This window comes from Nannospalax galili, unplaced genomic scaffold (assembly GCF_000622305.1).
Source record: "Nannospalax galili isolate Female #2095 unplaced genomic scaffold, S.galili_v1.0 scaffold265, whole genome shotgun sequence".
Classification (NCBI taxonomy): domain Eukaryota; kingdom Metazoa; phylum Chordata; class Mammalia; order Rodentia; family Spalacidae; genus Nannospalax; species Nannospalax galili.
In genome coordinates this window covers 1,441,622-1,510,446 of record NW_008353747.1, presented here as the reverse complement: position 1 = coordinate 1,510,446, position 68,825 = coordinate 1,441,622, and the positions used below count along the sequence as shown (strand labels likewise).

Below are 68,825 nucleotides of genomic sequence, written 5' to 3'. Positions count from 1 at the left end.
ACATATAAGCATTAAATATCAATCAGAAAAGAGTTTTACAAATTTAAAAAAAAATAAAAAAAAAAAAAAAAAAAAAAATCAAAAAAAAAAAATAACTTTCCAGGTCTGTAAACATACCACTTAAATGTTGACAGAGAGAAGAGGAAGTGTACACCAATGGTTTTCTTTCTTTCTCTTTTTATTTTCCTTTCTTTCTTTCTTTCTCTCTCTCTTTCTTTCTTTCTTTCTTTCTGAGGCAGGGTCTCACTGACTTAGAAATCATTATGTAGATCAGGTTGGTCTCAGACTCACAGAGATCCACCTTCCTCTGCCTCCTAAATGCTGGGATTAAATAGGCGTGCACCACTATGCCTGACACATTCCAACCCTTTTAATAATCTTTATTTTGAGGCAGGGTCTGTCCAAGTTAAGTTGGCCAGGCTGACTTGAAATCCTCCTGAGTAGTAGGGGTATGCTGTCACATTCTGTTGAGTAATTCTAATTCAATGAGCTGAGTTAAGGTACCAGCAAAACAGAAGCCTTGTGCAATGCACACCTCTTTCCACCTTTGAGAGTCTGTAAACAACTTATTTACCTCAAGCTTTGATGGCTCCATCACGCTTGCTGAAATGATCAGGAAAAAGTTAGAAATTTCATGAAATGAAAGTTCTAGAAGGCTCGGGTGTACCCTTAGATGCTGGTCCTTTTCCCAGCAAACTCCTTTCTCATTCCCTCTGCCTCCCAAGTGTTGGGACTAAAGGCATGTGCCACCACATCCAGCCAATTAATTTTTTAAAAATTATGTATATGTATGAATGTTTGTGTTTGTGCACATGAGTGTAGCACCCACAGAGGCCAGAAGAGGGCATCAGGTTCATGGGAACTGGAGTTACAGGCAATTGTGAGCCACCCAAACTGGGCACTGTGAACCAAACTTCAGACCTTTGCAAGAGCAGTAAGAGCTTTTAACTGCTGAGCTGTCTCTCCAGCCCTGGTTCATTTGTTTTAATAGACTATTTACTTGGTTTGAGCAGTTTTAGGCTTACAGAAAAACTGTATGTGAAGTACAAAGTTCTTGTATATTCCTGACCTCCATAAATCCATTATTCAGAGCCTACTAATATTAATTTGGGGTCTCCCTGTAGCCCCAGCTATCCTGGAACTCACTATGTTGACCAGACTGACCTAAATTTCACAGATCCTACTGCCTCTGCCTCCTGAATGCTGGGATTAAAGACATATGCCACCATGTCTGGCTCTGTGTGTGAGTGTTTTGCCTGCATGTACGTAAGTGCACCACATGCAATGCCTATATGCCTACAGGGGCCAGAAGATGGTATTGGACCCCCTGTTACTGGAATTGCAGATGGTTGTTAGCCACCACGTAGGTGTTGGGAAATGAACTTGGATCCTCTGCAAAAGCAGCCAGTGCTCTTAACTGCCAAAACATTTTTCCAGCCCCTAAGACCAATATTTTATGATTAGGATTATTGTTATATTTTTTCACAAGGTCTCACTATTTTCCCCAGGCTGGCCTGCCTTCAGTTCCCAGACTCAGCAATGTGACTGTCTCAGCCTCCAAAGTAGCTGAGACCACAGGGATGTCATTGAAGTTAGCCTCATTTATTATTATTATTATTGTTATTATTATTATTATTAAATTTGTTGTTGCAAAAAAAAAAAAATCACACACCTCTTCCTTAGGCAGGATGTAGGACCACAACACTGGGGCCCTGTGAAGAATGCCTTCCTTTCTCCTAGCACCATCCCAACATCTCCCCACCCACCCTCTTCCCCAAACCCTCCTCTTCAGTGAAGAAAAACACAATGCTTGAAACTTGTTCAGGAACTTACGGTGCATGGCACCAGTAGCAGGCGGTTCTCAAAGAGAGCCAGCGCCTGCCCCCATGCTTTTTGACAGGAAGGACAGGGCAGAACTTAACTTCCTCCTCTTCATGCTCCTCTTCCTCACTCCTCTCTTCTTCAGAAAGATCATTGTTAGTAGTAATAATGTGATGGTGATTGGTGATGTGCATAGGACCAGAACCTTCAGGTGGAAGGTTCCAGGTGAATGGAGTGGGAAACCATCTAGACTGAGCATGGACTGGCAAGGCAACCTGAGGTTGGCCACAGGAACTGCAGACCCCTACTGGTCGTGAATCTGGGCTACAACTCCTACCATGTTACATTCACCAGAGCATGTTCAATGCTCAATGTTCAATGTGTCATCCCCTTCCTAAACCTTGAAAGTGAAGGAGCACATGTGACCAGAGACCTCACAGCCAAAGAAGAAACTGCTGGAACCCACAGTTGTTCCTAACTCTCGATGCTTGCAGCTGGGGCTCAATTCTCTTGACTCAAGGCCTAGGTAACCATGCTAAAAGGACCCTGTATTTTGGTTCTTTGAGGCCAGGGCTCATGTAGCTCAAGCTGTCCCCAAACTCTGTGTAGCTGAGAATGTGCTGAACTCCTAATCCTCCTATCTCCACTTCCCAAATGTTGGAATCACAGGTTTGTGTCGCCACACCCAGCTTCATTTTATTTTTTTGGTCTTTTTGAGACAGGGTCTCCCTGTAGCTCCAGCTGTCCTGGAACTCACTGTGTAGACCAGGCTGGCCTTGAACTCACAGAGATCTGCCTGCCTCTGCCTCCCAAGTGCTGGGATTAAAGGCGTGTGCCACCACGCCTGGCCCCATATTTTTTATTAAGTAAAATCTATTCTTTATAGTTCATTCATTGATTTGTACACTTGAGAATTTATAATATTATGTTTCTGTTATTGCAGTGTGGTGGGAAAAACTGTTAACTGAACTGTTGCTTTCAAATCAGTCACCTGGGGATAAAGTGGGAAGTCACAGCTTTTATTTCTTTATCTTGTGGACAGCAGGCTCAGGGAAGTAGTCTCCAAAACCTGAACCCAGGTAGTATGTTCTTTACAATGTGTGTAGGTAATATAAGGTCATCCCAGACCTACTCCAGCATTGGTGGGCACCAAGACCATAGGGTCTCCCATCCTACATGGAACATGCATGCATGGGGGTCTAACTGACCTGGGACCATGCACAGGGGTCTCCACCCTACAGATCATAAAAGAGGTAGGGGGTCATAAGTTGGAATTCCAAGTGGGGAAGTTTTTGTTGTTGTATGTTTGTTTTTGAGACAGGGCCTCCCCTGTAGCCCTAACTGACCTGGAACTTGCTATGTAGACCAGGCTGACCTCAAACTCACAGAGATCTGCCTGCCTCTGCCTCCTGAGTGCTAGGATTATAGACATTTATTTAAAGAAGCAAAAGTAAAGATAATACCCCTGTTTACCAAAACTAGCAGGAGGGCTGACTTCTCAGGGGGCTGTTTTCTCAGGCTAATTGTTCTTGGGTTGTTTTGGGGGGGGTTCCCCCTTAATTTTAGTTTCCTTCCTTAATTAATTTTAGCTTTCCTCTTCAACAGCACCATATGAAATATTTGCACTGCCCTAAAAATTCCCTCTGTTCAGCAAGGTATAATAGCACATAACTGTAGCCTAGCATTGAGAAGTAGAGGCAGGAAGAGTGGGAAATGAAGGTTGTCTTTGGCTACATATTCAGTTCAAGGCCAGCCTGGGACACATGAGACCCTCAGGAAAAAACAACAACAACAACAACAAAAAAAAAACCCACTGTCCTCCAATCACTCATCTTGTTACAAGAGTCTCTTAGCTTTGGTCTTCTTTGTGTGCATGTGTATACATGTTCATGTATATTTGCATGTATGTACCTGTGGGAGGTAGAGGATACTGACAAGGTATCTTCCTAAAATCCTCTCCACCTTTTGCTGTTGTTGCTTGTTTTTGAGACAGGGTCTCCCTGTAGCCCCAGCTGGCCTGAAACTCACAGAGATCTGCCTACCTCTGCCTCCCTAGTACTGGGCTACTGGGGCTGGAGAGATAACTCAATGGTTAAGAGCACTGGCTGCTCTTGCAGAAGAAACAAGTTGGCATCCCAGCATCCACATGGCAGCTAACAACTGTCTATGACTCCAGTTCCAGGGGATCCAACACCCTCTTCTGTCCTCCACGGGTATTGCATGACATGGATGCACTTGCATACATGCACACAATACATGCATACACATAAAAATAGAGCAAAAAAAAATTTTCTTAAAAAGGTGCATGCTGCAACACCTGGCTCTTTATCTTATTTTTTGAGATAGGTTGTGCATTGAACCTAGAGTTCACCTATTTGTCTTGAATGGCTGGCTAGCAAGCCTCTGGGATCCTCCTGTTTTTACCCCCAGCAATAAAATACTTTTTAAAATTAAAAAAAAAAAAAAGCCAGGCGTGGTGATGCATGACTTTAATCCCAACACTCAGGAGGCAGAGGCAGGCAGATCTCTGTGAGTTCAAGGCCAGCCTGGTCTACATAGTGAGTTCCAGGACACCTGGGGCTACAGGGAAACCCTGTCTCAAAAAGACAAAAAGAAAAAATAAAAAGTATTTTATTTATTTTTATTTATGTGTATGTGTATATTGCCTGCATGTAGGTAAGTGCACCCGTGTCATGCAATGCCCGGAGGACAGAAGACACTGTCAGATCCCCTGGAACTGGAGCTATGGACAGTTGTTAGCTGCCATGTGGGTGCTGGGATTCAAACCCGGGTCTTCTTCTGCAAGAACAACCAGTGTTCGTAACCACTGAGCCATCTCTCCAGCCCCTCACTTAATATCCATTTAGGTTTCCTCCATATCTTTCTGTTTTTAATATAGTGCCATTCTCTTTAGCATTAAATATTCCATTGTATGGATGTACCAGTTTGTTTATTCATTCACGTACCAAAGGACATCATTCAGGGCAGAAGAGATGACTCAGTGGGTAAGAGCTCTTGCTCTGCGATATTTGACTTTAGTATCCCAATACCCATGTAAAAAACACCATGTAAAAAGGCAGGTATGACCATATGCATAATCCCAATGCTATTGGGGAGCAAGATAATAGGATTATTGGAGCTTGCTAGCCACCAGACTAGCCTCAGATTCAATAAATTCCCTGTTTCAAAGGAATAAAGCAGAAAGTGATAGAGTAATATGTCCTCCTCTGGCTTCCACACCTGGTCCACACACACACAAACACACACCACACTCACACATTCATACATACACGCAATAAATAAATTCATTAATTAAAAAAGAACATCCTACGGGGCACGGTGGCACACGCATTTAATACCAGCAGAGGCAGAGGCAGAGGCAGAGGCAGGCGGATCTCTGAGTTCAAGGCCAGCCTGGTCTACATAGTGAGTTCCAGGACAGCTGGGGCTACAGGGAGACCCTGTCTCAAAAAGACAAAAAAAAAAAAAAAATATCCTGCCTGGAGTTATGGTTCAGTGGTTAATAGCATACTGCTCTTGCAGAGGACCTGAGTTCAGTTCCCAGCACCCACATCAGGTTGCTCACAACCACTTGTAATTCCAGTTCCAAAGGACCTGACACCCTCTTCTGAGGACCTCAGCCACCTGCACTCATGTGTACACGCATATGTGCACACAAACACACATACACACATGCACACACAATAAACCTTAAAAAAAGAACATCTTGCTTACTTCCTAGTTTTGACAGTTATGAACAAAGCTGTCATAAACATTCATGTGCAGGTTTTTGTTTGCACATAAATTTTAAACTCATTTGTGTAATTGCAAAGGAGCATGACGACATATACAACGACTCTGTTTTGTTTCTTGCAAAGACTATATCAGCTTGCATTCCCACTAGTAAACAATGGGAGTCCCTGCTGATCCCCATCCTTACCAGTCTTACCAGTTTGGATTGTGGTCAAATAACTGTGTTGTGATGTTTGATTGTTGTTTTTCTATTTATTTTAGTTCTGAAGATTGAACCAAGGATTGAACTCATACTTGCTAGGCAGGTGCTCCACCTGTGAGATATCCCCAGCCCTTCTTTTTTTCTTACTTTTTGTTTTGTATCAGGGTCTCCAAAAGTTACCTAGGCTGGCATTAAACTCACTCTATAGCCCAGGCTCACCTTGAACTAACAAATATTCTTCCCCCTTCCCCTCCCTCCCTCTCATCCTCCCTCCTTCCCTTCTTCCCTCCCTCTCCCTTTCCTTTCTTCCTTTCTTCTTTCCCTCCCTTCCTCCCTTCCTTCCTCTTTCTCAGACTCTCATAGAACTCAGATTTACCTCAAACTTGACATGTAGTCAAGGATATCCTTGAACTTCTGATTAATCCTTTCAAACAGGTTTCCTAAGAAGCTGCTCCCAAGTTTAGTGTTAAAAATAAAACAATAGGGGCTGGAGAGCTGGCTCAGAAGTTAAGAGCACTGACTGTTCTTGCAGAGGACCCAGGTTTGATTCCCAACACCCACGTGGTGGCTACAACCCATCCTTAACTCCATTTCCAGGGGAATCTGACACCCTCTTCTGACCTCCGTGGCATTGCATGACATGGGTGCGCTCACATACATGTAGGTGATACACGCATACACATAAAATAAAAATAATAAATATAGAAAAATATTATTCTCATTTAGAAATGAGCAACTCTTGCTTAGAAAATCAGGGTATCAGCCTGTTCTTAATTTTATACTTTCTCGTCCTAGTAATTGTAAATTCTTAAGAACAAATTTTATTATAACATAAAAACGTTAGCAACAGCAAATTACAATTCTCAACTTTCGTAATACAAATGTTTTCTTCCTAAAATGTAAACATCCAGTAAATAAAACATACCTGCTATCCCAGGCACAGCAACACTAGTACCTCACTTATGGAAGAGATGAATCAGTAAATTTGGTGGTACAGTTTCTATTTGTTGTAATACAAAATACTTCAGCAAAAGAAGTAAGCCATTTACTATTGAAAACTTTACTCCTTCACTAGGTTCTTATTTGAATAAAAAAAATCACCTAATTTCTGTGGAATTTGGCTATTGGAGCTGGCCAAAGAGAGGTCTTAAATATGTGGAAGTCATTTAGCTGGAGTAAACTGCTTTCTTGGGACTAGGAGTCAGTCATTCATCAGTTTGTGCTTGAAGGTATTCCTCAGTGAACTTCTTCCTAGTCTTTAGAATAAAGCACAGGATCTGGGCTCTTGGAAGGGATTGCAGCAGGGCGTCCTTGCAGGTATTCTGCATGTAGTACTGCTGCAGCTCTGCAGCTGCCTGAGAGGCCTCGATCCTCCAGCTTGAGCTGCTCCACCACACACTGCAGGGCGCTCATGCTGGGCCCCGGAAAACATGGTGGCAGTCGGTTCAGCCTAAATTTGACTTTTTTTGTTTGCTTGAGACAGGGTCCCCTTGTAGCCCCAGCTGGCCTGAACACACTATGTAGAACAGGCTGGCCTCACAGAGATCAGCCTGCCTCTGCTTCCCAATCACTGGGATTAAAGGCATGAGCCACTACTCCTGGCTTCAGCCTAAATTTGAAAAGCAGCCCTTTACTTATCACCCACCAGCTGATCTCTCTATACCACAGGTTCTTTGCTATTCCTTATATAGCTGCACAGCAACACCCGACAGAACTGCTGACTTGTAAGAATTATGTATTTTAGAGCCAGAGGCAGGAAGATTCCTGCCAGTTCAAGGCCAGACTGGTCTAACAAGTTCTGGGCCAGCCATGGTTATATAGAACCCCATGTCATAAAACAACAAAATAAATAAAAGAATAATGTATTTGTTCTATAGGGAACAGAACATGGCACAAAACAAATACTCATTGTCACCTTTTATTGTTACAAGATACATTTTTTGTTTTGTTTTATGAGACAAGGTCTCCCTCTGTAGCTTAGGCTGGCCAAGAACTCACTAGGTAGCCCAGGCTGGCCTTGAGCTGGAAACAGTCCTGCTTTAGCCTCCCTAGTACTGGGATTACAGGTCTGAGGTAGCACATTTGGCTTCTCAGATTCTTAGCAGTGGCCTTGTTTGGTTGAAGGGAAGGTACATTAAAACAAGTTTTCTTTTTTTCTTTCTTTTTGAGGCAGGGTCTCCCTGTAGCCCCAGCTGTCCTGGAACTCACTACATAGACCAGGCTGGCCTTGAACACACAGAGATCCACCTGACTCTGCTTCCCAAGTGCTGGGATTAAAGGCATGCGCCACCATGCCTGGCTTTTTCTTTTTCTTTCTTTTTAACTTTACAAAGAATCTTGCTTATGTTATCCAGACTGTCCTTAAACTTCTGGGCTAAAGTGACCCTCCTGTCTTGGTCTTAGGACTACAGATATGTAGCCACCAGGTCTAACCTTGAATGAAATTACCCTCAAGATTGCTGGGCAATGGAAGCAAAGCACTTAACCAGTAAATCAAGCCCAGATGCTTAAATAGCCTGTGTAATTTGGCCTGTCATTGGGCTCATCCCTTCTTGAGCACAAATACATTCATTACAGATCCTAAGTGATTGCATAAGAACTCTATTTTATTGGAAAATTATATACTATGATGGAATTTTCTTTTTAAAGATTTCTTTAATGATGTGTATGCATGTATATCTGTGTGGGGTATGTATATTAGAATACAGTTGCAAGGATTGGGAGGAGGCCAGAAAGGGTGTCAGATCCCCTGGAGCTGGAGTTACACAAAGCCAGACATCTGTGCTGGGAACCAAACTCAGGTCCTCTGAATGAGCAGTAGATGCTCTTAATTGTTGAATCATTTCTCCAGTCCCAGGATTTTCAAATGTCTCTCTGGATTTGCTCCTTAGCACAACCAAAACAACAAAAGAAGGTCTTTAAATTATTTTTTAAAATTTATTATTTTTATTGTATGAGTGTATTGCCTGCATGTAGGTAGGTGCACCCATGTTCTGCAATGCCAGAGGTCAGAAGATGATGTCAGATTCCTGTGGAACTGGAGTTAGGAATGGTTGTTAGCTACCACGTGCGTGCTGGGTATCAAACCCATGTCTTCTGCAACAGTGGCCAATGCGCTTAACCACTGAGCCATCTCTCTAGTCCCAAAATGAGGAGTCTTATGGGACCAAAGAAAGTTTTCTCAGGGCTGGGAACAAAGCTCTATTGGTAGTATTTACCTAACATGCACAAAGCCCTGGGCTCACACTCCAGCCCAGTGAAAGACCAAGTTTTTCGGCTTATGCTAGTAATCCCAGCTCTCAGATGGAAGAGGCAGAAGGATTAGAAGTTCAAGGTCATCCATAGCTGCATAGTGAATTGGAGGCTAGCCTGGGCTTCATGAGACCCTGTCTCAAAGGAGGAAGGGAGGAAGGGAGGGAGGGAAGGAAGGAAAAATGGAAGGAAGGAAGGAAGGAAGGAAGGAAAGAGAAAAAAATTCACTCAGTGAAATACTGAACGTCAAAATGAGGAAAATTCAGGATCCTATGGGTTTATCATTGGAGACTAATTCAAGCTGTTTCTCTGAATAATTTTTTGGGGGGCTCCCTCTTTATACCATCATTTTTCTCAGATACAAAATTTTTTGAGTTAAACACTGAGCATTTGCTAGTGTCATATATGATTGGAACATCTGCAATGAGTTCCGAGGTAAATTAGAGATGTGAAAATCATTTTACATCAGGAAAAAATTATCTTGGACTTGAGATCATAAAAATGTAATACCGCGGGCGTGGTGGCGCACGCCTTTAATCCCAGCACTCGGGAGGCAGAGGCAGGCGGATCCTCTATGAGTTCGAGGGCAGCCTGGTCTACATAGTGAGTTCCAGGCGGCTGGAGCTACAGGGAGACCCTGTCTCAAAAAGATACCCCCCTCAAAAGTAATACCACGTGACAACACAGGTACTCTGAAAAATAATTTGATGTCTTGACAGTTTAGCCTCCTAGACTTCTATGGTTTCCTAAAAGGCTTTTTTTCAGTCCAATTGAACCCCTTGATCAGTTTCAGATTCCTGGAAGGCTCTGCCTATTCACCACCATAGGCTTAAATGAATCTTACCCAGTTCCTACCCATGGAGAGCCAGCCCCGGCGCTGCTCCATCAAACGTTTCCCTGCTTACGCTGACACACATCTCTTGCTCCTCTCCTTTCAGCTCTGACTTGTCTTGCATTTATCTGGCCCGTTATCTAATCGTCTCAATATTGACTTTGTCCTCCCCTGAAATGGATGGATCTTTAAGGAAAAGACCGGGGCTACTCATCCCCCTTAGGAGCGGTCACCCACAATTTGAAAATTCATCTTAGAAACAGAAATTTCGCTCGTAAATGTGAAGGACGGCTTCATTAACTCTAAAGCCCTATTTCTCTCCCACTGAGCAATCTGGTTAATTCCATGGGCGGAGAGGAAGCCAGATAGGTTAGATGAGAAGCGAATGGTGTCAGCGTGAGGTCACGTTACAATTGTACTGAATGCCATCCCCGGATGGCATCCATCACACTGCGGCGACAGGAAGGCAGGACTCGGGGACGCGTTTACGAGAAAGACAGAGGCTCCAACAGTGCAGACTGTGGGCGAAAACAGGGCGGGAGAGGCAACAAAGCGGAAAACCTGGCGCCTACAGCTCAGCTCACCTGCACGCAGGTGGAGCACACCCTGTTGAGAGTGAAAGCGTGGAGGGCGGAGCCTCGCCGCGGGCCCGCCTGCATGGGGGCGGGACATCCGGAAGCCATTTGCCTGAGTGGCAGGGAAACCGGAAGTGGAGCCGCTGCTGCTCGGTGCTGGAGCCCGTGTTTGGCAACGCGCTGCGGGAGCGGGGCCGCCGGGAACGAGCGAGTGACAGACGTGCCACCCGCCGACGCCGCAGCCGCTTGGGGCCCGCACGGACCCTCAGTCTGAGTACGTGGAGGGGGTTGGGAAGCCGAGGCAGCGGGGGCGGGGTGGGTAGCGGCGACGACCGGGTTTTGTGAGTCTGGCGCCCCTCCCCCACCCGTCCCCTCCCCCGCCGCGCCATCGCTCCGCCGGCCTTCGGGGGGTCTCGCGCGTGCCCTGTCAGCAGTCCTGCGACCCTGGCGTCTTCTGCGCGCACTCCTGCCTGGCCTGGGCCGGCGCCCCCATCCCGCCTTGGCCGGCGGGGTAGCGCCCCGCGTACCCCCGGCCGGGCCCCGGGCAGTCCCCCGTGCCCCTCCTACCTCAGCTGTTGCTTGGTTCCTCCATCCCCGGGTGGAACTTGTCTCCCTTCCGTAGTCACTCGCCGCTTAGCGGAGGCCCAAGCGGGGACTCCGTTGTGCTTTTTTTTTTTTTTTTTTTTTTTTTAACGGTTCACCCTCTCTGCTCTTTCGTCGAAAAATGTCTACTCTTTAGAAATTTCTCTGCCGCCTCCTCTAATGTAGCCCCAAACCCTTCTGACTCGAAGACTCGAGGGATTGTTGGGCGGCTATCCCACGGAGCCCAGCACCTCCTTGAGCTACGAGGCCGTGAGGTTGCTGACTGGGCCGGTGGTCCCCACCTAGGTGACTGTCAATCGATAGGTTTCTTGGGGTTCCCCCCCTCCACTTGGTCCTTGTGCACTTCCCAGGTCAGGGCCTTGTGGTCTACAGGTTTGATTGACTTGAGGCGCGGTGACTCATTATTATTCGGCTTTCCATAGCTCCCAGGCCTGCGTTGCGTTCATTTACATACAGATCTTTAGAAAACCCAAAGCTTGAAGCTTGGGCGTCTTTGTAGAGCCTAGCCATGAACAAAGGAAAGGCCACCAGGGCCTTAAGAGTCGGTCTCCTAGGGCCTCATTTTGAATGGAGAGTCTGAGCAAACGTGTGGAGAAAAAGGAAAGAGAAAATACAGGCTTAGCTTTGCCTTGGAAGGCCTCGCGTCTCTAGGTTCCTCCTCTGGGCACATTGTTCTAAAGTAAAGGTTGCCTTATGGGGGAGTAGGGGAGGAAATAATTGTGCATTAATTTGTTGGCTAGGGCACTTGATAATAAATTATGGATGTTCTGGATCCTGGGAACCTGCCCACCAGCCACTGAGGGCCTGTATGCCAGATGAAGGTTGCCTTCTTCAGAATAACCCTGCCAGCTCCTCCGAAGCCAAATGAAGAGTCTTAGGTTTTAATTGAAACATTCTACATTTTTTATTCTCAATTTCAAGGATCTCTCTCCATCTGTTCATGGTGCAAATTTAAAAAAGAAACAACTGGTTGAAATTGAGAATTTATGATTCTTTGTTGGGACTGGTTTCCACACTAGGCAGATATAAGAAATTCTGATGTTGTGTCCTCATGGTCCAAGTTAGTGAAGATAGAAAATGCGTGATTGTCATCCCAGAGAATGAATTCTGATGCAGAATTAAAGTTTCTCTGCAAAGTAGTCTCTCATGGCAATTTACAAAACCTCCCACTTTTTCTTTCCCTCTACTAGTTTATTTTGAGCCTGTTTGTGATCTCTGAAGTTTATGACTTGCTGCCTAGGGAGATTATTATGAATGAGTCTGGTGAGATGGGAGAGGGTTATGGGGAGGGGTGAGGTACTAAGGATTGAAAACTACCACTGAGCAATATCCTCAACCCTCCTCATGCCTTTTTTTCCTGGCTCAGAGCTGAGGCTCAAACCCTGGATCTTGCACTTGCTAGGCAAGCTCTCTACTACTGAGAGAAACTCCCCATCCTTCTGATTTAAAATTTTTATCACAAGTTTACTCTTCCGATGATGGCTATGCTATGAAGTTGTCTTCTACATGGGACAGGAAAGGCGTCCCTGTCATTCAGATTTTTGATACTTCTTTAGGCTTCTCTTTGGGTATTGGGTAGCTCCTGATTCAGTCTTCATTTTTTTAAATTTCTATTTTGATTTTTAATTATATTATTCGGTGTATGGGTGTATGGGTGTGTGTGTGTGTGTGTGTGTTGGGGGTGTGTGCAAATGTCATGGCAACTGTAGAAGCCAGAGGATAACTTTGAGGAGTTTGTTCTCTTTCCAGTTTCACATGGGTTCTGGGGAGCAAACCCAAGTCATTAGGCTTATGCAACAAGTGCTTTACTTACTGAACCATATCGCCAGCCTCATTCTTCATTTTTTGTTATAAAGAATACAACAACTTCCAAGTGTGAATTCTCTAGATGCATAGACAGCTTGGTTGTGCATTTATGGCCTGGCCTTTAAGGAGATCACATGAGTTTATGGTTCAGATTTTCTTTTCTGGGCTTTAAAAAATGTTACCAAACCACAGGCATCTGTGAAACTGTAAACGTTACTTTGTACTGTAAGATTTTTGATTTGGCAAAAGAATACAAAAATCAAAGCGTCTTGGAAGCACAAAGAAATTTCGGTCAGATGCTTTGCCCTTGTATTCATAGTCAAAGGGATAAAAAGAACATTTAGTTGGAATATTTTTCAGTCTTCTCCCAGTTACATCTGCCATTCAACTTTAGCCCGGTGATTTTGTTTCTCAGTTTCTCCTTCCTCATTTTGCTTATGGAAAAATTTGGGACTTAGGGCTGGGTCTGGCATTGCAGACACAGGAGCATTATTCCCAAGTTCAAGACCAGCATAAGATGATCCTTTTGGATAGATGAAAAAACTTTTCTTGCCTTTTTTTTTTTTTTTTTTTTTTGGTATTTTTGAGACAGGGTCTTCCTGTAGTCACACTCTCTGGATTCACTATGAAGACCAGGCTGGCCTTGAACTCACAGAGATGTGCCTCCCTCTGCCTCCCAAGTGCTGGGATCAAAGGAGTGTGCCACCATGCCCAGATCTTTTCTTTTTAAAAAAAACTTTATCATTTTTATTTTATGAGTTTATTGCCTGCATGTATGTAAGTATACCTGTGTCATACAGTGCCTGTGGAGGTCAGAAAAGAGTGTCAGAATAGAGTGTCAAATTTCCTAGGTTACTGGTGGTTGTTAGCCACTGTATGAGTGCTGGGAATCAAACCTAGGTCCTCTGCAAGAGCAGTCAGTGCTCTTAGCCTCTGAGCCATCTCTCTAGCCCTTAACATTTTTTTTTTAAATCTAAAAAGGGATAGCCTGGTGTGCATGCCTATAATCTTGGTACGTGGGAAGTTGAGGCAGGATAGCCAGTTTGAGGCTAAGGGCCTGGATAACATGGCAAGACCTTGTCTCAAAACAAAACCTAAAAAACCTTACTGATAATTTAACATATTTGTTATTCACATATTTAATTTATTACACAGATATTTCAGAAGTATTCTGAAGTATTCAAGTGTATTTGGACCTTGAGAGCCCGGATTAACTTTTTCTTTTTAATTTAAAAAAAAAATTATTTTTATTTTATGTATATGTGTGTGTTGCCTGCATGTAGGTAAGTGCACCCATGTCATGTAGTGTCCACGGAGGTTAGAAGAGGCTGTTGGATCCCCTGGGCCTGGAGTTACGGACAGTTGTTAGCTGCCATGTGGGTGCTGGGATTCGAACCCGGGTCTTCTCTAGTAACAACCAGTGTTCTTAACCGTTGAGCCATCTCTCCAGCCTCATCCTGCCTGGATTAACTTTTGTTTAGTATGCCTTCATTAACTTTTTTCTGTTGCATGTCCTCCTACTTTGTATCTTCATTAAGAAAAATCTACTTTGTGGGACAGATCATTTCAGTTTGACTTCATATTTACTAGAAATTGATCTCTCTGTTGGGGCAGGGGGTTGTAATCAAGTGGTAAAGTATATGTTGCAAGGCCCTGGGTTTGATTCCCCAGTAGCACCTCATTGTACTTTTGTGTGTGTTTAGGAGTGTGGGTGCGTGTTGTACATTCATGTGGGTGCGTGCGCGTGTGTGTAGAGGGCAAAGGACAACCTGGATGTCTTTCCTCAGATGGTGCCCACTTTTTAAAAAATATTACCATCCGTGTGTGGTGGCACATGCCTTTAGTTCCAGTACTCTGGAGGAAGAGGCAGGAGGATTCCTGTGAGTTCAAGGCCAGCCTGGTCTACAGAATGAGTTCCAGGCTATCTGGGGCTACAGGGAGACCCTGTCTCAAAAAAAAAAAATTACTATTTTTATTTTATGTATATGAGTGTATTGCCTGCATGTATCTAAGTGTACCCATATCATGCAATGCCCAGGGGTTGGAGGAGGGTGTGGGATCCCCTGGAATTGGAGTTATGGGCAGACATTAGCTGCCATGTGGGTGCTGGGAATCGAACCTGGGTCTTCTGCAAACAACCATCTCTCCAGCCCAGTGCCCACTTTACTTTTGTTTTTCGTTTTTTTTTGTTTTTTTTTTTTTTTTGAGACAGGTCTCTCATTACATGGCATTGGGACTTGCCATATAAACTGGCTGACTACCTGTGTCCTCTTCCCCACTGTTGGGATTACAAGTGCATGCCACCACACCTATCTTTGGTATGTGTATGTTTTGTTTTTGTTTTTTATCTTTTGTGTATATTTTGCCTTCATGTTTGTAAGTGCACCAGTGTCTCACAGTACCTGCGGAGGCGAGAAGAGGGCATTGGATCTCCTGAAACAGGAGTTACAGGTGATTGTTAACCACCATGTGGGTATTGGGAACCAAAACCTGGATCCTCAGCAAGAGCAGCCAGTGCTTTCAACTGCTGAGACATCTGTCTAGCCCCCTGCCTCTTTTTTTGAGACAGGATCTTTCTGTAACCCCAGCTGGCCTAGAACTCCTTAGGTAGACCAGGCTGGCCCCAATCTTACAGAGATCTACTTGCCTCTGCCCCGGGGAGTGATGGGATTAAAGGTGTGTGCCACCACACCTGGCTTTTTAAAAAGTATGTTTTCAAGGGATCAGGTCCTCATGCTTGCTCAGCAAGCACTTTACCAATTGAGTTATTTCCCCAGTCTTCACTGTACTTTTTTTTTGTTGTTTTGAGGCAATGTTTCACTAGTCTCACATGTGTAGCCTTGACTGGCCTCAAACTTGTTGTGATCCTCTTGCCCTAGCCAAGTGCTAGGATTACAGGCATACACTTCTATGTCTAGCTCATGTAGTTGAATACCTTTTACTTTTTATTTTTTTCTAGGATTTATCCTTCTGTGTCTATCTGGGTATGTGTATATGTATGCAGGTGTTCATGGAGGACAAAGGTGGCATCCCCTGACACTGAGATTACAGACATTTTTGAACTACCTGATATGGGTGTTGGAAATCAAATTGGGTCCTACAAGAGCAGCGCCCATTCTTCACTCCTAAGCCATCTTTCCAGGCCACCTGTATTTTATTTTGTCTTTTAAGTGGTAAAGTATGTACTTAAACAACATTGCTTTTATATAATCACATTGTTATGAAAACACTTCCTGTTCATAGTTTGTTACCCTTGTTCTTCAAATAGTCCCCAGGAAAAAGCTGGAGTCATATGATGAGAATAGAAAAGATTCTTCTCGGGGCTGGAGAGATGGCTCAGGGGTTAAGAACACTGGTTGTTCTTGCAGAGGACCCGTGTTCAAATCCCAGCACCCATATGGCAGCTAACAGTTGTCCATAACTCCAGTCCCAGGGGATCCGACAGCCTCTTCTGACTTGCGGCATTGCACGGCATGGGTGCACTTACCTACATGCAGGCAATATACACATACAAATAAAATAAAAATAAATTTTTTAAAAAGTAAAAAAAAGATTCTTTTCCTCTTTTTTAATGGTAAGTACTTAATTACACTCTCAGCTGTGTCAGTAAATGGTTGTTTCAGTAATCCTTAACATGTTTTCTTCAGGTAGGAAAATAGGAATAAATTAACAAAATGGATGGTTTTTAAGGTCTATTCAAAAAGCTAGGAAATAGGCATCTACAATTAGTGAACAGAAAGTAGTGCTGTGTGTTGTCACATACATTTGAAATGAGGTCTGTCTGTGTAGCCTGGACTGGCCTAGAATTCACTGTGTTGCCCCAGCTGCCTTTGAACTTGTACTAGTCCTCTTACCCTGCCTCCTGCCTGCTGAGATTATAGGTGTGAGCCACCATACCCATAGAATGGTGCTTTTTGTTTAGTGTGTGTGTGTGTGTGTGTGCATGCATGTACGTCTGGTGTGTGAGCATGTGTTTGTTTGCTTGTGGGTTCAGGCATGTACTTGCCTCATTGCATGTGTGGAGGTCTGGGGACAACCTTTGGGAGTTGTTCCTAGCCTTTCTACCTTGTTGGAGACGAGTGCTTCAGTACTACATAAGCTAGGCTAGCTGGCCCTGGAGCTTCTGGAGATTCTCCTGTCTCTGCCTCCCATCGCCCTATAGAGAGATGACCTGTTGATAATGGAGCCAAGCTCAGGTTATCAGATTTGTATGGCAAACACTTTCACCCACTTTCCAGTCCAGAATGGTACTTTGTTTTTTTCTAAAACAATCCTTTCTAAATTAATTTATTCTTTGACAATTTCAAGGCCAGCCAGGTCTACATAGTGAGCTCCAGGTTGGGTAGGACTACAGGGAGACCTTCCTCAAAAAAGACAAAAACACAACAGCAACAAACCCTAATTAAAAGCCTAAATATGACAACATTTTGGATCCTTAAATTATTTTTTGTTATACATATTTTAATTTTCCTTTTTTAGAAAAATAATTTTATGTGTATGAGTGTATTGCCTGCATGTGTGTAAGTGCACCTGTGTTATTCAGTGCCCGTGGAGGTCAGAAGAGGGCATTGGATTCCCCTGGAATGGAGTTAATGGATGGTTACCGCCATGTGGGTGCTGGGAATTGAACCTGGGTCCTCTGCAAGAGCAGCCAGTGCTCTTAACCACTGAGCCATCTCTCCAGCTCTTTTTTGTTTTTCTTGATACAGGGTTCTTACTGTGTACCCCAGACTGGCCTCACACTGGCACCCCTCTTAACTTCAGCCTCTTGTGTGCTGAGATTACAGGCATGTATCACCATGTTTGGCTATCTTAACACTTTAACAGATACCATGGCCTGAGTGAAGCTAAACAAATGCATCTTTGGGGCTGGTGAGATGGCTCAGGTGGGTAAAGGCTCTTGCTACCAGGCCTGACTACCTAAGTTCAGTACCTGGGATCCACATGAGTGGAAGTTGAGAACTAACTCACACAAGTTGTCTTTTGACCTCCACATGCACACTTTGGCACCCACGTGTACACATACACAATAAATAAACATAAATTTAAAGCAAACGTATCCTGCAGTTCTTCCTGATATCTTTTACATGGATGTTTCAGGCTTTGTGTTGTGTGTCTTCTGGGTGAAATGATTAAACGTAAGGCTCCCTTTAAAGAGTCGGCATGAACTGACTTCTGATCATTGGATTTAGTGTGTCATTATTGGTGTCAGGCAAACAATTTTAGATCCTCCTCAGTCACTGGACATATAACCTGAATTCTTTGATGCTTAGTATGGTCTTTTCGAGACAGGCTCTTCCTGTAGTCCCAACTGGCCTTGAACTCACTATGTAGACCAAGAGATCCATCTGACTCTGCCTGGGATTAAAGTCGTGCGCCACCACGCCAGGCTTGCAGGATGGTATGTTTAAAACATAGTCTTTCATAGCTACCTATTTTCTGATAGTTGTAAATTACAGCTGTCTGAGGAAATGCATACCCTAAATATAGATATTTTACATTTTCAGCCAGTGGGCGTAGTCCTCATCCTAATTTTTTTTGGGGGGGGGTCTTTTTGAGACAGGGTCCCCTTACAGCCCCACCTGGCCTGGAACTCACTATGTAGACCAGCCAGGCCTTGAACTCATAGAGATCCGCCTGCCTCTGCCTCCCAAGTGCTGGGACTACAGGTGTGCGCCACCACGCCCAGCCTTAATTTTTTTTAATCATTTAGAACTAAGCTAACTTGTTTGTGAAGTGGTATTAGTATTGTTTGCTTCTATAATTTATATTTATTTTTTCATGAGAAGGTATGCTTTTGTGTTTGAGCTTAGTAGTTGGAATTTTGAAAATCTACATTGGGACATTTGACTAGAGTTGAAGCTCAGTGGTTGGCTGAAAAATTAATACCTTGTCACTTTGTGTGTGTGTGTGTCTGTGTGTGTGTGTGTATGTGTGTGTGTGTGTGTGTGTGTGAGAGAGAGAGAGAGAGAGAGAGAGAGAGAGAGAGAGAGAGAGAGATGAGTATAACTCTTGTTACTTGTTTGAGATAAGATCTCATGTATCCCAGGCTGACTTTGAACTGGAGGTGTAGTCAAGGCTGACAACAATTTCTGATCTGTCACTATCTCTTAAGTGCTGGGATTACAGGTGTGTGCCACCAGTCCCAGCCTACAAAACTCAGTTTTGTTTTGTTTTTAAATATTTTTATTATTTCGTGTGTATGAGTGTATTGTGAGTGCATCTGTGTTGTGCAGTGCCTCAGAGGTCAGAAGAGGGCTTTGGATCCCCCTGGAACTGGAGTTAAAGACAGTTTGGAGCCGCCATGTGGGTGCTGGGAATCGAACCCGGGTCCTCTGCAAGAGCAGTCAGTGCTCTTAACTGCTGAGCCATCTCTCCAGCCCCCCCCTTTTTTTTTTTTTAAGATTTTGTTTTTATTTCTTGTGTAAGACTGTTTCGTCTGTGTATATACAAGTGCACCATGTGTATGCTTGGTGTCTCTGGTGACCAAAAGAGGGTGTCAGATCACCTGGAACTGGAGTTAAGGACACATCTTAGCCACCATGTGGATCCTGGGAGCTGAACTCAGGTCCTCCATAAGAGTAGCCAGTGCTCTTAACTGCTAAGCCATTTCTTCAACCCCCAAACTCAGTCTTCTTTCAGAGAAAGCCTAGCAGTACCAAAGGTGATAGAGTAATGAAAAAAGATTGCTCATAGAGAGAATGGTCTCCTTTTCTAGAAATTGCAAAATGAGATTTTTCTTTTTGTTGTCCTTTACATTTGAAGACTAATGTTTCTAGTATATGTCCTTCAGAATTGGTTGGAAATAGTGTGGCTTCCTATTTGTCTTTCTACAAGATTATTAGCATTTCTAGTTTTTCTGAGTTGTTGCTTACTTCTTTTCCCTAAAATCAAATGCTGTATCTGAGCTCATCATTACTAAAAGTTTTTAGTGGAGGTCTGTCAAAAATAAAAATATGTGGGCTGGCAAGATGGCCCAATGGGTAAAGGTGCTTGCTGTCAATCCTGATGACCCCAGTTCTGATCTGAGCTCTGGGATCCGCATAGTGGAAGGTGAGAACTGACTCTAGCAAGCTGTCTTCTGACTTCCACATATGCGTTGTGGTACACGTACACCCCCCCCCCATATAAATAAATTTAAAAAAAAAATGAGCCGAGTATGGTAGTGTACATTTGTAGTCTCACTTCTTAGGAGGCTGGGCCAGGAAGATCATGAATTTGAGTCAGCCAGGGTTACATAGTAAGTTCCAGGCCAGTCTGAGGTACCACTAGACTTGTCTTGGGGGGATGGGCTATGGGAAAGCTTGGCAAGCTGGGCATGGACACGGTGGTAAATGCTTATAACCCTAACACTGAGGAGGCTGAGAAGTGAGTTTGAGGCTAGCCTGGGTTACTTAATAAGACCTTGTTTTAAAGGGGTAACAACATGGCTCAGGTGCTTCTACCAAGTCTGATGACTTTGAATTCAATTCCCAGAACCCACAGGATAGAGAGAATGAACTCCTGCAAGTTGTCTTCTGACTTCCTTCCACACACACATAAACACAAATGCAAAGAAAAGACAAAGTGATAAACATTTGTCAAAAACTAATGTCAAAGTCTGTTTTCTCCTAATCTGTTTTTGAGAGGTCTCATGTATCCCAGGCTGGCCTTGAACTCACTATGTAGCTGTGGTTGACCTTGAATTTCTGATCCTCCTCCTGCATCCTGAATGCAGGAATTAGAGGCATGCACTATCACACATGGCTTTATGTGGTCCTAGGGATCCAACCCAGAGCTTCGTCTATGCTAGGCAAGCACTTTACCAACGGAATCACATCCCCACAGCCCCTAGTTTTGTCTGTGTGTGTGTGCATATGTGCATATGGTCACTTGTGTTTATGTGGGTGCACATGTGTGCAGGTGTACATGTGCAGAGGTGACTCCTAGGTGTCGTTCCCTCTCATTGTCCACCTTTTTTTTTTTTTGATATTTTTTGGTTTTCATACCTAATCTTTTGCGGGGGGTGGGGTTGTTGAGACATGGTCTTACTTTGTAGCTCTGCCTGGCCTGACACTTGCTACACAGACCAGGCTGTCCTCATAGAGATCTACCTGCCTCTGTCTCCTGAGTGCTGGGATTAAAAGCATGTACTACCATGCTTGGCTTTCACACTTAGTCTTAACCACAAGACAGAGGAATGAAGGTTTTTTTTTAAAATATTTTATTAATTTTTATTTTATGTATACAAGTGTATTGCCTGCATGTATGTGAGTGCACCCATGTTGTGCAATGCCGCGGAGGTCAGAAGAGGGCTTCGGATTCCCCTGGAATTAAGGACAGTTTGTAGCTGCCATGTGGGTGCTGGGAATTGAATCCAGGTCCTCTGCAAGAGCAGTCAGAGCTCTTAACCACTGAGCCATTTCTCCAGCCCCAGGGGTAAGTTTTTTATAGTTATACATTGTTGGTAAGTGATGCTGAAATGTCTGAACATTTACAGATAATGTATTGTGGAGACTTAAGCAATGGTGTCCTAGAGTTCAACTCTGCTGAAAATAAACCCTGGTTTAGTTTCTAGGCAAAACCCATAATAAAATGAATCATTTAAAGCCTGACGTGTAATATTTAATGAGTTGTAACATTCTTGTTAATAAATTAAACATGACATAGACATTTCTTCTCAGGTATAGAATGAGCCAAGGAGACTCAAACCCAGCAGCTATCCCACATGCAGCTGAAGATATTCAAGGAGATGACAGATGGATGTCTCAGGTAAAGGGGGGTGCGTGTGCATTATCTGCCTGAGAGAAATTGCTTCAGTTTTTTGTGTCTGCACATGTAATGTGTGTGTATGTGCAGGTGCATGTATGTTTGAGTACATAAGTGTGTGGAGGCCAGCGGTCTGGTATCTTCCTTATATTCTCTTGTACCTTATCTTTTGAAACAGAGTGTGACTGAGCTGAATACTCACTGACTAGACTAGCTGACCACGGAACTCCAGAGATCTGCCTGTCTCTGCTCACCATGCATTATGGTTGCAGAGGTGCTCGAGCACACCTGGCTTTTTGATGTTGGTGTTGGGGATCCAGACTCAGGTTGTCATGCTTTCAAGGCATGTGTAAAAATGACCAACTGAGCCAGTCCCCGCATCTCCCTACTTGTTTTAGAGTTTTTTGACCAAAACTTCAAGGGAACAATTTTAATGTTCAACAATTTATTGCTAAGACAAAAACATCTAATGCTGGGAGTGGTGTTTCATGTCTTTAATTCCAGCATTTGGGAAGCAGAGGCAGGCGGATCTCTGTGAGTTTGAGGCCAACCTGGTCTACATAGCAAGTTCCAGGCCAGCTGGGGCTACAGGGAAACCCTGTCTCAAAAAGACCACCCCCTTTCCCCGCCCAAAAAAGAATAAAACATCACCAGTATATCCTTAAAACAAAGGAATGTTTGTGGGGTTTTTGGTGGCTGTTGTTTTTGACAGGGTCTCCCTAGCCCCAGCCAGGCCAGAACTTACCATGTAGACCATGTAGCTTTGTCTGCCTCTGCCTCTGCCTCTGAAGTACGGGAACTAAAGACTTGTGCCACCATGCCCAGTGTTTGTGTTTGGTTTTTGAGAATTTTTTGATAGCTTGGTAATTGTTGTCTATTAATCTTAAAAAATAGCAATGTCTTCATAGTAAAGATTTTTGTTTTGTTTTTCTTGGTACTGTGTCTGTGATTCAGGCTGGCCTTGAACTTTCCTCAGCCTCCCAAATGATAGGATTCCAAATGTGTGCTATCATGCCTATAGTCTCTTTATTTAGATGGGGTCTCATTTTGCAGCCCTGGCTGGCTCGGAACTCAGCAGGCATCCATCTGCCTCTGCCTCTGCCTCTGCCTCCCTAGTGTTGGGATTAAAGGCATGCATCACCACACTGGACCATTGTAGTAATTTAAAAAAAGAATTTATTGCCTGCATGTGTGCAGGTGCATCTGTGTCATGCATTGCCCAAAGAGGACAGAAGAGGGCATTGGATCCCCTGGAACTGGAATTATGGATGGTTGTAACTGATATGTGGGTGCTGGGAATCAATTCCATTTCCTCTTCAAGAGCAGCTTTCTTAACTGCTGAGCCATCTCTCCAGCCCCCAGTAGTAGTTTTTAAAACTTTTTTTTTAAGAATTTTTTTATTTTGGGGACTGGAGAGATTGCTTAGTGGTTAAGAACCCTTGACTCCTAGAGGAAGGTTTGGTTCCTGGGATCTACATGGTGGCCAACAACCATTAGTGACCCCAGTTGCAGGGGATCCAACACCCTTTTCTGGCCTCTTTGGGTGCATGCATGTGGTGCACTTAAATACATCTAGGCAAAACACTGGTATACACAAAATAAAAAATTATATATTTTTAAAGATTTTTTTTATTTTGAAGAAAATTTAAAATTACACAAATCCTAGAGAGTACTGAGAATAAACTTGGTGTTCTAATGTATGCCTGTAATTAGGAGTTTAAAGTTATTCTTGGCTACATACTGGGTTCAAGACTACCTGAGACCCTGTATCCAAAAAAAAAGCTTTGAAGATTGGATGTGGTGGTGCATGCCTTTAATCCCAGCACCTAGCACAACAGAGGCAGAGGCAGGTAGATCTCTGAGATCAAGGTCAGGCTGATGATCTACATAGTGCCAGGCCAGCTGGCTACCTAACAAGTCCAAGACCAATGTGAGCTACATAGTAAGATGCTGTCTCAAACAAACTTAGACCTCCCATTATCCTTCACTTAGACTTGCAAATTGGTAGCATTTGGCTTCAGCTGTCTGAGTCTGTTTCTTTAGGTCCATACCAATATTATGATTTTTCTGAACCATTTGAAGGTAAGTTACATTTATCACTTTCTTTATCCCTATATATTTTCTAAGAAAAAACTTTTTTGGGGGTCTTTTTTGAGACAGGGTCTCCCTATAGCCCTAGCTGGTACTGGAACTCACAGAGATCTGCCTGCCTGTGCTTTCTGAGTGCTAGAATTAAAGACATGTACCACCACGCCTGGCTAAGAAAAGAGACCTTTAAAAAAAAAAAACATAAAAACATTATAGAATAGTTTTTTTGTTGTTCTTGTTTTGGGTCTTTTTGAGACAGGGTCTCCCTGTACCCCACCTACCTGTCCTGGAATTCACTATGTAGACCAGGCTGGCCTTGAACTCACAAAGATCCGCCTGCCTCTGCCTCCTGAGTGCTGGGATTAAAGGCATGCACCACCACACCCATCCTCTTGTGGAACTCAGTATGTTGCCTGTTAAACATATGAGCCTCCAAGGGCACTGAACACACATGGTGCACTTACATACATTCAGGTAAAGCACTCTTACACATAAAATAAGAATAAGTGAATCTTTAAAAAAAAATTCAGATTGTATGTCTTTGGCAGAATGTGAGGTGGTGTGTGTAGTGCATCCCACAGATGTGATACTGGTTTAATCTCGTTCATGGTAACTTGATCACTTGGTTAAAGTGGTATTATTCATAATCAGTAGTACTGTCTTATAGTGTAGGTCTGTGGGTTCTTATTTCACTTAATGGGTTACAATTTATTGTTGTTTTATTGAAACTCTGATTGTTCCAGATTTAAGAAGTAGGAATCCTTCCAAGCCAGCTTTTTTCTTTTTTGTCTTAATATATCCTAACATTTTCTAGCACTTTATTTTTTTTACTATTATTAATTTTTGTGTGCAAAGCTCTGAATTTGAGTGCTAGCACTGCAGAAAAAGAAAGATAATATTCTTAGCATCTTTTACATAGTCACTTAGCTCTAAATGTTTCACCGCTATTTGCTTCCATCCATATTACCTCTTTAAAATAATAGGTTTTAGCCAAGCATGGTGGCACATGCCTTTAGTCCCAGCACTAGGGAGGCAGAGATAGGTGGATCTCTGAGTTTAAGGCTAGCCAGGATTAAATAGTAAGACCTTGTCTCAAAAACAAAATGAAACAACAAAATGTTTTAAGTATTTGAGCATCTGTGTATTTATCTTTAAAAAATTGCTAATAAAGCTGGGCATGGCAGCGCATGCCTTTAATCCCAGCACTTGGGAGGCAGAAGCAGGCGGATCTCTGTGAGTTCAAGGCCAGCCTGGCCTACATAGTGAGTTCCAGGACAGCTGGGGCTACAGGGAGACCCTGTTTCAAAAAAACCCCAAAAAACAAAAAAAAAAATGTTAATAGAAGTTTCATTCTCTGTTTATCTCTTATCTTTTTCTTTCTCATCTCTCTGTCCCCAAACTAGTATCCTAAAGTTGATATTATTATTTTCATGTAGCCTGGCAAGTAATTGTCTAAGCAATCAGTGTTATCATTATCAGTAATGTCATGTTAATGTCATGTGCCCCTTGCAAAAAGAATGCCAGTCAAACATTGAGAATCATTCTATTGAACATCTGATCACTACTGTCAAAAGTGTCAAGGCCGTGAAAGATGGAAAGATAAGAACATTGTCCCAGATTAGAAGAGACAGAGGATATGGAGAAGTAAGTGTAACATAGCATCCTGATTGGTTCTAGGAAAAGGAGCATTAGTGTAAATATTGGTAGCATTTACTAATGTTAGAAGACTAGTTTTGGTAAATGCACCATGCTTAGTAGGATATGCCATGGGATGGAGCTATTGGAAATGGAACTCGAATCATCAAGCTGTGCAGTAAGTATTTTTACCCACTGAGCATTTTTTTTTTTTTTTTTTGAGATGGGGTCTCATGTATCCTAGGCTGGCTTTAAATTTAGCGTGTAGTTAAGATGACCTTGAAATCTGGATCTTCATGTCTTCACCCCACCAAATCATTTTCTAAGTTTGATTTTCATAATTTTATAAACCTAAAATTATTTTAAAGTTTTTTAAAATGTAAAAAGAAGAAAATATAGGGGTTGGGAAGGTGACTCCATCAATAAAATGGCTTGCCATACAAGCAGGAGGACTTGAGTTTAGATCCCCAGCACACCTTTAATCCCAGCACTCAGGAGGCAGAGGGAGGTGGATCTCTGTGAGATCAAGACCAGCCTAGTTTACATAGTGAGTTCCAGGCTGGTGGAGCTACAGAGATCCTGTCTCAAAAAGACGTAAAAAGAAAAAAAAAAGAAAAAAAAAAAACCCCCCAAAACCAAAAAACTGACCCCAGCATTGGGAAGCAGAAACAGGAAGATCCCTGGGCCATGTTGGCCACTGGTTGTGCTAAGTCAGTGTTCCAGGTTCAGTGAGAAACCCTGCCTCAGAAAATAAGGTGAATGATAGAGGAATATACCTGAAAATCTTAACTCTGGCCTATACCACCCCCCCCACACACTCTCTGTCTCTTACACTCATGCATGCACATGCATTAACACAAAAGGAAAATGTGAAACTGTCATAATTAAAGGTAGTATTGAGATGATACTCAGTGCTAGCTATGAAGTAGTCTCTCAGTACTCAGAAGATATGGTTCCAGTACTCTACCCCAGTACCAAAATCCACAGAAGTACAAGTTCTTGCTGAAAGACAGCATCAAATTTGCATGTAACTACACACATCTTCCTATATACTTTTTTTTTTTTTTTTTTTTTTTGACGCTTAGGACAATTTTGTTAGAATTTGAAAGAAAAATCCTCACAGCAGGTAAGTAATCTCAGTATCTGCTTTGAGGAGGAGAAGGGAGGGGAGAAAGAAAAAAACTATGAAGCTGTATTAGTCACTTTTCTGTTGCTGTGATAGAAACACTGACCCAAGCAATTTATAGAAGGAAGAGTTTATTTGAGCTTATGGTTCCAGGAGAATTACAGTCCGTCATAGCAGGGAGCCATGGTGGCTGGAGGTAGCTGGAGCAGGAGCAGCTGAAGTGAAGCTCTCACATCATCATGCAGGCACAGGAAACCAGAAAGCAACTGGAGATCTGTCAAGGCTTAAGAATTCTCTAAGCCCACCCCTAGTGACGTGCTTCCTCCAGGATAGCCACACTTTCTAAAACCTCCCAAAACAGCGCCATCATCTGGGGACAAAATGTCCAAATACTTGGAGCCTATGGGGGACATTTTCATTCAAACCATCACAGAAGCCATGCAGGTTTAGAGCTTGCATAGAGGTCAGACATGTGGCAGACTAGTAGCCACATGGTGGGAAGAAGGAAGCTTTAGAGAAAAACTGAAGAAATGCAAGATTCTAGGGCAGCCCAAGGCATTAAAGAAAGCATGTTTAGAAAAGAGATACGAGGAAGAAAAGGAGAGATTATGCTTTTCTGAAGAATTCAGAAAAGTGGACAGACTTACAGAAAGCTCTATGTCTGTGGCCAGATCCAGAAGCACTACACTAGGAGGCAGGATTCCAGGTAGGAAATTAACACACTAGGTATTCCACCCACCTATTTAGCATGACTTAAGGTGAACCTGCCTTCCCTAGGGGTGGTCCTATGACCAGCTGATTGACTGGTAAAACTGGGAAATATGGGTCTTTCAACAGATAGACTAGAGATTTTCAACAGATAGACTAAAAATCTTATGGGGCTATTTGCTACTCTAACATTCCCCTCTCTGAAGAGGCAACCCTAAAATCTTTTAGAAATAAGGCCTTTGCCATGGAGTAGGCTACCAAGAGGCCCAAGGGCATTTTGACTTGGTCAAGAAAGATACTGGCTACTTTTCTTTGGGGTTTTTTACCCTAAAATGCCTAACCAATTTCTGCCTCCTATTCTTATACCACCCTATGAAGTTTACTCTAATTGCAAATAGGGAATTGAGGTACTGACCGCTCTGGCTTCTTCCATTCTGAATAGAGGTACAAATTGTGGTAATTGAGGTACCCCTTCAGTGGGTCTACCTAAAGGACCACCAAATTGCTAACTGTTAGCTATAGAGAGAAAAGAAAGTCCTTAACTGGCCTGGGAGATGTGAAGGCAAGAGTGTTTAGCATAATAAATTCTAGACAGGGAACCAGAAAAATCAGAACAGGGCACATTTCAAATGTCCAAATCAAAGTCATTCAGATTTCTTAATGAGGGCTCCCAAAAGCATCTATCTGTTGGGTTTACCCTCATTTTTCTTTTGGCCACCAAGGCTAGACTTGAGAGTGATGAACTCTGGATTTGTTTTCGAGCACTTTGATGGCTGTTGGAGCGACTAGAATCAGTGTGAGTTCCCTCCCACATGGCTTCTTCTTAGCAACCAAATTCAGTGCACCTGTAGAAAATCTAGAGCGCTACTTGTCTGTAGCCAGGTGCAGAAGCACTGCCTTCCTGTATGCTTTAAAATTACTTACAGTACCTAATTCAATGTAAATGCCATGTGAAGTAGCTATATTGTGTGTATTTTAGGGAAAATGATAGCAAAGTATGCCACAAGTTTTTCTCCTTCAAATTGTTTTTAATTTGAATAAATGTATTCTTTTAAATTTTCTTTTTTTTACTGTGTGTGAGTGTTATGCCTACATGTAGGTAAGTGCACCCATGTCATGCAGTGCCCACAGAGGATAGAAGAGGCTGTCGGATCCGCTGGAACTGGAGTTACAGGCAGTTGTTACCTGCCATGTGGGTGCTGGGATTCGAACCTGAGTCTTCTGCAAGAACAGTCAGTGTTTGTAACCACTGAGTCATCTCTCCAGCCCCTCTTTTAAATTTTTTATTGATATTTTATTTATGTGTATCAGTATTTTGCCTACATGCGCATAAGTGCAACCATATAGGAAATGCCCACGGGCCAGAAGAGGGTGTCAGATCCCCTGGAACTGAGGTTACAGATAGTTGTTAGATTCCCTGTGGGTGCTGGGAATCAAACCCAGTTTCTCTGTAAGAGTAGCCAGTGGTCTTAGTGGCCGAGCCATCTCTCTAGCCCCAAGGATTTATATTTTGCTTTGTTTTGTTTATTTTTGAGATAGGGTATCATTATGCAGCCCTGGCTGTCCTAGAACTTACTATGTAGACCAGGCAGGCTTGGAACTCAAAGAAATCTGCTTGTCTTTGTTTCCCAGCTGCTGGGATTAAAGGCTTGTGCCACTGTACCCGGCCTCCGTCAAATATTTTTGATCTCCAGTTGGTTGAATCCTGATGCAGAACCCAAGGATATGTTGTATTGTCAAAATATTCAGTCCTAATCTAGATTAAACTACCATTTGCCAAGAAATTCATGGAACAGAGCTGAACATATATTACCACTGCAGGAAGGGAATCAGCAAAATTTAGAAAATAGAAATTTATATTGGTCAAATTATTGTTGCTTTCAAAAATAAATTTGTCCAGTACTCAGTCTGAGGCAGAAGAATTAGGAGTTTGAGGCCAACCTGGGCTATATAGGAAGCTGTCTCAGTGCTTCCCCCCTCTTCCTCTGGAATAAAAAGTAAAATTGGGGGCTCAGTAGTTTAGAGTACTTGCTGTTTTTGCAGAGGACCTGAGTTTGATTCCCAGCACCCACATTGGGTGGTTCTCAATTGCCTATAACTCCAGTTGCAGTATATCTGATACTCTTCACTGGTCTCCCTGGATATTTACACTCGGTGCACATACATGCATAGGCACATACACATAAATAAAAATAAATCTTAAAAAATATCTTTTGGGGCTGGAGAGATGGCTCAGCGGTTAAGAGCACTGACTGCTCTTGCAGAGGACCCGGGTTCAACTCCCAGCACCCACATGGCGGCTATGATCCATCCTTAACTCCAGTTCCAAGGGAATCCGAAGCCCTCTTCTGACCTCCATGGCATTGCACAACACGGGTGCACTCACATACATGCAGGCAATACACTCAGACACATAAAATAAAAATAATAAATATTTAAAAAAAAAAATCTTTTGGCCAGGCGTAGTGGCTCATGCCTTTAGTCCTAGCACTTGGGAGGCAGAGGCAGGTTGGATCTTTGTGAGTTGAGGCCAGCCTGGTGTACATAGCGAGTTCATGCCAGCTGGGGCTACAGGGAGACCCTGTCTCAAAAAGACAAAAAAAAATTTTTTTTATTTTTATTTTGTGAATGAGTATTTTGCTTGAAGTATATAAGTGTATTCATGCATACAGTGCATGTGGGGTCAAAAGAGAGTGTCAGAAGAGGATGTCCGATTCCCTGGAGCTGAATTTATGGACAGTTGTTAGCTGTCATGTGTATGTTGGGAACTGAACTTAGGTTTTCTGCAAGAGCAGCCTGTGCTCCTAACCACTGAGAAATCTCTCTAGCCCTCCCTGACCCCTCAAAAATTTAAAAGTAAAATTGGGAAGCAGTAGTAAAGGGAGGAAATGAAGAGCCTGTAAATTAAAAGGAATTCAGACTGGTGATGTAGCTTGTCTGGTAGCATGCTTGCCTGGACCTGGAGTTCCATGTCCATCCCTGTATAAACTAAATCTATAATCCTAGCACTGGGAAGGTGGAGGTAGAGTGTTGAAATTCAAAGCCTTGAGATACATAATACCTTGTCTTAAAAAAAGACAAATTGCCCGGTGTGGTGGTATACGCCTTTAATCCCAGCATTCGGGAGGCAGAGGCAGGCAGATTTCTGTGAGTTCAAGGCCAGCCTGGTCTACATAGTGAGTTCCAGGACAGCTGGGGCTACAGGGAGAGCCTGTCTCAAAAAGACCAAAAAGAAAAAGACAAATTATAGACCGGGCATGGTGGTGCATGCCTTTAATCCCAGCACTCGGGAGGCAGAGGCAGACAGATCTCTGTGAGTTCAAGGCCAGCCTGGTCTACATAGTTCCAGGACAGCTGGGCCTACAGGGAGACCATGTCTCAAAAAAAAAAAAAAAAAAGACAAATTATTTACATCCTGCTTTATTTCAAAAACCCATAAAACAAACAAATATTTGAGATATTAAATTCAGGTCAAATCAAGTTTGGTTATTTGTTGACTGAGAACCGGTATCAATTTTTTGGAGAAAAATTACTATTGAGGTGCTTTTTCTTTTCAGTGCTGGGGAATAAAACCCATAGCCTTGTACATGCTAAGTAAGCACCCTACCACACTGAGCTACATTTACAGGGACATTTTTTAAAAAGTATTTTAAGAGTTCAGTACTGGAATCTTGGAATCTTTATATGAAACCATATGTGCTTAGTTTAATTTAGAATAATCTGAGGATGAGGTGAGGCAGTAGTTGGGTTTTTGACTGAAATAATAGTGGCCACAGTTCAGTGACTTCCATAACCGATGGTAGATGCATGGAATTAATTGTGTTAACTACAGAGTAGTTACTTTTCTGTTGCTGTGAAAAAAAAATACCTTTGCTGTGCCGGGTGTGGTGGTGCACGCCTTTAATCCCAGCATTTGGGAGGCAGAGGCAGGTGGATCTCTATGAGTTCAAGACCAGGCCAGCCTGATGAACATTCTGCCCTGGTAGAATCATAGGTGTTTTATTTTGACCTTTTCTGTTTTTCCAAACTTACTGCAACTACTTCTGAATGTTTTTTAAATTTTTATTTAAGTGTATGTGTATGTATGTCAGGTGTTTTGCAGGTGCTGTCAGAGGCCAGAAGAGAGTGTTGATTTTCTTAAAGCTTGAGTTAAAGGTGGTTGTGAGCTGCCTGATGTGAGTACTGGGATCTGAACCCAGGTCCTCTGGAAAAGCAGCAGGTGCTTTTAACTGCTGAGCCATTCTCCAGCCCATTCTTACTTCTGAGCTTTTAAAAGAAAATGTAGCACCAACAAAATGGCTCAGTGGGTAGAGGTGCTTGCTCCACAAACCTGGCAGCCTGAGTTTGATCCCTGGAACCAATGTAAAGGTGGAAGAAGAGACCAAAAATTATCTGACTTCCACAGGTGCACTCACCCCACCCCCCAGTAATAAATAAAAATGTTAAGTTGAACTTTTAGAACAGCACTGCCTAAATTCCATTACGTTCTGTAAACACAAGTTTTATTGGTGTTGAAAGGTAGTTGATAATACAGTACACACTATAGAGACTTAGCATGTGAAGAGCACCCACTCACTAGCCAAGGCAGTCTATTTTTTCCTTCCTCCCTGCCTTTCAGTGTGGGGATCAATCCCAGGGTGTGGAATATGCAAGCTACCACTGAGCACCACCCCTAGCCGCCTAGTTTTGGTTTTGATCATCCTATTTTTTCTTTAATTTAAAAGTATTGGCCGGGCGTGGTGGCACATGCCTTTGATCCCAGCACTTGGGAGGCAGAGGCAGGTGGATCTTTGTGAGTTTGAAGCCATTCTGGTCTACATAGTGAGTTCCAGGACAGCTGGGGCTACAAAGTAATTTAAAAAAATGTTTACCTACATAGAACATGGGGGAGGTAGTCCTGTCCTTAATCCTATCATCCTGAGAGAGGAACTGTTTTAACTAAAGCTGTCATTATTTCCAGAAGTATTTTTATCACTTTTGACTCTCATTCAGTTATTTATTGTACTGTGTGGGTGGATCTATGTGTATTTTCGCCAGAGTGTCATCTGCAGTGGTATTGTGAGCAGAAATACCTAAATATTCATTCCTAAAGGCAACAAGCATAGAAGGATTTTGTTTGTTTTTGAAACAGGTCTCATGTAGCCCAGCCTGGCCTCAAACTTGATAACAGAGTAGAGGATGACTTTGAACTTCTCATCCTCCAACTTTTACCTCCCAAGTTCTGGGATTATAGGTATAAAATGCTTGGGTAAAATGCATGGCTTCATGAATTCTAGGCAGACATTCTACCAATTGAGATACATCCTTAGACTTGCATATAGGGTGTTCTAGTTTGGTTTCTCTCGTGCTGTGATAAACACCATGTCCAAAAGCAACCTAGGGGAGGAAAGGATTTATTGCATTTTATACTTCCAAGTGATAGCCCATTCATTGATGGAAGTTAGGGTAGGAACTGAGACAGAGACTATGGAAGAATGTTGCTTACTGGCTTGCTCCCTCCTCCTGGCTTGCTCAGCTACTTTTCTATACTGTCCAGTCCCCCCTGCCTGGGATGGCACTGCCCACAGTGGGCTGAGTCCTACATCAATTAACAATTTAGAAAATGCCTCATAGACATGCTACAGACTAGTCTGTTGGAGGAAATTCCTCAGTTGAGGTTCTCTCTTTCCAGGTGTGTCAAGTTGACAACTAACTAGCATATAGGATTTAAGAAAGAGGCATAAGCTTTTTTCTGAAACTATATTAGGAACCTATAACCTAAACAATGTAAATTTGTTTCAAGGATGAATATCAAAATCTAAACTATGGCTTTCAGCATTGATGGATAAAATCCATTTTCAGAAGTCTCTTGGGGCCAAAAATGTAAGAGTGCTTGCACAGTGCTTACATTGTGGTCAGGTAGGACTACCTGTAACTCCAGCTTCAGGGAATCTGCTCCCTCTTCTGGCCTCTGCAAGCATTGCACACACATGCACACACATGTAGACATACACTGATAAAAATAAATCTTGCTGGGCATGGTGGGACATGCCTTTAATCCCAGCACTTGGGAGGCAGAGACAGGAAGATTTCTGTGAGTTTTAGGCTATTCAGGTCTAGTTTTAGGCCAGCCAAAGCTACATAGTGAGATTGTCTCAAAAAATAATTAGAAATAAAAATAAATATTTTAAAAATGCCTTTTAACCAGGTGTGGTAGTTAAAATGATCTCAGCCCTTGGGATATTGAAACAGGACTGTCAAAAGTTCAGGGCCAGCTGGGCTACATAGTAAGAGTCTGGCTTTAAAAAAACAAAACAAACAAATAGGACTAAAAGTGTGGTTCAGAGATAAGATTGCTTGCTTTGCATGAGTGAGACTCTGGACTCTAGTCTAGTTCCATTCCCAGCACTGTAAAACAACAAATACAACGAATACATACCCAAACCAACAAATACATAAAGATTGTCTTAGGTGGGCCCTGTGGTGCACACCTCTAGTTCCAGCTATTCGGTAGGCTGAAGCAGAAGGATCCCTGGAAGCCAGGAGTGTGAGGCCTGCTTAGGCCATCTTCTCTCCTGAAAGAAGAGCTAAGGAAAAGAGGAAGAGAGTGACGGAGGCAAGGATTCCAGGACTGAGTTATTACTGCTTATATATTTGACTTAAACTGAGGATTGAGTTCTGATTTATTGATACTTTTAACATTTGGAAGTTACAGACATGTTCAAACTCCATATTAAATATCTAAAGCTAAGCTTCAGACCCATCGTAGTGGCACAGTCCTATAATCTCAACACTTGGGAGGGAAAGTACCTGTATCCAGAAAGGGAGGGAGAAGATGAGGGGAAAAAATACATGAATCTTGATTAGATCCTGGGTCAAAGATAAATGTAATAGTGTAACTCTTAGAGCATTTGCAAAGATTGAATATTAGATGTTAATGAGATGTTTTAAATTTTTTCTTAGTGTGATAATAGCTTGTGGTTTCATAAAAGTATCTTTACTCTTTTAGATGTATGCTGAAATGCTTAGAGACAAACAAATCATGGGTGGTATGGGACTGGAGAGATAGATTAAGAGCACTTGCTGCTTAAATCATGAGAACCAGAGTTCAGGTCCCAGCCACCCGTGTTTGGTAGCTCATAAATGCCTATAACTCCAGCTCTGAGGGATCTGATGCCCTCTTCTGGCCACTGTGAGCACCCTCAAACTCACACGTGCACACACGTAAATAATAATAAAAAGAAATCATGGTTAGCATATACCTGTAACCCTAGCACCTTTGGGAAATAGAAGAAGTAGTACAAAGGAGTTTGAAGCTTGCCTGGGCTGTGTAAAGCATTGTCTGAAAAATAAACGGGGCTGGAGAGAGGACTTGGATTGGCTGCTCTTGCAGAGGACCTGGGTTCAGTTTCCAATAGCCACATGGCAGCTAACAATCATCCATAACTCCAGCTCTAGGGAATCTGACACCTTTTTTGGCCTCTGTAGGCATTGCATTCATGGGTGCACTTACATACATGCAGGCAAAGCACTCATACACATAAAACTAAAACAACAGCAAAAACCAACTTATGCTGGGTCTGGTGTATACCTTTAATTCTAGCACTCAGGAGGCAGAGACAGGCACATTCTTGTGAGTTCAGGGCTAGCCTGGTCTACACAGAGAGAGACTATATCAACCAAAAAAAAATTACATATGGTGTGCATGTAGGCACATGATACTGTGTATGTATTTGTAGCTTAATCAGAGGGCACCATGTGGGGTCCAGAGATCAAACTCATACCATCATACTTGCCTGTAAATGCCCTTACCTGATAAGCCATCTCATTAGCTCCCAAAAGATTTTTGTTTTTATTTTGTTTGTTTTTTTAGATAGGGCCTTACTGTGTAGCCCTGGCTGGCCTAGAACTCTTGCTTTGTAGACCAGGCTGGCCTCAAACTCAGAGATCCATCTGCCTCTGCCCCTTGAGTGCTGGTATTCAAGGCAAGCACCAATGCACTTAGCAATGTTGAAAAAAATAATTTATGGCCAGGCTGGTGGCGCACACCTTTAGGCAAAGGCAGACAGATCTCTGTGAGTTCAGGGCCAGTTGGGGCTACAGGGAGACCCCATCTCAAAAAGACAGAAAAAAAATTATGTGAAATATATTTTTTATATATTTTTACTTTCTTTAATGTAATGGAATGAGCAGTGTGGTAAGGATAGAAAGAAATTTCTAGTCAGCTGCAGAAAAAGAATAACCTTTAGGGTTGGTTGGTTTGCTTGTTTGCTTGGATTTGGGGATGGACCCCAAATCCTTGTGAAAAAATGTTTTGTAGTACCTCGTTGGAAAACTGTTCTTTCTAGGCCAAGAACTTAACACTAGGAAAGAAATACCCGTTTCTTATTTCTGTTTCTTTTTCAAACCAGCACAATAGATTTGTCCTGGACTGTAAAGACAAAGAGCCTGACGTACTGTTTGTGGGAGATTCCATGGTGCAGCTAATGCAGCAGTACGAGGTAAAGGTGGGAAGGGCAGGGTGCTCTTGGCTACTAGTGATTGTCCTCTGGTGACTACTGTCTTTGATTCTGAGTTGACCCCCAGACTTCAGAGTCATGAAAATCTCCAGCATAGAGTAAAGGGAAACTGACCTGTGCTATTCTTGGTGCTGTTGAGCAAGGTAAACGAAGAGAAAATTAGTGTTGTTTATGACTAAACTCCTTTTTTGCTCTGGCTTCCAAGAAACATGATGTTATGTATGCCTGGTTGTGATTTTTTATTTTTGCTCATTTATCTTTGTCCTACTCAAGGGTCTCACTTATTTTTGTTCTGCCACTTTCTGACTTGATACATATTTTTTAATGAGCTGTTCAAATCTTTCTTTTAGGGTTAGGCATTTTATTGGGGAATCAAAATATAGTTGTATTACTTTTCTTTTGGGAGGAACCTCCAACATACTAAATTTGTTGTTTTATTTTGGTTTTTGAGACAGAGTCTCCCCTGTAGCCCTAGCTGGCCTGGAACTCGCTATGTAAATTCAGCTAGTCTCAATCTCACAGAGATCTGCCTCCCTTTGCCTCCTATCACTCTAAATTTCTTTGTTTCATATTTATTTATTTATTTTAAAATATTTTATTTATTATTTTTACTTTATGTGTATGAGTGTTCCACCTGCATGTATGTGAGTGCACCTGTGTTGTGCAGTGCCATGGAGGTCAGAAGTCAGCTTTGGATTCCCCTGGAACTGGAGTTAAGGACAGTTTGTAGGCACCATGTGGGTGCTGGGAATCGAACCGAGGTCCTCTGCAAGAGCAGTCAGTGCTCTTAACCGCTGAGCCATCTCTCCATCCCCCTTTTCATATTAATTTTTTTTCCATATTTATTTTTTAAAGTATTTTATTATTTTTATTTTTTATGTGTATGTGTGTATTGCCTGCATGTAGGTAGGTGCACCCGTGTCATGCAATGCTCGCGGAGGTCGGAAGAGGCTGTCGGATCCCCTGGAACTGTAGTTACAGACAGTTGTTAGCTGCCATGTGGGTGCTGGGATTCAAACCCGGGTCTTCTGCAAAAACAGTGTTCTTAACCACTGAGCCATCTCTCCAGCCCCTCATTTAATACTTCTTCTTCGCTCTTTTTTGAAAAAGAGAGTTTATTGAGTTAACAGCTTGATTTAAGATGTTACTATCTCTAAATGGGCAGGAGAATGGGCTTTGGCAGATCTTGAGCTGAGACCCAGTGTTGCATTGAGAACTGAGTCACAGCACAGTGGCATCTTTGAAGCCCTTTAGGTGAGTGGCATGTATACCTTTTTCAGTGTGTTGACTTTTGTTTTTGTTTGTGTTTTTGAGGCTGTGTCATGCAGTGCCCACAGAGGTCACAAGAGGGTGTTGGATCCCCTGGAACTGGAATTACGGACAGTTGTTGGCTGCCATGTGGGTGCTGGGAATCAAATCCAGGTCCTCTGCAAGAGCAGCCAGTGCTCTTAACTACTGAGCCATCTCTTTAGCCCCCTTTTTTGGTCTTTTTTGAGACAAGGTCTCCCTGTAGCCACAGCTGGCCTGGAACTCACTATGTAGACCAGGCTGACCTGGATCTCACAGAGAGCTGATCTCTGGTGCTAGGACTAAAGGGGTATGCCACCACACCCTGCTCAGTGTTGGTATTCGAATAGAGAAAGTGGAAATGTCTCAAATCACATTGCATTTGAAGGATTTTATCTCCTGATGATTTTAGCTTAACTAAGTTAAGTTTTTTTCTTTTTAGATATGGCGAGAACTATTTTCCCCACTTCATGCACTTAATTTTGGAATTGGAGGAGATACAACAAGACATGTTTTATGGAGATTAAAGAATGGAGAACTGGAGAACATTAAACCTAAGGTGAGGTGAAACTTTTTTTTGGTCTTTTTGAGACAGGGTCTCCCCGTAGCCCCAGCTGTCCTGGAACTCACTATGTAGACCAGGCTGGCCTTGAACTCACAGAGATCTGCCTGCCTCTGCCTCCTGAGTGCTGGGATTAAAGGTGTGCGCCACCACACCCGGCTGTGAAACTTATTTTTAAAAAGACTATCATTAATTTTTGAAACTCTCAAATTGTTAAATTGTTTTAAAAGTAGTGGAAAAAGATGCTTTTTCTAAAAAAGCAATTGGTTCTTGAATTTCTATTTATGTATGTATGTGTATGAGTATTATGCCTGCATATATATTAAGTACACCTATGTCATGCAGTGCCTGCAGAGGGCAGATTCCCTGGAACTGGGGTTATGGACAATTGCTAGCTGCCATGTGGGTGCTGGGATTCGAACCCAGGTCTTCAAGAATAGCCAGTCCTCTTAACCACTGAGCCATCTCTCTAGCCCCCAAAGTTGCTTTGTATTTATTTTTAATATTTTTATTATTATTTTAATTTTATGCGTATGAATGTCTGACCCTGGTCTTTAGACTGCTGAGATTAAAAGGCCTTGGTGACCACACCTGACTCTCATTTGACCTTTGATTATTTCCTGACATATGTGCTGTCTTAGGCAGGACTCCCAATGTTTTTATTACAATATAAGACATCAGAAAAGAGTAAAGATCATAAAAGTATCTTGATGAACAATTAATTAATTAATTTATTTATTTATTTATTTTTGGTCTTTTTGAGACAGTTTCTCCGAGCCACAGTTGACCTGGATTTGCTATGGAGAGCAGACTGGCCTCAAACTCAGAGATTCACCTGCTTTTGCCTCCCAAGTGCTGAAATTAAAGGCATGTGCCACCACGCCCAGCAAAAGTTGCTTTTAAAAGGACTATTTTATTTCTCTTTGCTTCATGCTTCTTTAAAGGAAAATGATATTGTCATTGCTTAGAAATACACTAAAATACATATTCAAGAAAGAATCCAGCCTGTTGTTGTTTGGGTTATGTTTAATTGTTAGGATGATTTTCTTGGGTTGCACGAAGTATTTGGATGCTCAGGATGTACCCGGTTATTTGGAATGTGTGGACCTGGGACAATAGGAGGGGAAACTGTTCAGAGTAGGCTGTAGGAGCAGGGCCAGGATTTACTTCAGGAAATACTTTGGATCTGTTTTACCACACAAATGTGTAATCAAGTCGTTTGAGTTCTTGTGAAGAACGTTTGGTGCCAGTGTGGACAAATGAACATCTGTAACCTACATTTTTTTCAACCCACCCCCTTTAAAAGAAAAGAAAAACAAAGTGGAGTGCCTAATGCAGGTGGTTGGAGAGATGGTTTAATGGTTAAGAGCACTGGCTGTGTTTCCAAAGGACCTGTGTTCAGTTCCCAGTACCCACATAGCAGCTAACAACTAACTGCCCATAACTCCAGTTCCAGGGGGATCCCGCACCCTCTTCTAGCCTTCATGACCTTTGCACAACATGGTATACTTACATACACACAGGCAAAACACTTATACACATAAAGTAAATATAATTTTTTGGGGGGGAGCTTTTTTTGTTTTGTTTGTTTTGGGGGGACACGGTCTCCCTGTAGCCACAGCTGTCCTGGAACTCACTGTGTAGACCAGGCTGGCCTTGAACTCACAGAGATCTGCCTGCCTCTGCCTCTCGAGTGCTGGGATTAAAGGAGTGTGAACCTTTAACTTTTTGGTTGTTAGTCTTAGCCTTTAACAACTGCGCTATCCCTCCAGCCCAATATTTTTTAATTAAAAAAAAAAAAAAAACAGGCATGTTGACATACGCTTTAAAATCCCAGCACTCAAGAGACAGAGGCAAGCCCATGTCTGTGAGATCAAGGCCAGCCTGATCTACACAGAGAATTCCAGGCCATCTAGGGCTACAAAGAGACCTTGTCTCAAAATAATAATAATAATCACAATAATAATTCTGTGAGGCTGGAGAGATGGCTCAGTGGTTAAGAGCATCGGCTGTTCTTGCAGAGGACCTGGGTTTGTTTCCTAGCACCCATATAGCAGCTAACAAACCTCTGTAATTCCAGTTCCAGGGGATCCAATGCCCTTGTGTAGTCTCTGTGGGCATTATGTAACATGGATGCACTTACATACGTGCAAGCAAGACACACACATAGAAAAAAAAATTTGTGTGTGTCTGTGCATAGAGATGTATACATGAACATTTTGTGGCATGTTTGGAAGTTGTAGGACACCTTCAGGAGTCAGTTCCCTTCTACCATGTGGGTCCTAAGAATCAAACTCAGGTCATCAGACTTGATGACAAACTCCTTTTCCTGCTCAACCATTTTGCCTGGCCTTGCTTCTTTGCAAGCCAGGTTTTTCGAAATAAGCTTTTCATCTAAATGTCGGATATTCTTTTATTCCTGGCTCTTTATCCCCCCCCCTTTTTTTTTTCTTCCGTCATTACAGGTCATTGTTGTCTGGGTAGGAACAAACAACCATGAAAATACAGCAGAAGAAGTAGCAGGTGGAATTGAGGCCATTGTACAACTTATAAACACAAGGCAGCCACAGGCCAAAATCATTGTACTGGTAAGTAGTCTCTGGTGGGTGGAAATTTTTGTGTTTTTAGATCCACTGGGTGTCTTTTTAGAAATGGGCTCACTCTGAGTATAGATACCCTTTATAGAAAATGCAAGCAGTTTCTGATAGTTCTGTTTGAGGCTGGTATGATTAGCAGGAAAGGTCCTGTAGGAATTTGTATGCTGTTACTAGGTAGTATGGATTTTATTTTTATTTTCTTATTTTGTGTGTGGGAGCACAAGTTTGGGGTACATACACACCTTGACCCAGGTGTGGAGGAGAAACCTGTAGGAGTAGTTGGTTATCATCTTCTGCCATGTGAGTCCCGTGGATTTGAGTTCAGGTTGCCAGGCTTAATGGCAAGTGCCTTACCCTCTGAGTCATCTCACTAGCTGCCAATCTTATTTTTTATTTCATGGCATTTGAGTTATGGATGGAGTTGTTGTACCCTATGCCTTTTTCCAGAATAGATTAAAAGTTTCCCTCTGAAATATGACTGGTTGATTGCTTGGGAAATATTATTGTATGATTGGTGCAGGATAAATCCTTTGTGAATAGTCTCTGTTTTAAGCAGATATTTAAGTTTGATATAAATGAGCTGAGGATATATAGTTGGTGATAAGGTATTTACCTAGTAGATGTGAGGGTTTGATCCCCAGCACTGTAAAAAATAAAATACACAAATTTGATAGATGTATTGATTATCATGTTATCAATAGTTCTAAAAATTAGAAGTAACGTAAATGATCAGTCTGATAGGGGAGTGATTACAGAGTCTTAATGTATTAGCACAAATCACATTACAGCTGTGAATGCGATATGAAAACAGGCTATGATGTAGTGAAGTGAAAGAAGCTATGTGTATTGTATTTAGAATTATATATATGTAGTTGGAAAAGGGCTAAGAGAAACAAAACAATTGTCAGAAGGTTAAAGGGATTCATTTGTCTCTCTGTGTATGCTATATATATGTGTCCATGTATAAGTGTGGGTGTGTGCATACCATGGTGAGCATGTAAAGGTCAGAAGCAACCTCAAATGTTGGCTTTGCTTTCTGCCTTATTTGAGAAAACGTGTCTTGTTCACCACTGTGTATACCAGGCAGGCTGGTTCCAAAAGTTCTGTCTCTGCTTCCCGTCTTGCCATAGGCTTACTAGGGTTACAGATGCCACTACTGTGTAGCTTTTCAGGATTTGGGGGATCTGATCTCAGGTCCTCACAGCAAGTGCTTTACCCACTGAGTCATATTCCCCAGCCAGCAATGTTTGTTTTTTTTTTGTTGTTTTTTTTTTTGGTCTTTTTGAGACAGGGTCTCCCTGTAGCCCCAGCTGTCCTGGAACTCACTATGTAGACCAGACTGGCCTTGAACTCACAGAGATCTGCCTGCCTCTGCCTCCTGAGTGCTGGGATTAAAGGCATGCACCACCACACCCGGCATGTTTCTTTAACCTCATATTTTAGCAGCTGTTGAAAATCAGTTTTTAACAACTGCATGGCAACTAACACCCATTCTTAACTCTAGTTCTGAAGGATCTAATGCCCTCTGCTCGCCTCTACCGGCACCAAACACACACATGGTATACTTATATACTTGCAAGCCAAATACTTATACATATAAAATAAAAACATTTTATTTAAATTAAAAAAAAATCACAGGAAGCTGGACATGCTTAATTCCAGCACTCAGGAGGCAGAGGCCAGCCTGGACTACATCGCCAGTTTCAGATGAACCAGGGCTTCATAGTGAGATCTGTCTCAAAAAGAGCATTTGTGGGGGTAGTCAAACAGCATGCCCTTGGTTATTTGCATTAAGGAAAAATACTATGAAAATAAACTTTTTCTCATCTTTTTACATTTATTTTGTATATATGTGTGTATGTATATAAATGCATCCCATGATAAGCAGGTGGAGGTCAAAGGACAGCTTGTGGGAGGTAGTTTTCTCCTTCCACCATGTAGGTTCCAGGGATTGAACTTACATTGTTGGGCTTGGTGGCAAGTATCTTTACCTGCTCAGGCATCTTGCCAGCCCTGTTTTTCTCATTTTTTCTTTAAAAAATCCATATATATGTGTCTAAAAATAGTAAGTAAATTTTTTTTGTTTTTTGTTTTTTTTCCGAAAGGGGGCTAGCTGGGCATGATGGCCCACTCCTTTAATCCCAGGGAGGCAGAGGCAGGTGGATCTCTGTGAGTTTAAGGCCAGCCTCCTCTACATAGCGAGCTCCAGGCCAGCTGAGGCTATAGGGAGACTGTCTCAAAAAAAAAGTGGGGGCGGGGTGGAGGTGGAGCGATGTCTCAGTGGTTAAGAGCACTGACTGCTTTTGTAGAGGATCCAGGTTTGATTCGTAGCACCCACAAAGTGGCTATAAACCATCCTTAACTCCAGTTAGAGGGGAATCCAATAGCCTCTTCAATACCCTCTTCTGACCTCTGTAGCATTGCATGACATGGTACACTCACATGCATATAGGCAATACACTCATACACCTAAAATATAAATAAAAATTTTTTTAAATTTTTATTTTCATTATATGTATATGAGTGCTTTGCCTGTGTGTATTTAAGTGCACCCATGTATGCAATGCCGATAGAGGTCAAAAGAGGATGTTGGATTCCTGGATGATTGTTAACCACCTTGTGCATGCTGGGAACTGAACCCAGGCTCTCTGTAAGAGCAGCTAGTGCTCTAACTGCTGAGCCATCTCTCTAGCCCCCAAGGGTTACACTGTTAACAGTAATATAAGCAAGGGTGTAGAATTGACCTAATTATTTAAAATATTTGAGCACAAGAGGAATAGGAAATGGACCAGGGTAATAAAGTTAGAATTCTCCATGATTTTTTGGAACTATAAAATCATACAGTAAATTGATAATCAAGGCCCCACGTTTTGCTGAAAGAACTAGAGTAGACATGACCAAGAATGTACTCTGAATATATGTTGAAAAATGTAGTAAGGACCAGGACTGTAGCTGAGTAGTAGAGCACTTGCTTTGCATGCATGAGGCCCTATGTTCAGTCCTCCACACTGCCAATAAATAAATTAATTAATTAAATAAATAGATGTAAGTAAATAAAGTAAATCTGTTTTTTTTCCCAAAGATTTATTTTCAGTTATGTGTATGTTATGTCTCTGTGATGATATGTGCCCATGCGTGCCCATGCCCATAGAGTCTAGAAGAGGGTGTTGGATCCCCTGGAGCTGGAGTTAGAGGCAGTTATAAGCCAATGTGGGTCTGGGAACTGAACTCTGGTCCTCTGCAAGAGCAACAAGAGGGCTTAACTGCTGAGCCATTTTTCTAGCCCCAGTAAATCTGCTTTTGGGAAAATACTTATGTACTTTGTAGGAGAAAGTGGGGAGGGGACAAACTTTTTACCTGAAGAGCAGTATGTTGTCTTGTGGTATTCTTAGTGCCAGCTAACTACAGGAATGGGACTGTCTGGCAGTACTTTTGGAGTGGGGTCAGTTGTCTGTAAAGACTACTTCTAATGTGGATTAATAAAATCTTACCATGCAGGCTTTTCTCTTCTTCACTATAGTAGGAAGAAGACAGACACTCGATTTATCTGAAAATTATATTAGATCATTGATATATAAGTTAAAATGAATTTAGGTTACTTTTATCTTACCAGATATGCAATTCATTAATATAATTCGTATGATTCATTAAGACAGCATTGATTCCAGTTCTCCTTTTTTATAACATATTGTGGTATAGCTTCCTCTGGCATTAATAGATAGGTGTGTCTGAGCTGCATTATTCTGACCTATGGAGAAGGAATTGAAGGGGGGATAACACTGGAGCTTTGAAGAACAGTAGGTATAAATGAGATGTGGTAAGTTCCTTAGAGTAATGTATATTATCATGATTAAGAAGAAGATTGAGGCTGGAGATATGACTCAGTTGATAGAGTGTTTGCCTGACAGGCACAAAGCCCTGGATTCTATCCCCAGTACTGTAGAAACCAGACATGGTGGCACATGCCTGTAATCCTCAGCTACATAATGAATTCACAACCAGTGTTCAGTTAGCTTTCTGTTGCTGTGATTAAAAACACTGACCAAAAAGCAGGACTTGGTGGCAGATGTCTCTGAGTTCAAGGCCAGTGTAGTCTACGTAGTGAGTTCCAGCCAGCTTGGGGCTATAAGGAGATTCTGTCTCAAAAAGACGGAAAAAAAAAAACAAAAAAAAAAACAAACCAAAAAAAACCTGATCAAAAGATCAAAAACCAACTTGAGGAGGAAAGAGTTATTTCACTTACAGCACAGTTCATCCTAGAGGGGAGCCAGGGTATGAGCTCAGGGCAAGAACCTGGAAGCACATGGAAGGTATGCTGTTTACTGGCTTGCTCCTCTGGCCTGTGCGCAGTCTCTTTTCTTATACAACACAGGACCGGCTCAGGGTGGCGCCGCCCACGGTCTCTCATCACACCACCTCATTTATCACGGACTCTCTTTGTGTTTACATTCAAAATATTTCTTTAATCAATCTTTTTTCAGACAGAATCGCATGACTCAGAATGTTGGAATTAGAATTCAAAGAGAGTACAGTTTTAGGGAGGTGATGATAGATTGTTTTTGGATATGTGGAGAGGACCTTAGGAGCAGGTTCTGTAGCTGGAAGATCAGTGTATTCTGAAGCTCTAGAAAGAGATCTTGGCCAGTTGTTGAGAGTGGAAAGGGTATGGGCCAAAGACAAGTCCCTGAAGAATGGTAGCAGTCAGGAATGAGGAAGAGGAAGACATGTAGAACCCTAGAAAAATAGGTCAGCTTACAATAAAACTAACACAGGCCAGTATTTTAGAAGACAAAGGTGTATAAATGCCAAATGGAACAAGTATTCCAGGAATATCTGCAATCACAAGTAAATAGAGAAAAGCAAGTGAATCTTCTCATTTAATATTCTCTGCTCTACCCCAGGGTCTACTACCTCGAGGTGAAAAGCCCAACCCTTTAAGACAAAAGAATGCCAAGGTGAACCAACTTCTCAAGGTTTCCCTGCCAAAGCTTGCCAATGTGCAGCTCTTGGATACAGATGGGGGCTTCGTGCACTCGGACGGTGCCATCTCCTGCCACGACATGTTTGATTTTCTTCATCTCACAGGAGGGGGCTACGCAAAGATCTGCAAACCCCTCCATGAACTGATCATGCAGTTGCTGGAGGAAACACCTGAGGAGAAGCAGACCACCATTGCCTGACTGGCTCCCACCAGTGTTCATAGAATCCCAGCTTCCTCAGATCAGTTATACCACTGGCACTACAGAATCCTCTTTCTTAAAGGCACTTTGCATTGTAGAATGTTCCTGGATGCTCATATCTAGTGTTTGAAGGGGAGGAGGGATTTAAACTGGTCGTGTGTGTGTGTGTGTGTCTGTGTGTGTGTGTGTGTGTGTGTGTGTATGTATGTATACATATATATATATGTGTGTGTGTATATGAAGGCTTGTTTGACACAGGAGAAAAATTAGCCAAGGAAGATTGTTGTTGAATTCATTTGAAACCAGAAGGGGACTTTTTAGTTGTATATGACACATTTGTTTTTATCACTGTTTTCCTAGGAGAGCATCAAGCCCATGTACAATATGAAGATTTCTCTTCTTGGCCCTTTTTTCTATGGATTATGTCATATATGATAATTATTCACACCTACTTGGCTTTAAAACTTACTTTTGGTTCAGTTTTTAAGGTCCATGATTTAGTGTGTTGTTTTACTTTGTTTAACTCATGTATCCTTGGTATTTTATTAACATAGAGCATCAGATTAAACATGCTTGTCACTCAGATGCAGGAGATGCTATAGTTACAAATGAATTTGTTCCTTTCAGTTCTTCCTATGCTTAACAATGAAAAACAGGTTTTGTCCCCTCTGGAGACTCTTGGAGGGTATTATTTTTATGCTGCTGAGTATCATACCTGTAATAGGCCTATGCATGCAGCTTTTCCTCTGCTCTCCCCTCATCTCTGAGCACTGGGGGTGGGGGCAGATTATTTACATTATAAGCTTTTAATTCATTTTTATCTAAGAGTTCTGTTGCTGGAAGTCCCCAAGCAGTTGCTGTGGCAATGGTGTTACTGATGTGTAAGTCATTCCGTGTGGTGTTCTGTGCTGTGGAGTCGATATAGTTTTTTTCATCCAAAGTTCTGCTTTGCCTTTTGGGTTTTTTGGTTTTTTTTTTTTTTTCCAATAAAATCTGTCACAGTTTCCTTTGGTTTGTAGCGGGGGCAAAATCAGAATTGTTTCCCATTCCATATGGCCTGATGTTATTTCAAGCTTTGTATTAAGGTGTATATTTTTTGTTTTCATTTTATATATATAAATATATAGTAGTCCTGGGAATCAAACCCAGGGCCTAGCACATACTAAGCAAGTGCTCTGCCACAGACCTAACTCCTGTGTCTCCCCTCCTCTTTTATTGGCTTAATTCTTAAATTCTATTAAAAAAAAATTGTCTTTTTTCCATGGGGAAACAGTGATGCTGCTCTCAGAGTAGACATGCTGCCTTTATCCCACCATTTTAGTTCATTTAACTTTTCACGTTTCTTATTGTGTGTTCATCAGATTTTCAAGAGAGATCTCCTAATCTTAATGGTGTGCTTGAGCTACATGAACTGCCATTTGAAAGAATAATTGAACAGTAGATGGTTTATTGTCCAGTATGCCTATGAACTCTGTATGAACTGGGTCTACAAACATTTTGAACTGGACCAGATAGCATATTTCAGTAACCCATCAAATGTACTCTGTCATGATTCTGCTTAGTATTCACATTCAGTAGCTAAGATTAGGCTTTATATCCTACTTGCAAAGCAAATATCAGGGTTGTTTGGAGGAGTTGCTGTTTTGTGCTGAGACCCACTCCTGACTGAGAAGGATAGAAGGTGTGGTGGGTTTTGTTTGTTTCCTATTGAGCCTCTTTCTAGAAATTTATTTTATTTTATGGCATAGTCTTGTGAATGTATCATGTCTTCATTAGCAAAAGGAAATACACATGGTGTTTACTAAACTTGTTTACTACGTTAAAATTTTCATTTTAGTAACCCAAGTAATTGAGGTTTTCAAGACAGATTGCTTTTTGAACTGAGGTATAATTTACAAAGGATATCTAATTAAGCCAGAATTTCTGGTGTAAAAAGATAGCTTTCTATTCAGTTTTTTTGTGTTTCTCAGAGAGTGGGAATGTGGTTCAACTGAATCTATTAGGTCATTCCTGCAGCATGTACTTCTAGCTTCTCTCTTGACCAAGGATGACAGTCCTCTGTGAGTTGGCTTTCAGCTCCTGCTTATGTGTATAAACCTCAGATGTTACTACATTTTATATTTGCCAGAGCTATTCAAGCAATAGTATTTGAATCACTAGCCTTTTAAATAAAATTCTGCCATATTGCTAATGTGCAGACACTGAGTCCACTGTCATTTCTTGCCAGATTTCTTCGTGCTGTTTTAGGCAAAAAAAACAGTTAATCTATTTTTCTTCAGTTGACATCCCAGATTTCTTCAGTGGCAGAACCCATTAGTCTTTCTGGGTTTTTAAATATATGAATTAAATGCAGTGTCCACATGAAATGTCCTAGTCTGACATTATGGTTTAGGGGCCAGGCAGCTAGCACAGATAATGCTTTGTTCCTTTTTTGGTGGTGGTGGTAAACAGGTTGTTTTTTGAGACAGGACCTGTATGTAGCCCTTGCTGGCCTTGAACTTTGGTGATCCTTCTGCCTCTTGTGTCCTAAGTACTGCAATTCCAGGCCTATTCCACCATGCCAGGTCTGTTCATTTCCTTTCCTAGCAATTTTTCCTCTGAGAACATGATCTCATGTAGCATAGGCTGGCCTCCAACTTAATATGTAGGCGTAGATATCCTTTATTCTCCTGCCTCTACTTTCCAAGTGCTAAGAATTAGGCATGGCCCACCACACTCAGCTTTTTCCAGTAAATTTTAACCTCTTTGTCCATCTAGTCCTACTATGTGGTAGCCAGTGATGGGACTGGAAAGATGTCTGGGGTTATGTCTCCAGTGTAGTGGGTTGGAGATGTGCTTGCTGGCAAGGGGTGGTCTGCTACAGGTGGCTTGCTGCCCTTGCATTGTAGATTGCCATTGGTGGTACTCTGGCTTCCACTTCAGGTCTCAATGGACTGTTGAAGACTTTTACCCAAACCTGAATCTTCTGTCAAAAACCTTCATCCAGAAAAATTAAGTCTTGAGTAGCTCATGCCCTGTTCTTAAGAATTCTCACATTGTTAAAAAAAAAAAAGTTCCCACTTTCTGTCTTTATTTTTTTAACCTAGTCACTGTTTACAGTTGTATGCTGAAGACTCAAATACTGTCTATGCTGTGGTGTATGAATGTTGCCAATTCTATATTTATTGCAGTGAAGAAGAAATTGAAATGAAAAGGAGGTGCTTGGCCAGCTCTTGCATCTGTGGGGGTAGCAGTAGAGGCCTCTTGAAAGGAGGCTCCCTTGTGGTAGTCCTCTCCAGGATCACCGCTGTAGGCTGACTGAATCTCCCCCAGGGGAGCTTCGACTCTGGTTTGGCAAAAGTTCCTTGACCAGTAGAATTCATACTGTTTATTGCTTATTTCAATATAAATATCAGCATTTCACCGAAAACTTGTTGATGTCTTTCTGTCTCTTATCGTAGTTTGGATTCCAGTGGGGAATAAAAATGCAGGGGTAGTTTTTCCTGTCTGATAAACAAGTTGGAGTCTCTGCTCATCTTCTGTTCTGTGGAGCTGGAGGTAATGAACTGTCATCACTCATCTTCTCACAGGGTAGGATAGTAGGATGGGGTGAGGAGTTACAAGGAATCCTGAGTAGATATGAGACAACTGTCAGATGAAATGTTTCAGGTTGATCTGTACTGTGTGGAGGTTATAAGTAACTTTAAATTGACCTCTACTCTGATCCTCATTTCAGTGTTGAGAATTTATTCACAAAATGTCTTTTGTGGCACTGGTTCTCCATTCTTTACACTAACAATGGACCTTTTTTTTTTTTTTTTCAGTTTTTTTTGTAGTTTTTTTTATTTACTATGGTCTCTTTTTCTTTTTTAAATTTTTGACAGGAGACCCTGTTTTTTGAGTGTGTGTGTGTGAGTGTGTGTGTGTGTGTGTGTGTGTGTGTGTGTACACCCCATATCTATGCCTGATGACCAGGGAGGCTAGAAGAGGGTGGCTGATCCCCCTAGAACTGGAGTTACAGAGTGTTCTTTATTACTTAGGCTATACCTGCAACTGTTGCCTCCAGCTTTGGACAATTGCTTTCTGAGTTCTGAGCCTTCTAGGTAGAAATGCTTCAAGATGATACCTTCCTGCAACAGGTGTTTTGTGTCGATATGTAGTCCCATCTTACTACTGGCTAAGAAGCCCCAGAAATTGAGTATTCTATCTTTTCCAAGGTTATAACTTAGTTCATCCAACACTTGAACACAGCCTTGCCTCACTTCAGAGTGCTTGCCTTGCAACCATTCATTGCTCTAGGTTTTGATGTACTTGAGTTCATGACAGATATAGTTGCCTTTCAGTTGAAGGTTCTAGGAATGAGCAGTCTTCTCACCTGAAGAAAGGTGACAGCTGCTTTATTCTTTCTTCAGCTACTATGCTTGCCAATTCTGTCTTCTATGTGACCGTTTACTTAAGTTTGACTTATTTATTAAAGTGCACAGTCTGACCATCTGACTTCCCACCTCAAACCAGCAATAAAATTAAAATGTTATAGAACAAGACTTTTTGGTGGTATACCTAAGGGGTGCAAAGACTCTCCAGCTTCTTTGTTACCCTGTCAATAAATTCCAATTGAGAGGAGGGTACAATTTGGAAAAGGGAATTTATTTTATATTTTATTATTTTATGTGTATGAGTGTATTGTGTGCACGTATGTAAGTGCATCTGTGTCATACAGTGCCCACAGAGGTCAGGAGGAGGCATTGGATCCCCTTGAACTGGGTGGTTGTTAGCCTCCATGTGGGTGCTGGGAATTGAACCTTGGTCCTCTGCAAGAACAGCCAGTGTTCTTTACCACTGAGCCATCTCTCCAGCCCTAGAAAAATGAATCTAAAATGACTGTGTAGGTTTAAGTATAATCAAAACATAACTTACTCTATATCTAACCCTTACATCCAAAAAAAGTTATTACTATTATTATACATAGGGTCCCATGTAGCCCAAGCTGGCCTCCAGCTAAAGTCTGTGTAGCTAAAGTCATTCTGCTTCTACCTCCCAAGTGCTGGGGTTACAGGTGTTCACCACCAGGCCAGCTAGCCAGAAAGATGACCGCTTTTTTCTTTTTCTTTTTTTTGGACAAGGCCCCACTATGCAGCTCTGGCTGACCTGGAACTCACTATTATGTATACCAGACTGGTCTTGAACTCAGTGAGGTCTGCCTCTGCCTCCTGAGTGTTGGGATTAAAGGTGTGTGCCACCACACCCAGCCCCAGAAAGATAACTCCGTTGACAGGCGTTTCCAGCTTCCGGTGTTACGGGGGAGGGGACCATGACTGCAGGTGAAAATGTTTGTGGGTGACCTTCAGAAAGTGTGACTACCTTTCTTGAAGTCCATCTTAATCATAAGGTTGGAATAGTTTTGCAGATGATTCAGTCTGGTTTTATGTTGTGGGCTGCCTTATCAAAACTAGATGAGTGTCACCCATACCAGTGTGACACAAAGTGATGTCAGTACAGGACATGAACCTTGAACATGGCGTCATTTATCACCCTCACTTCCCTGATCTGAAACAGCATGTTTGAAGTATTCTGTGGAGCTATGAGACTGGACCAAGGTGCTTACCCTGATGACACACCAGACCAACAATTTCAGCTAGAGATACCAGCATCATAGCCTGCACCTATGCAGATTTCTGTGACTTCCTCACTGTCACAGTGATGCTTCTGGATTAAAATGGTTGATTTATACAGAATGATAAAATGCAGAAACACCATATTGAGGTAGCCACATTCTTTTCTCCACATCTATTGCCAGGATCCTCCCTACTCATGCACATTATGGAGGCCTTGCCTTTCTCAGAATTTACAGGATTCCCTTAGATTATTTTGAGATAAAGTCTTCCTATGCTGTGCAGGCAGGCCTTGAACTTGTAATCCTACCTCAGTCTCCCAACTAGTTGGGATTACAGGCCTGGGCCACTAGGTTCAGCTTGGTCACATTTTACATAGCCTTTCTGAAGCAAAGGTCTTTAGTGTTCTGCTGAATGGTCTGTTTTTGATACTGCTCTGATCTGCTAGGCCTCTTGCTTTTTACTTATTTGCTGGTACGTTTAAACTTAATTCCAAAAGCGTCTACCATCTGAGAAAAAAAAATTTGGTCTTTTTGATACAGGGTCTCCCTATAGCCCCAGCTGTCCTGGAACTCACTATGTAGACCAGGCTGGCCTTGAACCCACAGAGATCTGCCTACCTCTGCCTCCCTAGTGCTGGGATTAAAGGCGTGTGCCACCACGCCCAGCTATCCTTTTTTTTTAAGGATAGGATCTTGCTGTGTAGCCCTGGCTGGATTCAAACTCCTCTTCCTGCCTCAGCCTTCTGAGTGCTGGGATTGCAGACATACACCACCATGCCTGGTTTACACAAGTTGTCCACACTGAGCAAGCTTTGCAAGCACACTTGGAAAGAAATTGTAGCATAGCTCACTGTGCATGCTTATTGACAACTACTGGCTTAGAGGGTCAAGACCAAGCCCCTCTGCGATTTTTATTTTCATTTTATGTGTATGAGTATGTTGCCTGCATGTGTTTACATGTACTCGTGTTGTGCAGTGCCCCTGGAGGTCACAAGAGGGTGTTGGATCCCCTGGAACTGGAGTTACAGTTGTTAGCTGTCATGTAAATGCTGAGAATCGAACCCAGGTCCTCTGTAAGAGCAGCCAGTGTTCTTAACCACTGAGCCATCTCTCTAGCCCCCACCCCGCCCCTCTGCAATTCTTGTTTAGTCTTTTACTTTGAACTTTAATGTCACACCATGTAACTTTGAGGTGTATGCCTTTTCTTCTAAGTGAAACTGCTGTCCAACATAAATTCCTGCCCCCTAGCTGGGCTGGCTCATCTTTTACCCACCAAGAACACCTGCTAATGTCTCCTATTTTTAGCTCTGGTTGGTGTTCGGTCTCATGTCTGTATGATCCCGTCTGTAAACTTAAACATTTTTTTTACTACCGTGTGTGTGTGTGTGTGTGTGTGTGTACCACTGCACATGTATGGCAGTCCAGGGACAACCTGTGGGAATTGATTCTTTTCATCCACTGTGTGGGGTCCTGGGCGTGGATTCAGGTCCTCAGGCTCAGCAGCAAGAGCCTTTGTTCACTGAGCCATCTCACCAGCCCCACATAAATACAGAGTATGCTCTAAGTCTGTGTTCCTAGCACAGTGTAGTGACAAGTATAAGCCAGGCACTGAAAACAAAAGAATGAGAAAATGAGTGGGAGTTCGTTCATGGTCATCTGACCAGTAACTCAGACTTGAGAAAAGGAATGCAAATCTTGCACTTTAATGTCCTCTTTTCTTAATGATACCATGCTGTTTCTGTGAAACAATAGAGATTAATTTTGCTAGTGATAAATATGGGGGGAATTGAAATAAAGGTCATTTAGGAACAGAAGCAAGGGGGCCATTGAGATGGCTCAGTGGGTAAAGGCACTTGCCACCAAACCTGATGACCTGAGTTTGTTCCCCAGGACCCACACAGTGGAAAGACAGAGCCAAGTCCCATGCAGGTTGTCCTATGACCTCTAGGTAAGCCATGAAACAAAATGTGCCGCCCCATGCACACAAATACAGTGGGAAAGAACAGAAGCAGAAGCCAGGCATGATGGCTCATGTAATCTCAATTCTCAAGAATCTGAGGCAAGAGGATTGCCATGAAGTCAGTCTGGATTATATAGTGAGTTCTAGGCCAGCCTGGGCTACCAAGAACTACCTTGTTGAAAAAAAATGGAGTGTGGTGGTGGTGCAAGCCTGTAATTGCAGCACTTAGAAGTATTTTAAGAAAGGTGGATGTAGAAGAGGTGTTAGACCTGTTCAGAGGTGTAATAGGAAGGTGTGAGATGTGAACTGGTGAGTAAAGGAGGGGACGTCCTTTTCCATTATAGAGAACAACTTGGACTGGGGCTCTAGAGTTGTCTGTAATCTTTCCATGTACCACATACGGGCAAAATTCTTGGCTGCATTTTCAAGGAGAGCTCATGCTTTCCTTGAAGGTGAAGGATGGTTGCTGGCCTCTTTTCTGTGATCTGTGGAAGCACAGATTTGAGCTGATCTATTTGCTGTGTCCTGCAACCTGATGCCCAGCTTTTTCCTGGAAAGCTTTCATGGTTCTGTCACATGGCCAGAGGGAACCAGATACAGGGACTGATTGAGTGTGTGCAGCCCTTTCCCAGTACAAATGGTGCAAGCTCTGTTTTAGGAAATGGGAAGTGTCTGATCTCTCTGGCAGAAAGTCCTGACCACTTGTTCAAAGCTGCTCTCTCACCTCTTTTTTTTTTTTTTTTTTTTTTTTTAAAAACTGTGTGTGTGTGTGTGTGTGTGTGTGTAACCCAGAAGCATTGGATCCCCTTGAAACTGGAGTATAGGCAGTTGTGAGCCACTTGACATGGGTATTGAGAACTAAACTCAGGTCCTCTGGAAGAGCAGTATGTGCTTTTAACCACAGCCATCTCTCTAGCCCCTGCCCCATTCTTTGTAGTTTTTTTTGTTTTGTTTTGTTTTTCCTTTTGAGACAGGGTCTCCCTGTAACCCCAGCTGGTCTGGAACTCACTATGTAGACCAGGTTGGCCTTGAACTCACAGAGATCTGTCTGCCTCTGCCTTATTTGTTTTTATCAGTACTGGAGATTGAACTTAGGACCTCCTTCATAACACACTGGGCAAGTACTCTACCATTGAGCTATATCCCAAGACTTTTTGTTTTTGAGACAGGTCTTAGTAATCTAGGCAAGCCTTAAACCTGTGATCCTGCTGCCTCAGCCTCCAGTCTAGCTGAGATTACTGGTCTATGTAACCAGGTCCTGCTGTCCTTTCTGGTCTTTATATAGTAGTTTAAGATATGCATGCTGGAGAACCGTGAGCTACCTAGCACACCTTGCTCTATTTAGGACAATGGAAGTGAGACTTGGCTCCTGAATGCTGTGAGCTTAAGTAATTTGCCTGAGGCATGCAGTGTAGCCCTTTAACTAGAACTTTCTGTTATCAAAATCTTTGGTTGTTTTTTGAGAGAGTTTCCCCTAAGTCTTCCCTTTGATGGTGCTAAGGATAAAATCTAGAGTGGCTGGAATGATGACTCAATGGTTAAGAGCACTGGCTGTGCTTGCAGAAGACCTGGGTTCTATTCCCAGCACCCACATGGCAGCTTACAACCATCAGTAACTCTAGTTACACCCTTCTGGCCTCAGTGGGCATTTCACCACATGGGTGAACTTAGATACACGCAGACGAAATACCTATACACAAAATAAAAATAAAGTCGTGCTAGGCAAGTTCTCAACTCCAAAGTCCTTGCTTTTGCAGGGACTGGGGAAATAATACACGCAGACGAAATACCTATACACAAAATAAAAATAAAATCTAGGGCTACACATGTGCTAGGCAAGTTCTCAACTCCAAAGTCCTTGCTTTTGCAGGGACTGGGGAAATAATCAGTGAAGTCCTTGCCCTCCAAGGAAAAAGACCCAAGTTGTATCCCTAGAGCATGCTGTAAAAAGCACTTAACAATCTCTAGAGCTGGGAAAGCTGGGACGAGGCTCCCTGGGGCTCCTTGGCCTGCCAGCCTGCCTAGCCTTATTGGTGAGTTTCAGACCAGTGAGAGGCTCTATCTTATGTAAAATGGTGAAAGGAGCCTGAGGAGTGACACCTGAGGCTGACCACTGATCACATACATGCACACATGCTCACATGCACACAAATTTCCTGTGAAGCCATATGAGAGGTTTGAGACAGAATAGCACAGTAAATCCTGTTTAACTGTTTCCTAGCCTGATATAAACCCTGTTTCAGTCCTTGAAGAAAAGAGACCCAGGCACAAAGGCAGTCCTGGGCAGGAGCAGAACTTGCATGATAGAAGGAAGTGCTGAGACATAGACCTTTTCTTAGTTGTGAAAATTGAAAGCAAGTGTATTTCCTTCAGAGGGGTTGGTTTTGCAACCTTGTTCTCTGGGCTAAAGTTATGCCATTACTTTTAAAGTCTGTTCACTCTGCCAACTACCCATAGATATGGCTGTGCCCTTCCTCCCAGATTCCTAAATTATGTACTTGTTTAGATTCAGTTAATGCTTCTGTAAGGGTTTTGGGGTTGGGGCAAGCCAGGTTAGGAGCCTTGTCTTTTTGGAGCCTTGTCGGAGCTCAGCTCTGCAGAGTTGCCCACAGGGAGATACGAGTCATTTGAGCCTAGTGGCCCTGCCCTACTTCCCTAGGGCCAGGGCTGTGCAGGCTTTTGTTTGATTTTTTTTTTTTTTTTTTTTTTGGTTTTTTTGAGACATTGTCTCCCTGTAGCCCCAGCTGTCCTGGAACTCACTATGTAGACCAGGCTGGCCTTGAACTCACAGAGATCTGCCTGCCTCTGCCTCCCGAGTGCTGGGATTAAAGGCGTGCGCTGCCACGCCCAGCTTGTTTGATTTTTTTTAAGATTTATTTTTATTTATATGTGTGTGCATCTGTGTGAGTGAATTATGTGTGTACAGGTGCCCACAGAGATCTGAAGAGAGCATAGGACCTTCTGGAGGGGTTTGTGAGCCTCCTGATGTGAGTGTTGGAAACTGAACTTGGGTTCTCTGGAAGAGCAACAAGTACTCTTAATGGCTGAACCATCTCTTCAGGCCTGGTTTTGTTGGTTTTTTTTTTTTTTTTTTTTTGAGACTGGGTCTCTTGTAGATGAGGCTGGCCTTAAACTTCTGGTCCTCTTGCCTCCCCGCACCCAAGTGTTGGAATTATGGTTATGTGCCACCACATATCTGTATGTGTGTAGTGGAAGAGACTGCACAGAAGATCAAAAGCGTTGTCCTGAGACCTCCACAGTTCCCCTTTGCACTCACAAGTCTGGCTTTGAGACCCAGCACTGCCTTTCTTTTATGCTAACTGCTACAGCCAACTTACAGGCCTCTCTCTCTGACTTCAGAAAGGGCCTATTTAGATCCCTCCCTAGAGAGGGAAGAAGCTGAGGAAAGCTCTACAGACCTGCTGCCCTTGTCTAGGGTCTAGATAATAGGTTTTGAGACTTTGACAAAGGGAAGAAGCCTTCTGGAGGAGCCAGGTGTGGTGGCACGTGCCTGTAATCCCAGCACTTGGAAAGGCTAAGGCAAGAGTACACCTGTGAATTCAGTGACAGCTTGGGTTGCATAGTGAATTCCAGACCAGCTGAGGTTACATAAAAAGACTGTTGGCAGGCGGAACTCCCGTGTGTTCAAGGCCAGACTACATAGTGATTTCCAGGCTAGCTGGGGCTCCAGGGAAACCCTGGCTTAAAAAGACCGAAAAAAAAAGATGTCTCAGCACCACCCCCCAAAAAAGTTACCAGAAGAAAGTGTACTGGAATGTGGCTAGGTCACAGGTATCTACCCCAGGGCATTAATTCTCAAATTTGATTGCAAAAGCTCTTGAGTGGAGACTTCTGATCTTAGCCCCAGGTGGCATTTATTGCTACTTTTTTTTTTTGGTCTTTTTGAGACAGAATCTCCCTGTAGCCCCAGCTGGCCTGAAACTCACTGTGTAGACCAGACTTGCCTCAAACTCACAGAGATCCGCCTGCTTGTGTCTCCTGAATGCTGGGACTAAAGATGTGTACCACCACACCTGGCTATTGCTATTTTTTTTTAATTAAAAATGGTATGAGTGTTTTGCCTGCATGTATGTAAGTGTACCATGTGTGTACAATGCCCACAAAAGAGGGTGTCAGATCCCCTGGAACTGGAGTGTTAGCCCCCAAGTGGGTGACTGTGAACTGAACCTGGGTCCTTTGTAAGAGCAGCTAGTGGGTTTTTTTTGTTTTTTATTTTTATTTTATGTGTATGAGAGTATTGCCTGCATGTGTGTAAGTGCACCCATGTTGTGCGGTGCCCGAAGAGGTCAGAAGAAGGCGTTGAATTAGATTCCCCTGGAACTGGAGTTACGGATGGTTGTTAGCCACCATGCGGGTGCTGGGAACTGAACCCGGGTCCTCTGCAAGATCAGTCAGTGCCCTTCACTGCTGAGCCATCTCTCCAGCCCCACAGCAGCTAGTGTTCTTAAACTGCTGAGCTATCTTTGTCAGGATGTAAAGGAATGAGTACAAGAGCAGAGGCTTGGGCCTTAGCCCAGTAGCAAAGCATATGTTTGGCATATGTGAATACATCCCTGGGTTTAATCTCCACTTTTCCCCCAAAAGAGAGGTGCATACAAAGCATGGACTTTCTGGGCTTCACTTGACCCATTTGGGCAATGAGGGGTTGGCCTATTGTTGCAGAGTCTTGTTATGTTGCCCAGGCTAGCCTTGAACTTGCAATCCCCCTGCTTTGGCATCCCAAGTAGCTGGGATGTGTTGCTACCTCCTGCTCTTGTCTGCTCCCAAGCATGCTATTCTTGAACAGAAGCCAGCTCTGATTCTCCCAGGCATCATTTGCCTATGAATTTAGAGCAGTTCCTGACACATAGTAGGTGCTTTTTAAATAGTTACTGTGAAAATGAGTAGCTTTTTTTTTTTGTCTTTTTGAGACAGGATCTCCCTGTAGCCCCAGCTGTCCTGGAACTCACTATGTAAATCAAAACCAGGCTGGCCTTGAACTCACAAAGATCCGCCTGCCTCTGCCTCCCAAGTGCTGGGATTAAAGGTGTGTACCACCACGCCTGGCATGAGTAGCTATTTATAACTGGTTATTGGAAGGATGCCATGTAGGAAGGCAGGGCCGGGAGCCCAGACTGCTGCAATCTTGCCAATGGACGGAGCTCTGGCAAGGAACTGGCCTGGATGCCTTCAGTCAGGATATCTGACAGCTTCAGGGGTGGCCGCATTGCTTCTTCTTTAAACACTTTTTTCTAAAGAAATGCAATGTATACATTGTGGCAAAATTTTCTTATGGTATTGGGGATGAACCATTGCATATGCCTAAGCAGGTGCTCTTAGTTTCTTCTTGTGGTTTGATGTTGTTTTATAAATTTTTTTTTTTGTTTTGGTCTTTTTGAGACAGGGTCTCCCTGTAGCCCCAGCTGGCCTGGAACTCACTATGTAGATCAGGCTGGCCGAGTTCAAGGCCTGCCTTTGCTTCCCTAGTGCTGGGATGCTGGGAATAAAGGCATGAGTCACCACTCCCAGCTATTTCATTTATTTGTGTGTGTGTGTGTGTGTGTGTGTGTGTGTATATGTGTGTGTTCTAGTTTATTTTCTGTTGCTATGATGAAACACTCCAACCAACGCCAACTTAGAAATGGGTTTATTTTGCTTACAAGTCCTGATCGCAGTTAATCATTGAGGGAAGTTGGGGCAGGAACCTGGAGGCAAGAACTAAAGCACAGACAATGATGAAGGAATGTTGTTTACTGGCTTGCTTCCCTGCCTTGCTTAGCTATTTATACAACCCAGGCCCACCTGCCCAGGGATGGTACCGTACCACTCAGCCCACATACTCAACAATCAATAAAATGCTTCACAGACATGCCCATAGGCCAGTCCAATAGAGGAAATTCCTCAGTTGAGACTCCCTATTCCCAGGTGTTTCAAGTTTACAACCAAAGCCAACCTGAGCATGTGCCACAGCACGTGTGGTAGTCAGAGGACAAATTTGTGGAGTCTGTTCTCTCACCTTTATGTAGGTTCCTGGGATCAAACTTGGGTCACACTTGTGCACAGCAAGTATCTTTACTTACTGATCAAGGGCCCAATTTTTATGCCCGTTTCTCTGTGTGTGTATAAATTTTGGCATACATAGTTTATAAAGTATATCCTGAACTCAAGATATTAAGCAAGATTTCACTTGCAATGGCTTCATAACAGTGCATCTAACCATTCCTTCAATGGGGACATAAGTTGTTGCCTTTGAGCTCTCTAAAGATCACAGTGATGCCCACTGCTGCCCACACATTTTTAATTTGTATTTCTTGTTCCTAGGACACAGTGCCAGTAGTGGAATTACTGTATCAAAGTAGATGAAGCTCTTTAGGCTTCTCGAAACAATGCCAAAATATTTCCTAGAAAAGTTTAGGAAATAGCCCACAGGTTGGAAGGCATCCTGGTCCCTGCAACAGTGTGGCCCCAGCAGTGGAAGGTGAGAGGCACCTCAGCTTCCTCTTAGTGGGCAGGTGGGTCTTCGGTTTTTTTAAAATATTTTATTTATTGTTTTTATTTTATGTGTCTGTCTGAGTGTATTGCCTGCATGTATGTGAGTGCACCCATGTCATGCAGTGCTGTGGAAATCAGAAGAGGGTTTCAGATTCCCCTGGAACTGGAGTTAAAGATGGTTTGTAGCCACCATGTGAGTGCTGGGAATCGAACCCAGGTCCTCTGCAAGAGCAGTCGGTGCTCTTAACCGCTGAGCCATCTCTCCAGCTCCCAGGTCTTCGGTTTTTAAAAAAGAATAATCTAGGTGTATGAGTAAGTATTGCTTGCATGTAGGTAGGTGCAACCCTGTCGTGCATTGCTCATGGAGGTCAGAGAGAACATTGGATCCTCTGGAACTAGGGATAGTTGTTAGCTGTCATGTGGGTGCTGGGAATTGAACCCTGGTCCTCTGCAAGAGCAGTCGGTGCTCTTTAACCACTAAGCCGTCTCTCCAGCCCCGTTCTTTGTTCTTCGGTTTTTAAGAGCCAGAGAAGGGTCTGGAGAGATGGCTCAGTGCTGTTGCAGAGGGCCTAGGTTCAGTTTCCAGCACCCACGTGGCAGCCATAGGTAGCGCCCATTCCAGGGGATCCGACACCCTCTTCTGGCCTCTGTGGGCATTGCACACACGGGTGCATTACACGCAGTCCACTCATACATTTTTAATGTTAAAAAAAAGAAAAAAAATGAAGCTGTTAGCTAAAATGGGGCAGGAAATTCGTATGTTTGAGCAAAAACAGTTTGTCAACAGGAGTCCTACATTTTGTTGGGTGCAGTGTATTGCCTAATCCCAACATTTAGGAGTTCAAGGTCATCCTCGCCACTTAACTAGTTCCAGGCCAGCCTGAGCTACATTAGACGCGATCTCGAAAGGTACGAAACAAAAACAAGACAACCCAAACAGCCCACAAGAATCTAACACTTAGAGACCCTTCGTATAAAGATCCGCTGATTCCAACGTAGGTTTTCAGAGACCGGGACACGCGGCGCCTGCCCTGGGTTGGAGCCAGTGGAGGGTGTCTGAGCCAGCCCCAGCAGCCGGAGGGCTACTGCCCCTTTAAACACCAATCCCGGACCTGGCCCTTTAAATACGTGTCAGTTTCCCCTGACGTCAGCGGGCGGGCCGGCAGCCCTGCTGTTTACCGCCGCGCGCTGTCGCTCACTTTCCAGAGTTCCGAGCTCCGCGGCGCTGCGTCCGCCCGCCCTTAAAGGGCCCGCGTCCCCGGAAACTCGCGGGCCCGCCGGCCGCGGGGTCACGACCACCCAGCCGGTCCGGCCTGCCCGGCCCTGCGGCCGCCCCGCCAGCCGCTCCTCCGCCTCGCCCGCGGCTCCGGCTCCCGGCCGCCAGCCGCCCCTGGTGCACCAGGCCTGGCGGGGGCTGCAGGGTCACTGTGCGTTCTGCCCACGCGAGCCGGGGTCCCTGCGTGCAGCCCCCTCCCCTGCGTCCCCTCCCCCCGGGGCCCCGGGAGCGCCCCGCGGGTGCAGGGAGGGGACGTTTCCTAATCTCGGGCCGGGGTTAAAGTTCTGGTCTTGGTGAGATGCTGGAAGCTGCAGGCGCAGCCCGTCCCGGAGGTGTCCTGTCGCCTGTCGCCGCAGCCCCAACCCCTGCCACCACCGCTGCCGTGCCGGGGCCATGTTCGCTCTGGGCTTGCTCTGGGTGCTCTTGGTGGCTGCGGTCGACTCCCATCTGGGAGTACTGGGGCCCAAAAACGTCTCGCAGAAAGACGCGGAGTTTGAGCACCTCTACGTGGATGAGGTCAACAGCGAGTTGGTCAACATCTACACCTTCAACCACACTGTGACCCGCAACCGGGTGAGAACTGGGATTGGGCCTGGGATGGAGAGCTGGTGGAGAGAGGGTGAGCAAACCAGCGCAGAGTGGCTCTGCCACTCCCCTGCCTTTTCAGGGGTCCCCTGAGCACTCTGGAGTCAGTTCACCAGTCCTTCCTCAGTTTCTCGAAGCCCCAACTGGGCTGTTTGGGAAGGGGTCTCACTCCCATCTTCCCTTCCACCAGCTGTAACCCTATTCCCTCTGGCCTGTTCCCTCCCCTGACCCTCAGAACGCGACAGCTGTGTGAGGTCTGGGTGCGAGGGAAGCAGGCTTCTGGGCTTGCCCAGACAACTCCACGAGATGGGGCCAGCCCAGAACTGAAAGGCTGGGCTCAGACAAGTTACAGTCACAATCCTGAGGGAGATGGAGGCAGACGTCCCAGCGCCGAAAGCCTGAAAGCTGACTTGGCCTTGGAAGTTGACAGAGATAAGGCCAACTACAAGTTGGAAAGAGAAAGGGGAGTTTGTTCCCCATGCACAGTTCTCTCTGACTTCTTGCTCATTTCTCCCCAGTAGTGAAAGTTGAACATGGCTTAGCCAGATCTGGGAAGTGTAGGGTCCAGGCACACTGCAGCCTGAGGGAATTCTTATAGGCAGGTCCTGTGACCTCCTGCCTAGCCTTGTGCTTTCTCCATGGCCAGATTTGGATTGATTCAGAAGCTGTGGGGTTGAAAATGAGGAATCTGGGGTTTTCTTCAGGATAGTGAGGGATTTGGTTTCTGGCAAGGCAGAATCTGCTACCATTAGTTTCCTCTCTAGTCTTTATTCCTTTGGTCCCACATGTAACATTTCTGGTCACCCCACAGTGGTGGCATCTTTGAGAAATGCTACCCCAAAGCTTGGTTTCAGCAGCTCAGTAACAAACATTCCCAGGGTTTACTTATTTATTTTTGAACTCCCACTGCTGGTATAGCTTCTTCCACAGCGAAGGGTGGGCATGTGATTTCCTAATGGGGGATATTGAGGTTCAGGTGTGAAGTAACAACACAGCCTGCTCCTTCGTCTGAACTAGGAATACAACTGATTTCAACACTGTTGGAATCATTCCCCTCCCCCCATCCCACCAGGCTGTGGCCTCCACATTAGTTGTTGAACCGGAGCTTCTTGCTGGTTTCGTAGTTCACAAGGAAGAAAACTGTAGACATGTTTTGCTCTCTCTTTCCTGTGTGTCTATACGTAGGCACATGTATGTGCGTGTACATGTGTGTACATGGGTAGCACAAGGGCTATCCTGGAGCCTCCTGAAGTCTGTGTTACTCCACAAACCTGTGTCATCTCCATGAGGGACCTCCCTGAAGCTTCATGTCCCTCAGCTCCATCCCCTCCTGGAGATGAGGCTTGCTCCTGTAGAAGGACTAGACATAGATGGCATCCCAGCTGACCAGGATGGGTGGTGGAAGGCAGGACTTAGAGTCTTTGGAGCAATGTATTTGAGAGACAGTGGGGCAGAGTTTGAGTAGGAGCACTTCTTGTCTTCCGCAGACTGAGGGTGTACGAGTCTCAGTGAATGTCTTGAACAAGCAGAAGGGGGCGCCTTTGCTGTTCGTTGTCCGCCAAAAGGAGGCTGTGGTGTCCTTCCAGGTGCCCCTAATCCTGCGAGGGCTGTGAGTAGGATCTGGGGATGAGGGGAGGGATGGCCTAGGCCAGGCCTTGTTGGGAGCCTCACCCAGGAGCTCCTCCTGTTTTTCCTCCCCTCTCCCTGAGCCCACAAGTCAGTCAATAGCTTAAGGGCCAAGTCTGCAGGCTTGGATGTTCTCAACCTAGGACTTGGGAAGTGTGAGGGCATGTTAGGAAGAATCAGAGCCTTATTTCTCTGTAATGGCAGGCTGGCTGGGATTATAGTCACACCCTCTCTGTCTTGGACCATAGATATCAGCGCAAGTACCTCTACCAAAAGGTTGAACGAACACTATGTCAGCCTCCCACCAAGAATGAGTCTGAGATCCAGTTCTTCTATGTGGACGTGTCGACTCTGTCATCAGTCAATACCACTTACCAGCTCCAAGTCAACCGGGTGGACAACTTTGTGCTGAGGTCTGTAGGGTAGAGTGAGGAGACCAGGGAGCCTGGCATCCTTTCCAAGCCCTGGGAATGACTGTGGGATTGTTCTTTGTCTTGTAGGACCGGGGAGCAGTTTACCTTCAATACCACTGCAGCCCAGCCCCAGGTAAAAGCCCCTGTCGAAGTTGGGAGGCTTTGAATGTGAGGGCAAGAGTGGTTAGCAAGTCGTTTCAATCTCTGTCGGGGGAATATTTGGAAGCAGGAGCTCTGGCCTCTGGTGAGGGGCAGACAGCCAGAGACACTGTAACAGGGACAGTGAAACAGGTCTGGTTGCTGTCTTTCCTACTCTACCTCTCAGGCACTGTCCTGCGTGTGCAGCTGAGGTTAAAAGTGATGGAAAACAGTGAGTGGGCACCTCATGGTCAAGGTCTTTTCACCAGATTGCCTCCACTACCCAACACGAGAAGATTCAGGGACCCAGCTTATGGGAGACTATTGCCCTCTCTAGAGAGGCAGAGAGAACATGCTGGTGAGGTGGCACTCTCCCTGCCCTTTCTGTGTTCTTAGTACTTCAAGTATGAGTTTCCTGATGGAGTGGACTCTGTAATTGTCAAGGTGACCTCCAGCAAGGCCTTCCCCTGCTCAGTCATCTCCATTCAGGATGTCCTAGTAAGCTGCCTGTCCTTTTATTCTGCCAGTGACTAGTAGTGGCATTAAAGAAAGGGGACAGGCCTGAGTTCTCCATCCATCTGCCTTTCTTTCTCTTCCTCTCTAGTGCCCTGTCTATGATCTAGACAACAACGTAGCCTTCATTGGCATGTACCAGACTATGACTAAGAAGGCAGCCATCACTGTGCAGGTAGGAAATGTGCATGGCCCTCTAGGAGATGTGGCTGGCTGATAAGCTGGGTGACTTACCACCACACCCTGCACTTTTCTGTCTGTCTCTTTCCTACCCTACACAAGGGCTTCTTTTTTTTTTGGCTTTTTGAGACAGGATCTCCTTGTAGCCCCGGCTGGCCTGGAGCTCACTATGTAAACCAAGCTGGCCTTGAACTCACAGAGACCCACCTATCTCTGCCTCCTGAGTACCGGAGTAAACACATGCACAAGGGCTTCTTAAACTTTTCCAACTATGACCTCTTTGTGCCTAAGAAATTTTTATACAACCCCAGGTATATAAGTATATATAAAAAAAGCATTTACCGATAGTACATCATAAAGAAGTTTTCTCAGATGGGGCCAGCAAGATGACTGCGTGAGTAAAGACGCTGTGCAAGCCTAGCGATCTGGTTTGATCTCTGGAACCCACATACAGGTGGAAGGAGAGAACTGACTTTTCAGAGTTACCTTCTGCCCTCCTCATGTCTCATAGCACTCATGGCCCCCCACCTCCCATTAATAATAATCATAGTAATAAAAATTTAACAATTTATTTTAAAATAATTCTCCTGTATGCATATAATTTTACCATCTATTAAATACAAAAATAAAATTGCATGTTAGTGAAATGAATTGTTTATTTTTAAATGTAAGGAACTAAATCTTAGCTGGAGGTTTGATATTAGAAGACACAAAATATCTTCAGTGTTTTCCCGAGTTAATATTTTGACTTTTTTTCTTTTCTTTAGTATGGGAGAAGGTAAGGAAGTGCACTTACCACAATCAGCATGTGGAGGTTAGAGGACAACATTGTGGAATCAGTTCTCTCCTTCTGTCATGTGGGTTCTGGGGATTGAACTTAGGTTGTCAGTCTTGGCAGCTAGTGCCTTTACTCACTGAGCCATCTCTCTGACCTTTGATTTTTTTTTTTTTTTTCTGTTGTCTTTTTGAGACAGGGTCTCTCTGTAGTCCCAGCTGACCTGAACTCACTATGTAGACCAGGCTGGCCTCGAACTCACAGAGATCCACCTGCCTCTGCCTTCTGAGTGCTGGGACTAAAGGTGTGTGCCACCATGCCCAGCTTGATTTTGTATTTTTTAAAGTAGCAAGAGATTTTTTTTTTTAATTTTATTTATTATCCTTATCTTATGTGTGAGTATATTGCCTGTATGTTTGCAATGCCTGGTAGAGGTCAGAAGAGAGCATCGGAGCCCCTGGAACTGGAGTTACAGACCTGTTGGCCACTATGTGGGTGCTGGTAATCGAACTCAGGTTCTCTGCAAGAGAAACCAGTGCTCTTAGCTGCTGAGCCATGTCTCCAATCCCATAGCAAGAGATTTTATTCAGAAGTAAAGAAAAGTACAGACCAGATACAGTGTAAGAGAGCAGCAGACTCTGAGTGAGATTAACTCAAGAGCCAATATTTTGATTTTATAATTGTCAGTGCTGGAAATGCCACTTTGAATAAATACAAAATGTCAGAAATATATTTGGACTATTTCAGAAATGATTGGGAGTTCTATCCCAATCCCACTCAAGTCAAAATTCAGTAAGTAATTTTTTAAAATGAAATTCAAACCAGCAATTCAAAACTGCGAATTTTTTTAAGTCAGGTACTCTTAGAAAAGATTTTATTTTGGCCAAGCCAAGGCGGCGTATTGCGGGTCTTGCTATACTCACCCGACCTGGGCGCATGTTCCACCGCCCCGTGGTGTCGCCGTTGGGGTGTGGAGGGCTGAGAAGAGGGGCTTCCCCGGTCCTCGGTGGCGTGGCCTTTCCCCTTCCTGAGGGGTGGGGACCGACACCTTTTTCTTTTTCCACCTCCTGCCCTCCACCCAAGGAAAAAAAAAATATTTTATTTTTAATTACATGTATATGTGTGCGTCTACGTGTGGGCATATGTATGTGAGCGCAGGTGCCTGTAGAGTCCAAAGCATCAGATCCCCCAGGAGCTAGAGTAAAAGGCTGTTGTGAACACTGACATCATTGCTGGGAATGGAAGAGCAACAAGTGCTCTTAACTGCCCCCAAACAGCAATTTTTTAAATTAAACATTCTAGGGGCTGGAGAGATGGCTCAGCAGTTAAGAACACTGACTGTTCTTGCAGAAGACCCGGGTTTGAATCCCAGCACCACATGGCAGCTAAAAACTGTCCATAACTCCAGTCCCAGGGGATCCGACAGCCTCTTCTGTCCTCTGAGGGCATTGCATGACACGGGCGCACTTACCTACATGTAGGCAATACACGCATACACATAAAAATAGTAAAGTATTTTAAATTAAACATTCTAATACAGTCCAACCCACAGATGTACTAATTTGCTATTTACATGCTGAGGAATGATATTAGGAAAATATAAGAAGTCTTTTTTTTTCTGTAACTATAGTTTTCTGTAAGAGTAGAAAACTGGGTTTGTATGACAGAAAAACTGCAGGTGATAGCATACAATAGTTTGGAATCTGAGTGGAGATGTCTCAGACAGTGTCACTTGGCATTACCAGGTGACACAACATGCACGGTACAAAGTGCACATATGTGTGTTTAGTTAGGTCATATGATACAACATGGACAAGTGCTCTTAGAAACACCTTAGATTCATTACACTTTTACTTTTGAGCTAATACTTGGTTGTTGTACGTTCAGAAACCTTTTACAGTTGCCTAGTTTTTTACCACCCCCACATTCAGTTACAGGACCCTTCAGTCCTCTAGTTCCTGTGGCTTTGGGGTCTCTGGTATATGTGAGTGCAACCATCTCTTCTGGCTGGTGCCCAGCCTATAAAAGGATGGCCCACATGGGACACATGCTCATGTACTCACCTGGCTGTAGTGTGGGTATGGGATTTGAGCTCTAGAGTCATATAATCACTGTGACCCTAAGCTAATGTCTCATGGTCTGTCCGACAAAGATGATAATACTCCTGCAGAGTTAGCTTAGTGGTAGAGCTCCTGCCTAGCACATGAGAGACACTGGATTAGACCCTCAGCACCGCAAAAGGAAATGGGGGATGTGATGATTAAGTGTGTGGTGCTGAGGGTCTAATCCAGTGCCTCTCGTGTGCTAGGCAGGAGCTCTACCATTGTATACGTAAAGAGCTTTACACAGTATATGATCCAAATACATATTCAGAAAGATAACAATGGTCCATCACCATTTTTATCCTCCTCATCTTACAGCGCAAAGACTTCCCTAGCAACAGCTTTTACGTGGTAGTGGTGGTGAAGACTGAGGACCAGGCTTGCGGGGGATCTTTGCCCTTCTACCCTTTTGTAGAAGGTATGTTTTGTATGCTGGCTTGGAACAGGCCAGGCTTTGTGGTTTCCAGAAGGTAAAAGAGCCTATGTGGCAATTGGTGGAGCTGATGGAACATGAGTTTGGGGCCCCAGACTTTCCAAGGACTGGTCCCACAAATTCTAAGCTCCAGGTAATTGCTTCTTTATTTTGGCAATCACTTCTTTACCACTTTGACATTTGAAGAAAATTTTATTTGTATTATACGCATATGAGTGTTTTGCCTGCATGTAAGTGTACCACATGTGTGCATCACCTACAGAGGCCAGAAGAGGGACATCAGATCCCCTGAAATTGCAATTACATGCAGTTGTGAGTCGCTATGTGAATGCTGGGAACCAAACTGGGGTCCTCTGCAAGAACAGTAGGTGTTAACTACTGAGCCATTTTTCTAGCCCCCACTTTGACATTTTATTTCCAGATGAACCCGTCGATCAAGGGCATCGTCAGAAAACTCTGTCAGTCCTGGTCTCTGAAGCTGTCACATGTAAGTGTATGAGTGCCTGGGTAGGGTAGACAAGGCTGCCTGGTTCTTAGACCTGGGGGGAAGCAGGTGTTTTCTGAACTGGAAGGGAGATGAGGACCTCCTGCCCAAGTGGGCTGCTGGGGTGAGGAGAAGTGTTCTCAGTAGGCTTCAGTTGGGGGAAAGTCAGAAGGTGGGCCCCAGTGTATTATGGGGCAGAGTCCATGACCAAACCAAGAGTGCCTTCTCACTTACTCTTGTCTGCTTAGCAGTAGAATCTGTCAGTTCCCCTGTCTGTGACAGAAGCAACAAATTCTGTTCATTGACGTCCTCAGTTATGAAGCTTAATACAGAATTAGAGCAGAGTACATGGCACCTCATCAGTGCTCAGTGATGATTATTATTGAGTTTTTTTTTATTATTGAACCATACATGCTTTTCTAATCCCAGCAGCTAGGAGGTAGAGGCAGGAAGATTGATAATTCAAGGTCATCCTTGGCTCTGTCATGAGTTTGAGGCCAGCTTGGGCATGAGACCTTGTCTCAAAAACAAAAACAAACCAACATACACTTAAATTAATTAATTAAATAAATAAATAAAAACAAACCCAAAGAAAAGCATAAGGGACTGTGGTAGGAGGGGAAGCTGCCTCTCCTGTGTGGTTTATTGAGCCGTGGTTAGCACTGGGGCTGCACCTCTTAGGAAGCTTTTGGGGAAGGGGCCTGGAGAGCTCTACAGGATGTGAAGTGCTATGCTGACCAAAGGACATGTCACTGTGGGAATATAGGACAGAGAAGGCCACGTGGAGGGTATAGTCCCTGAACTGTGGTTTAAAGGTTAAGGGGCAGGAGCAGTGGTGCGCATCTTTAACCCTAGCACTCAGAGGCAGGCAGATCTCTCTGTGATTGAGGCCAGCATGGTGTACATACCAAGTTCCAGGCCAAATGGGGCTATAGGGAGACCCTGTCTTGAGAAACAGGCTAAGCCAACATAAAGTTTTCGA

At 43.5% G+C, this 68,825-nt stretch overlaps 2 protein-coding genes across 7 annotated transcripts in view; both read left to right on the top strand.

Annotated features, from left to right (window-relative positions):
- The first annotated feature begins 10,547 nt into the window (after nt 1-10,547).
- On the top strand, nt 10,548-48,234 carry Pafah1b2 (platelet activating factor acetylhydrolase 1b catalytic subunit 2). 2 transcript variants are annotated; one of them, XM_008850931.3, is made up of 6 exons: nt 10,550-10,709; nt 21,508-21,595; nt 35,540-35,629; nt 37,377-37,493; nt 39,962-40,084; nt 44,995-48,234. In XM_008850931.3, exons 2-6 carry the CDS (start codon nt 21,515-21,517, stop codon nt 45,271-45,273), a joined length of 690 nt encoding a protein of 229 aa, XP_008849153.1. In that variant the 5' UTR covers nt 10,550-10,709; nt 21,508-21,514; the 3' UTR covers nt 45,274-48,234. The 2 variants fall into 2 exon arrangements, with proteins under 2 accessions (XP_008849154.1, XP_008849153.1); XM_008850932.3 differs by lacking the exon at nt 35,540-35,629 and having other exon boundaries at nt 10,548-10,709.
- Nucleotides 48,235-60,489: 12,255 nt separating this feature from the next.
- Nucleotides 60,490-68,825, top strand: part of Sidt2 (SID1 transmembrane family member 2) — a 20,216-nt gene continuing 11,880 nt past the window's right edge. The window contains exons 1-8 of one of the 5 annotated variants that reach the window (XR_003846758.1): nt 60,490-61,167; nt 62,667-62,788; nt 63,054-63,218; nt 63,306-63,351; nt 63,753-63,854; nt 63,961-64,044; nt 67,245-67,344; nt 67,781-67,846. Coding sequence is in view for 4 of the 5 variants with exons in the window: in XM_017802679.2 (XP_017658168.1) it covers nt 60,988-61,167; nt 62,667-62,788; nt 63,054-63,218; nt 63,306-63,351; nt 63,753-63,854; nt 63,961-64,044; nt 67,245-67,344; nt 67,781-67,846 (865 nt within the window). In the remaining variant the exon portion in view is untranslated. The remainder of the gene's footprint in view (nt 61,168-62,666; nt 62,789-63,053; nt 63,219-63,305; nt 63,352-63,752; nt 63,855-63,960; nt 64,045-67,244; nt 67,345-67,780; nt 67,847-68,825) is intronic. The other 4 variants (XM_017802679.2, XM_008850927.3, XM_008850928.3 and 1 more) reach the window with 4 other exon arrangements.

Bases quoted from the DNA above. Each gene is read 5' to 3' on its own strand.
- Pafah1b2 (XM_008850931.3), top strand. From the start codon at position 21,515: ATGAGCCAAGGAGACTCAAACCCAGCAGCTATCCCACATGCAGCTGAA. The intron at 21,596-35,539 runs GTAAAGGGGGGT...TTTTCAAACCAG, and splicing joins ATGACAGATGGATGTCTCAG to CACAATAGATTTGTCCTGGA. The intron at 40,085-44,994 runs GTAAGTAGTCTC...GCTCTACCCCAG, and splicing joins AGGCCAAAATCATTGTACTG to GGTCTACTACCTCGAGGTGA.